The 72,089-nt window shown below is 38.4% G+C and overlaps 3 protein-coding genes across 4 annotated transcripts; 1 reads left to right on the top strand and 2 right to left on the bottom strand.

The window, feature by feature from the left end:
• Positions 1-25,672: 25,672 nt before the first annotated feature.
• On the bottom strand, positions 25,673-50,682 carry FAM161A (FAM161 centrosomal protein A). Of its 2 annotated transcripts, XM_045828299.1 has the most exons (7): positions 50,413-50,682; positions 39,245-39,480; positions 36,799-37,968; positions 36,274-36,441; positions 34,574-34,673; positions 27,568-27,722; positions 25,673-27,083 (listed from the first exon to the last, which is right to left on the bottom strand). In XM_045828299.1, exons 1-7 carry the CDS (start codon positions 50,602-50,604, stop codon positions 26,945-26,947), a joined length of 2,160 nt encoding a protein of 719 aa, XP_045684255.1. In that variant the 5' UTR covers positions 50,605-50,682; the 3' UTR covers positions 25,673-26,944. The 2 variants fall into 2 exon arrangements, with proteins under 2 accessions (XP_045684255.1, XP_045684257.1); XM_045828301.1 differs by lacking the exon at positions 36,274-36,441.
• On the top strand, positions 47,508-47,843 carry LOC123811808 (40S ribosomal protein S15a-like). The gene has a single exon (XM_045828302.1). It carries the CDS (start codon positions 47,508-47,510, stop codon positions 47,841-47,843), a length of 336 nt encoding a protein of 111 aa, XP_045684258.1.
• A 3,919-nt stretch (positions 50,683-54,601) lies between the features above and the next one.
• Positions 54,602-71,754, bottom strand: CCT4 (chaperonin containing TCP1 subunit 4). Its single transcript, XM_045827676.1, has 14 exons — positions 71,478-71,754; positions 68,425-68,477; positions 65,012-65,101; positions 63,806-63,914; positions 62,845-62,987; positions 61,262-61,383; positions 60,796-60,928; positions 58,767-58,906; positions 57,460-57,556; positions 57,267-57,377; positions 57,034-57,164; positions 56,663-56,897; positions 55,054-55,167; positions 54,602-54,808 (listed from the first exon to the last, which is right to left on the bottom strand). The coding sequence occupies exons 1-14, from the start codon at positions 71,602-71,604 to the stop codon at positions 54,794-54,796; spliced, it is 1,620 nt and encodes a 539-aa protein (XP_045683632.1). The 5' UTR covers positions 71,605-71,754; the 3' UTR covers positions 54,602-54,793.
• Between the last annotated feature and the right edge of the window lie 335 nt (positions 71,755-72,089).

Below are 72,089 nucleotides of genomic sequence, written 5' to 3'. Positions count from 1 at the left end.
CTTTCTTCTCCAGTGTGTGTGATCTGTTTCCATGGAAATTTCATGTTGACTGGGGACTGTTAAATACTATATGCAAACATATCTCAGAAGCAAATGTTTTTGGAGAATAATCACGATTTAATTTGAGTCACTCCATTAAAATTAGTCAAATAATAGAAAAGAAAACTGTATTCTTCTTTAGCAGATTCTATCTCTAATAGAGATTACAGGGACTTTACTTTGCCTTTTTGTGAGAGTAAAATTAAATCTTAATGATTTAGGTACATTTATTCATTCAAAAAAGATTAAGAACTTAGTATGAGCATGGTATTGTTGGAGTGCTGAAAGGAATAGAAAGGTGTGTACCAACACAATAATGGTGTGAAATGGGATTACAGTCAAGTTGACGATGTGCTCTGCGAGTGCAGAGGAGGGAAAGGATGTTTCTGGTTGGAAAGATCAAGGACATCTTCTTGGAGGAAATGGCAGTTGTACTGGGTCTTGAACAAAGAGAAAGTGAGGAGGGGGTCTTCCTCGTGAGGGAAATCATCTGAGCAAAGGCAAAGAGGTGGGAAAGCAGAGGGTGTATTTAGGGAATGAGGAGATGTCTACCTTGATGATGTATGAGGGGGAGAGAAAATGAAAAGGTAGGCTGTGGCTAGGGCCTTGCATGCCATGCTAATCTGAATGCTATGTTCAACAGCAGTAGCATTCAGTTAGGCACTAATCACCTGGACTGTTGACAGTTGAATATTGGGTGATGAGAAAGTAAGGGAAAGGAATAACTGAAAGGAGTAAGAAAGTAGCAGAGTAGCTTGAAGAACTAGCAGGCTTGAAAAATGGTATATTTGAGAGATGTGGTGGGTTTAAATTATGTCCACGAATTGTTGAAGTTCTTGTCTTTAAGAGGTGGAGACTAATTCTGCTCCTTTGAGTGTAGCCTGGATTTAGTGACTCACTTCTGGCAAATAGAATAAGGCAAAAGAGATGGTACACTACTTCGAAGACTAGCCAATAAAAGACATTGGGGCTTCCTTCTCCCTTGCTTTCCTGAGACTTGCTCTGGGGGAACCCAGTTGCCACATTGTGAGGAAACTCAACCTTGCAAGTGGATTCTGCAGCCCCAAGCTCTGAATGACATTTTTATTTTAACCTCATGAGAGACCCAGAGTCACAACAACTGTCAACTAAGCTGAATTTATATTCTCCAGAAACTGAGAGATGAGTTTTTGTTGTTTTAATCTGCTAAATTGTCAGATAATTTGTTATGCAGTAATAACAAATGCAGGAGGTATGGGAATAGGATAGTCATAAACATGTTTGAGGGTTGAGGAGAAGAAGCCATTGGAGGGGAAATCATAGGTCAAATTCTGGAGGAAGTTTGTAGGGGAGAAGATCATCAGAAAAAGGGAGAGAAATTACTTTCATAAAGGAAGAATGAGGATCAGAAAAAAATTTCAGATTGGAAAGATAGAAGGTGAAATTAAGCCTGATGCCCTTGATTCCTGGAGCAAAGGAGGTCATGTCACCTGCTGAAATGAAGGAGCCTCTAGGATCAGGAGCTCCAGGAGAGTAAGCAAAATTGGAAGAATTGTGAGATCTCACATAGAGAATCGGGTAAAGCAAAGAACATAACTCTCCAGCTATGCTTAGCACCCTGGGAGAAAAAGCTAAGAAAGCAGACAGCAGAATTTACTCAGGACTGGAGATCAATAAGGCAGATATGAGAAATCAAGTGGGCAAAGGATTCGGAGATGCTGATGTAATTAAAGTGTCTGAGCATGAAGTCTAGATTGGGCACAAGGGCACATAAAACTATAAAGGGGTTAATGAACTGAGGATATGAAAGGGTGGGTCTTCCATGGCAACTACAATCTGTACCACACATTTCTCATTTTATTCTTTTTTTATTTTGAGAGTACATTTATTAAAGCTGGGGACACTGAAACAAGGAAGGGCTTAAGACAGAAGATGCAACAGGGGAGAGCCTAGGCCAGACTGCTTTGGCTGTCTGCTTTATTACATTTTGCCCTTCTCTGGGAAGTCAGAGAATAGGGGGCCTTGGAGACAGGTTTAAGGGGTTAGTCCTAGATGAGTGGCTGCTGCCCATTGCTCCCCTGGTTGCAAGTCTTGTGGGGTCCTTTAAAGTTCAGGAGGTGCATGCCTATTGGGGAAGAAGAGGGGGAAGGGAAAGGTGTAGTAGTGCTCAAGGAGGGAGAGTGCACCCTCAGAGTGTATTCTAAACTACATTAAATTATCATGTAACTTTTTTGGGAATATGCCTAGTTGCCCTGGTCAGATCATAAACTTAGGGTAGTGATCATGGTTTATACATTTTGTATTCCCTTAGCAACTTGGACTCATATATTTGTTGAATCAATGGATAAAATCATTCTTTCTGTGTTTTCTACTGTGTTTTTTCTTCCTTCACAATAAGCATCTGATTGAGGTTAAAGATCTCCTTTCAGAGAGTTGAGTGTGTTCCATCCTTGTTTCTAAGAGCCAGGATTTCTGGATGCTTTTAAGAAGCATTCTATAATTATGAAAAGAAGGACAATACCTGGTTGGCTAAAAATAATAAACTCAATTATGCCTATGTGAAACAACCTCGAAATAAGCCTTGGATGATTTCTCTTCAATCCAACAAAAATCAGAATATAAGTAAAAAGGTTTAGGGGGAAAAAAAAGAGACTAGCGTTCTCCTAGAAAATCAGGCAAAGCAGAGGCCTCTGTTCAGAGGAACCTCTCAGAAGCTTAGATCTGGAGTGAGAGCTCTGACAGAAGCATCCAATTTTCCAAGATTACCAGAATAAATGGCTCCTTAGCCTAAGTGGACATCTATGTATCCTTTACCTAGTGCCCTCTTCTCTCATTGTTTTCCTGGGAACAAGCTTGTTCAAGTCTGATAAAACTGTTAAGAAAAACTGAAAATAGGCTCTAAACCACTGAAGAGAGTCACTCATTGCAATCATATATAGGTGGTTCTTCAAATTTTTACCACCTGCTGTTGATATACTTTATAGTCACACATAAAGCACCTTTCCTTCAGTTCAGGTTTTTATGTATCAGTTAATGAATTAATATTATGAAATATTAAATGGTGATACAACCAAGAGTTTCAGTTCAGTTGTGACAGTCATTACCTTTGTTGATGAGTTTGTTTTTATAATTATTTTAATATTTTATTACATTTTGCCCTTCTCATTAAAATAAAGAAAAACAAAGATGGAAGTGCTGATCCCAGTGATAACAAGTTTAGGTTTCATACACTTAGTGCAGTTTAGACAAAGATGAAAATCATTCAACCATATAAAAGGAACAGAAATTAGCCATAATCAGTTGCTCATTGTAAAGAAAAAGAAACCAATGAAAGAACACATATTAAGTGTTAGTACTAAATTACTGAAAATTCTGTCTGAAATTGAAGTATAATTAGGGATTTTAAAATAATTCTTAAGTCTTATATCATGTTAGTTTTACTTTCAGCCAGTCAAATATATTCGAAAACACATTATGTTAGAAGATAAACTGCCTGTATTGCATTGTGCTCCAGGAGGCCACGTGAAAGTGCCACAGAAGCCAAGGTCAGGGCCATCCGCAAGAACAGTAAGCCTCCCAACCTTGTATCAGCTTTCACCAAAATGGAGTTCCTTTTCTGCTTTATATTCTGGATTCTGAAAAGGATTTCTTTCAAAGAAAAAGTTCCCATGTAATAAAAGTCTGAAAATCACTGCCTTACTTGGATACAGTATTTATACAAGAATATATAGTGGTTCAGCCTATTGAAGGGACTATTTTTGGCAATATATGTTAAAATATAAATATTCGTATTATTTGACTATGCAATTTTCCCTCTAGCAATGGATCTTCTACAAATAATCATTCAAGGGCACAAAGATATATGTACAGGATATTTATCGTGACATTATTCCTAATTGCAGAAGATTGAAAACAATGTGGACACCTGTAAATATGAAATTGGTTAGCATAATGATATTCATGTATTGGGATACTACTCAGTCTGTTAAAAGAATGAGATGAAAGATGACGAAGTATATTGTTAAGTGGAAAAAGCAAGTTAAAACAGTGTACTTCCAGCCGTGGCTGGTGTGGGTTAGTGGATTGAGTGCTAGCCTGCAAACCAAAATGTTGCTAGTTTAATTCCCAGTCAGGACACATACCTGGGCTGTGGGACAGGTCCCCAGTAGGGGGTGTGCAAGACGCAACCACACATTGATGTTTCTCTCCCTCTGTTCTTCCCTTCCCCTCTCTCTAAAAATAAATAAACAAACAGTATGATTCCTTTTGTAGGTCAAGTAAGTCAATAGATAAAAGAAAAACATTGTCTTTGATGTATACAAATAGATAATTCTTCTTAAAATTATTATTAAAATTCATAGGCTTTATTGTTTTAGTTTATACATTGGATGGTATGATATTTTTATTTATGTAGACTATCTTTATTCAACTTTGGGGTTTTTCATAATTGCCCAAAATGTGAATTTCTTGTCTTAAAAAGTAATCAATTAACTTATTGTATGATGGGTTTTAGAAAGTAAAAAAAAGTAAGGATTTTGTATAATTTTACATGTTAGGAAGATAATCAGCAATGACTTAGACTTATGGAATTTAGTCACATGATGTAATGAAAAAATAAGTTTGAACCCTCAAGCCCTATAAACACAATAACTTTATCACATTCAGGAGAATAATCATTTTTGCATGTCAGTGCAATAGGGATTTCCATAATTTAACCTTACAGAGGTATTCTCTCTTTGTTTTTCAGTCATTAGTTGGGTAGGCCAAAGATAAAAAGATTTGTTTATAACAAACATCACAAGGAGCTGTGAAGTCATACAGTTAATGTTGTATGATTGATAAGGTCTTTTTACACTTATTTTGAAGCATGAAAGACTACAAGTGGATGTCACAATGGGAGAACTTCCTTTCCTCCAGTTGATCTCAGCCCCAGTACCTCCAAAAAATCCACAGAAAAGGAGGTGTTCAGCAAACTGAATACTCCTATAGACACGTGAGGCAGAAAACGTCAGGGAAAATTTTATAAATCATTTAAACCAGTAGTACCTAAGAACAGAGATATGAAAATTATAGATTTCTTAAGTCTCATACCAAATCCTAACAATGTTTTTAAGCACTTTAAAGGCATTCCACTAGAACACATCATGGTTTTATTTCTCATCTTCTAACTGGAATGACTGCTGTCTCACTCTATATTGATGATTCCCTGAGAGATACAATTGTGAGACCATGGAAAGAACAAGAAATGATCATCATCTAGAAAGCAACTTACAGCATATAAGTTAAAAAAACTTAAAGCATATGCAAGAGAGCTCAGAAAAATTCACAGCGTTATAGACAAAGGAACAGGCTTTACTAGGAAACATGCTAAGAAGGCACAGGGGACACAGTGGGGGCAGGGTGCTCCGTTCGTGTCATAAGTGAGCATCCGGGTGAAGGGACATCCTCTCCCCTTTTGCTTTCTCTTCTTCAAGACCAAAGTTTTGAACATCCTTGTTGACGGAGTCCACACAGGCTACTTGGAATCAGGGTGTCTGGGTTTAAATGTCAACTGTCAGGAGTTATCTGAGGGGACCAGGTGCCTGTATCTGGACGCCTTGGGTGTCCACAGGAAGTTGTAGTCCCTCCTAGAGGGAGAAAGCCACCTGTGCAATGGGAAGCCAAATTTGGAAGAAATAGGGAGGTTGTTGGTCACAGCTAGTTCATTGTTCAGACAATGAGTAGAGTAACTGCTGGGGTTACCTGGAACTCATCAGTGGCATCATTCTTTATATATACATTTTTTATATAAATTGTAGGATTCTGGTTTTATTGAAATTTTAAGATGCTTGTTTCTGCCATAATAGTTTGAAATTCTTAGAACCTTTTGTAGGCTTTCCATTTTATGTCATTTAAACAAAATTTAAATATTTTTTAAAAGTTGGCATTTTAAGAATTTTAAACTGTGCCCTTCTGGCTTTGGCTAAATAGTTCTCTTTGGGTTACTCATTGCCACCTGCTGGAGAAGAGAAGAAATGCAGTTGACTACTTTTCATTCAGGCTAATAAACAGGTTACCCCTTCTTCTCAGCCATGGAAATCCTATCTCCTCAAAAAAGGTTTTCCTTATTGCCTCAGTGGAAGGCAGAGGAATATGTGTGTTGAGAACTCAGGATGCAGTAGGCTCTCTGACCTTTCCATTCCTGAGTTGTATCCTACAACCTGAATCCACCTCTTCATCACAGGGGATGGGAAGTGTAGGAGTGGGCAACATCAGTGGGTAACACCATGAGCTGAGGCAACAGGTTAGTTCACCTACTGGTTCTGAGCTTGGATAACAACAGGTGAATTTATCTACTGGCTGTTAGAGCCAAGAGAGGTATCTGTGGTGATAATATTGACTGCTTCAATATCTACCCCTCTGGGAACAGAGTAGCTTGGATATATTTCTATACTCTATGGAAATGTTAGGTTTGCTTACTTAGGCTAATGTTATATAACCTGAGGAATAAAAATTATGGAAAGTTATTTTCAAGCCTGGTTTTGTAGAAATAACATTAGATTTGTAAGAAAGATTTGAAAACCATAGACCACTAAAATATTTCATAGCCCCATGAAAGTATTTGTTTATTTTTTGTCTTAATGTTACTTGAAGAAATTATTTTTCAATCCATCAGCTTCCTCACTGAGCTTCAGTTCAGGTACTACACTGTCCCCTGGACCTCTTTCACCCCATCCTCCTGGCAGGTCACTGCCTCCAGTCTTGCCAATGTCCAATCCATTCTCTCACGGAGCTAGAATGACCGTTATAAAATACAGATCTGAGCATGTCATTGCCTTTCTTTGAAATCTTATTAATAGTTTTTAAAGTCCAGATTCTTGGATAGGGGGACATTCAGGAGCAGGGCAGTCCCCTTCTTTTAAACTTCTAAAAAATTCTCACCCAAGGTATGTTTATTGATTTTATGGAGAGAGGAAGGGGGAGAGAAAGACGGAGTGGGGAAGAGAAAGAGAGAGAGAAATATTGATCAATTGACTGACTGGAAAGAGAAACATCAATTGGTTGCCTCCCATAAGTGTCCTGACCAAGGATGGGCCCTGCAACCTAGGTATGTGCCCTGACCAGGGATCAAACCCACAACATTTGGTGTACAAAATGATGCTCCAAACAACTTAGCCACCTGGACAGGATATGCCTTTTTTTTTTTTAAACCTTTCCTGTTACTCTCCATTCTTGCCATTTGAAAGCACCTCTATTTCCAAAGCACTATTCTTTCTCTCACTTTTGGGACTTCACACACACACATACACATAGCAGTCTCTGAGCAGCTGACTTTTACTGATTCTTTAGGCTTCAGCTTCCTTTCACAAGGGGTGCCTGGAGTCCTGGAGGCTAGTGAGGCTCTGCTGTACCTTCATTCCCTCTGCCAGTCCCTGCAGAGCATCATCACACTATTTGTAAGAAATCATGTCCTTGTCACCATCCCCTTTATACTGCAGGCTTCCTGAAGGCAGGGACTGGGTCTTGTTTACTTTCATATCATCCGGTGCCCAGTACTATACCTGGAGTATAATAGGTGTTCAATAAATGTTGCAAGAATAAACAAATAGTGTATTTGAAACACATTTTTAATTTTCAAGAAAAAAATATGTATGCTGTCAATTTTATAGACTAAATCAGAATAAAAATTTCTTTCTTTAAAAACTAGGTTTTCTGCCCTGGCTGGCATAGCTCAGTGGATTGAGCACGGGCTGCGAACCAGGCATCGCAGGTTCGATTCCCAGTCAGGGCACATGCCTAGGTTGCAGGCCATGACCCCTAGCAACCACACAATGATGCTTCTCTCTCTCTCTCCCTTCCCTCTCTAAAAATAAATAAATAAAAATCTTAAAAAAAAACCCCTAGGTTTTCTGACAGCTTTCACAATTTTATTTTTTATAATAATGCAAGAAATAACATTAAAATGTTCCCCTGAATCCATTATAAGTGAAATAACATTCATAAGAGTCATTCATATTTTTCTTTTCTTAGACCTGAATTTCTCAATGGAAGAATGTATTACTTAATAATGAGATTTTTTACAAGAGTAAAATACTATTATGAAAAATAGGTGTGATTGTACACACTGATTAAATTTGACTATATTTAAATAAATTCTAAATAAAGGATATTCTTTTGCACTAAAGAAGATGTGAGAATACCTGATTTGCATAAAGCACAGGGTACTTTTTTCTTTTTAAGAGCAAAAAGCAGGGCAAATTTAAATTCTAGGTTTCTACACCAAATTTCAGAAAGCCTTAATAGTGTTAAAATGACCTTATTGTTAATGATGCCTATTTGTCCCTTCATTGTAGGGGTTCCCAACACACCAAAGGCTTTGGAGCTTCAGCTTTAGCTATGAAGCACATTACTCTGCTTGCTGGCATTTGGCAAGGACCCTGAGGTCACAGCCTAGTTTTGTGATGTGCAGATAATGACCTTAAGTGATGAACGGTAGGGATTTTATATTCTGCCTGCAAATCATGATGGGATCTCTTGGTAAAAGATATAAAATAATTTGTTCTCACATATTGTTTTGCCACCTTCACTGAATATTAACTTAATTATTGTTGGAAGACAATCAAATACCTTTATGAATGCATCACAAATGTTACTTCACTGATTTCTTTGGAAAATATAATTCTATTATATATGAAAGTAAGTCATTGTCTTTGTTTTTCAGAAATAAACATATTGCAAGGAGGGGAAAGGACAAAATCTGAAAGGAAAGATACCTCCTGGTAGTGCCCAAGTTGAAACTTCCCTTCAACTACAACAACACAGGTGTAGGCTGAATGATGGTCCCCAAAGATATCAGGTCTAATCCTTGGAACATGTAACTGTTTCCTTATTTGGAAAAAAGGTCTCTGCAGATGTGATTTTTTCCATATTACTTTTCAGAAAGAGATTGTCCTGGATTGCCCAGGGGGCCCTAAATGCTATCACATGCATCCTTATGAGAAAGAGGCAGACAGAAATTTGACAGACATAGAAGAGAAGGTGATGTGAAGATGGAGGCAGTGACTGACGTGATGTCAGCCAACTGCAAGAAAGAAATGCTGGCAGCCACCAGAAGCTGAAAGATGCAAGGAATGGATTCTCCCCTTAATCCTCCAAGGGAGCAAGCCCTGTTCTGGCATCTTGATTTTGGCCCAGTGATACTGATTTTGTACTTCTGGCCCCCAGAACTGCAAAAAAATTAAGTTTTTATTGTTTTAATCCATCCAGTTTGTGGTAATTTGTTACAGAGCCACAGGAAACTAATATAACTAGGGTTTTACTAACATCCACTATAATAAGTTTATGGGGCACAATATTTTAGTGGATTTTTATTATAATCTTGCAGATTCATTTGATTAATATTTATTAAATACTATGTGTCACTAGAATATAAGTTCCATTAGGCAGAGATTTTGTTTCATTCACAACTATACACACAAATATTTGGCATCCAGAACAGTGCCTGGCACATAGCAGATACTCAGTAAATAGTTTTCAATCATATGTGCTAGCCATTCTTCTAGACCCCAAGATAAAGTAGTGAACAAAATGATGTCTCTGAACTTGTGGTGCTTACATTCTAATGGAGGAGAGACAATAAATAAGCAAATAAATATATAATGCCTATTAATGATAAATCTATGATGCAGAGGTCAGAACACTGGTTATAAGGATGCTTGATGAACTTAGGGGAAGAGTAGATGAACTTAGTGAGAGTTTCACCAAAGAGATAGGAAACATAAAAATAGAGATGGAATACATTGAAAAGAACCAATCAGAAATGAAGAATATACTAACTGAAATGCAAAATACATTACAGGGAATCAACAGTGGAGCAGATGAAGCAGAGGATAAAATCAGAAATTTGGAAGATAAAGAAGCAAAAAACACTCAATTAAATGAGTAAAAAGGAAAAAGAATTTTTAAAAAATGAGGATAGCTTAAAGGGCAGCTGGGGCAACTTAAAGCATACCAATATTTGCATCATTGGTGCCAGAGGAGAAGAGAGAGAGCAAGGAATTGAAAACTCATTAGAAAAAATAATGACAAAGAACTTCCTTAACCTGGTGAAGGAAATATATAAATCCAGGAAACACAGAGAGTCCCAAACAATATGAACCCAAAGAGGCCCAGGCCAAAACACATCATAATTAAAATGCCAAAAATTGGAGACAACAAGTGAATCTTTAAAGTAGCAAGAGAAAAACAGTAAAGTTTTGAGCTCCCAAGTGAATGTCAGCTGATTTCTCAACAGACACTTTTGCAGGCCAGAAGGGACTTGAATAAAATATTCAAAGTGATGAAAAGCAAGAACCTACAACTGAGATTACTCTGCTTTTCAAATCTATCATTTAGAATTGAAGGACTTGAACAGACACTTCTCCAAGGAGGACATACAGAAGATCCAAAGACACATGAAATGATGTTCAATATCGGTAGCTATCAGAGAGATGCAAATTAAAACCACAATGAGATACCACTTCACACCAGTCAGAATGGCCATCATAAACAAAGCAACAAACAACAAATGTTGGAGAGGTTGTGGAGAAAGGGGACCCTAGTGCACTGTTGGTGGGACTGCAGACTGGTACAACCACTATGGAAAGCAGTATGGAACTTCCTCAGAAAACTAAAAATGGATCTGCCTTTTGACCCTGCAATTCCACTGCTGGGACTATATCCTAAGAATACTAAAACACCAATTCAAAAGAACCTTTGCACCCCGATGTTCATAGCAGCACAATTTATAATAGCTAGGTGCTGGAAGCAACCTAGATGCCCATCAGTAAATGAATGGATCAAAAAACTATGGTATATTTACACAATGGAATTCTATGCAGCAGAAAGAAAGAAGGAGCTCCTACCCTTTGCAACAGCTTGGATGGAGCTGGAAAGCATTATGCTAAGCGAAACAAGCCAGTCAGTGAAAGACAAATACCATATGATCTCACCTTAAACAGGAACCTAAATAACAAAACAAAGAAACAAGCAAAATATAACCAAAGTCACTGAAATAGGGGACAGACTGACAGTGACCAGAGGGGAGAGAAGAGGGAATTTCAGGGGAGAATGGGAAGGGTTTACAGGAACAAATTTAAAGGACACATGGACAAAAGCTAGGGGGAGGGTGGTAATGAGAGGGAAGTGGGGAGGGTTGGGTGGGTGGGCTGGAATGGGAGTAAAAGAGAGAAAACTGTACTTGAACAATGATTAAAAAAAAAAAAAAAAGAATTGAAGGACAGAAAAGAGCTTCCCAGACAAAAAATTGCTAAAGGAGTTCATCATCACCAAACCAATATTACAAGAAATGTTAAATGGTCTTCTTTAAGAAGAAGGAAAAGAAGGAGGAGGAGGAGGAGAAAAAGAAGAAAAAGAGGAGAAAGGGGGAGGGGGCAGGGAGGAGAAGAGAAGGGAGAAAGATAAAAATATGAATAATAAAATGATAGTAAATGCATATCTATCAATAATTACTTTAAATGCAAATGAATTAAATGCTCCAATCAAAAGACATGCAGTGGCTGAATGGATAACTAAATAAGACCCTTACATATTCTGTCTATAAAAGACTCTAAAGAACACATAGACTGACAGTAAAGGAATGGAAAAAATTATTTCATGAAAATGGAAATTTTAAAAAATCTGGGGTAACAATATTTATACCAGACAAAATAGACTTTAAAGCAAAAGCAAGAGAGCACCTTGACTTTATTTTTTTCAAGATTTTATTTATTTTTAGACAGGGAAGGGAGGGAGAGAGAGAGAGAGAGAGAGAGAAACATCAATGTGCGGTTGCTGGGGGTCATGGCCTGCAACCCACGCATGTACCCTGACTGGGAATCGAACCTGTGACACTTTGGTTCGCAGCCCGCGCTCAATCCACTGAGCTATGCCAGCCAGGGCTTGCACCTTGACTTTAAAACAAAAGTCAAGGTAGAGGCAAAGGTAGCCACACTTCACCGCCTCACGCAACCACAAAAAGAATTACAACTAAGTCTCAAAACAAAAAACACCTGGAACTTTCAGAAAATTGAACTGTATGGCAATCTGACAGCCAAGGATTTATAGAAGCCAAAATCATCCAGACAGGAGGAGTGGAGATGCTGTGTGGCATGGAGAGGTGGTATTGGCAGTGGAATGGGCACAGGCAGTCCCATATTCACATGTGGTAGATAAATTCAGGAAGGATACTTTGGGAGTGAGCAAATCCCAGTCCCAAGCCAGACCACACAGCCCTGGGTTCCAGTGCTAGGAAGATAAATTCTTATTACTTCTGGCTATAAAAGACAGTGGAAGTTGGGGCAGCAGAACAAACAGCCAGATTTTCAGGAAACTTCACTTAAAGGGCCTGCATGGTTTTAAAATGTACACAAACCCACCTACTCTGGGTTCAACACCAGGGCAACAGATGGAAGGGCACCAATTGCATACAGGGAGTAGGTGAAGTAACTGGAAACGGCGAGTGTGGGGCAAACCCCCACAAGCATAGCAGTGGCACAATCCCCTCTCCAATTCCTTCCCCACACAGAGACACAAAGCAGCGAAGCAGGCTGCCCCACACTGGTGATTACCTAAGACTCTGCCTCACACAATTTACAGGTGCCTTTTACAGGAAGTCAAAGCAGCTCTATCTAATACACAGAAACAAATACAGGGAGGCTGCCAAATTCAGAAGACAAAGAAATATGGCCCAAATGAAAGAACAGAAAAAAAAAATTACATGAAATGGAGATAGCCAACCTATTAGATGCAGAATTCAAAACAATGGTGATCAGGACTCTCAAAGAACTCTACAGGGAACCAGTAGTTAAGGGAAAAAAGCCAGGGTTCAGATCAATGATTTGGAACATAAGGAGGAAATAAACATTCAACCAGAACAGAAAGAAGAAACAGAATTCAAAAAAATGATAGTAGTATAAGAAGACTCAGAGACATCTCCAAATGTGCCAAAATCTGAATCACAGGGATGCCAGGAGAAGAGGAAGAGCAAGAAATCAAAAACTTACTTGAAAAAATAATGAGGAACTTTCCCACTCTGGCAAAAGAAATAGACATACAAGTCCAGGAAGCACAGAGAGCCCCAAAAAAGTTGGACCCAAAGAGGACCACACCAAGACACACATTTGGCACATCATTAAAGTGCCAAATCTTAAAGAGAGAATCTTAAAAGTGGCAAGAGAAAATCAGAGTTACCTACAAAGGAGTGCCCATAAGACTATCAGCTAATTTCTCAAAAGAAACTTTGCAGACTTAAAGGGACTAGCAAGAAGTATTCAAAGTGATGAAAAGTAAGGACCCTACAACCTAGATTACTCTATCCAGCAAAGCTATCATTTAGAATGGAAGGGCAGATAAAGTGCTTCCCAGTCAAGGTAAAGCTAAAGGAGTTCATTATCACTAAGCCATTATTACATGAAATGTTAAAGGACTTATTTAATAAAAAGAAGATCAAAACTATGAACATTAAAATTCACAACTATCAACAACTGGATCTATAAAAAAAAGAAAGAAAGAAAAAAGCAAACTAAGCAAGCCACCAGAACAGGAAGAGAATCATAGGTATGGAGATCATTGGGAGGGTTATCAGCCGGGAGGGGGAGTATGGAGGAAAAAGTGCAGGAATTAAAAAGCTTAATTGGTACGTACAAAATAGAGAGGGGTATGTTAAGAGTAGTATAGGAAATGGAGAAGCCAAAGAACATATGCACAACCCATGGACATGAACTAAGGTGGATGTTGCTAGAGGGAATGGGGGTACCAGGCAAAAGGGAAAAATTGAGACAACTGTAGTAACATAATAAACTTTAAAATTAAAATAAAAAAAACAAATACAAAGCCTGTAACAACAGAAAGGAACACCCAGTAATTCTACTTCTGGGTGTTTATTTGAAGAAACCCAAAACCCTAAATTGAAAAGACATATGTACCCATATGTTCATCACAGCATTATTTATAGTATCCAAGAAATGGAAGCAATCTAAGTGTCCGTTAACAGATGAATGGTTAAAGAAGGGGTGCATATATACAAGGGAATATAACTCAGCCATTAGAAAAAAGAAATCTTGCCGTCCACAATATTGATGGACTTAGAGAGTATCATGCTGAGTGAAGTAAGTCAGAGAAAATGCCATATGATTTCACTTATATGTGGAGTATAAAAGACAAAATAAATGAATAAGCAAACCAGAAAGAGACTCATAGATACAGAGAACATTTTGATAGCTGCCAGATGGGAAAGGGGTTGGGAGAATGGGTGAAAAAGGGGAAGGGATTGATAAGTACAAACTGATAGTTACAGAATAGTCATGAGGTTGTCAGATACAATAATACTGTAATAACTATGTACGGCATCAAGGACTAATCACTGGGTTGTACACCTGGAACTAATATAATATTGTACATCAACTATACTTGAAAGCTAAAAAAACATTGAAAAAAAAAGAAAAAGGGAGGTTTCACATATCCTTTTCCTTCTTCAAGGATCTAATTTTTTAGCGAGTTACTTAGTTTTATGGATGGATGGATGGTGAGTTTAGGTTGTCTCTGCCAGTGAGAGTGGAGCTTAGACTTAGGCTATTAGTGGTATTGTCTTTAAATGAACAGTGTTGTTCATCATGACACATGACAGGTGAATGAAAGATTCTGTTCAGCCCACGCTTGGTTGCTTTGTTTAGAGACTATTTAGGGAGATAGGAACTAGAAAAGGTTTGCTCTATGGGGTAATTTGTTTCCAAAAGTCATTGTAAATAGGACATTTGGTTATTTGCAAAGGTGTAAAACTGACTTTCTTTATATAGGAAACACTACTATATAGACTTTTTTCTGTGGGTAGACTATTGACATCATCATATTACTTCCATTATGCAGTTCATTTATTAAAAGTTCTAATGAGATGGTTTTGTGATCTACCTGGACTATTAATTGCAGTCCTAATGACAGCTAATATCTAAGAATCTGACATTTCTGCTTCAGTGGATATATGCATTCCTTTTTCAAAAATTAAATTTTATAAAATTGTGCTCTAAAGTCAACTGGACTTAGGAGAAAAATGGACCTGGTGTAGACTGCTAAAATTTAATGCAATGTTGCAATCACAACACTAACAAAAACAATAATAATGCTTATAAAAATATTAGCACATTTGATCAACACCTGTCAGTTTTTGCAGTACCAATCTCTAAAGCTCACACTGCCTCCTTTGAGATGCAGATATAAAAGGAATTAGAAAAAATCTTCACTAGAGGAAAAAAGTTTCCTGGAATTAAATGAATCACATATATGTCCAGCTTCTTCAGCTGCCTTTCAATCACTTTTTGCCAGATAGCTTAACATTGGGGAGAGACTGGTGGTTCTTGAAGCCACTAAATTACTACTACTTGCACTAAAGGAAGGCATTTCTGAGGGATTTTCAGTTTTTTCCCTTAAGATGTTCATATGTTGCTTCAAAACATTAACATGCTGTGAAAAGTAGCATACAAACCAATGGAGCTTCCATGTTATACTGTCCTCATTCCCCTATATGTTAGTTGCATATCAGCTATTTTCACAGAAACATATGTCATAGTAGAATGAATGTACTCAGTAGGTTAGGTAGGAGAGGATTTTGTATAGTAAAGGTCCTATATTTGGGCTTCTTTTCAGTGTTAAAGAATGAAAAAAATGGAAATGCTGAATGTGTCAGTCAGACCCTGCATCTGAATGCATGTAAAACAGAAACCCAACTACAAGAGCTTTATCAAATAGGTATTTGTTTTTCACAAGAGTTGAAAGGTGAGCAGCCCAGTCCACCAAGCTGACTTTTGAGCTGCAGCTGCTCAAAAGTCATCAAGGGTCCAGGTTCCTCCTAGCTCCCTGGTTCTCTATCCTTAGGATGCTTCTTTGGTTGTTTGCTGGCAAGATGGCTTCTCCACTGTCAAGGATTATGTGCATGAGTTAGGCAGGAAGAGGAGAAGGGCAATGGGCATGTTCCCAAAATCCCCACCAAGCCAATGTTTATAAAATTGAGAATTGGCCAGAAGCCAATTAATAAGGTTTTATAAGCTCTATATTATGTAGAGCTTATAACCAAAAGAGAGGCTGTGCAGTTAATATTTTAACTGGGTACTCTGTACCCAGAATAGAATTAGATTTTGTAAGTAAAACCAATTTGGCAAACCACTTGCAGTATGCGCCACACTGGCACAATATATCCCTTAAGAATGCTAATTATAAATCTAATATTTATGGAACTCCAGAATTTCTTAGGACTTAGTGTAGAAGCTCAAAGGAAACATTAATTCTTCTCTGTGGGGAAGAATTAAGATTGAATAAGAAATATTAAAGAACTATTAAAGAACATGACTTCAAAAATTACTGGAATTCACACTGGCTGGAGTGGCCCAGTGGACTGAGTGCTGGCCTGTGAATGGAAAAGTCGCTGGTTCAATTCCCAGTCAGGGCACACGCAGGCCAGGGTTGCAGGCCAGGTCCCCAGTTGGGGGTGTGCAAGAGGCAACCTATTCATGTATCTATCGCACATCAATATTTCTCTCCCTTCTCTAAAAACAAACAAACAAACAAATAAATAAAATCTTTAAAAAATTACTGGAATACATTCTGCAGACTCTCTTAAAAATGTTAATAAGAGACTTAGACTAATGCAGGACTAGGAATGTAATACACTTTAAATTAAGAAACAAAACAGGCTTAGCCATGTGGTTTGGGAGCAGATAGGGGGCTCTCTTGACCATGAAGCTTAGAAAGAAACAGAAAAGCAAGATGTAGCATCCCTGCAGGGTTCTTGACAGTGAGGCTGAGAAAGGAAAGTCTCTTAACCATGTAGCAGTAGTGCAGGGTCTTGGCCACATGGTTTCAAAGAATGCAGGATTCCCACTGGCCCACCACAATAAGTGTCACACAGTTTTGGATTAAGAACAGGAGCCTCGCCAAGCTATAGACTTGTTTTCTTTTCCTGAGATACGGTACCCCTGACTGGCTTGGTTTGGCAAGGGGAGGCATTTATGGGTGTTTTCTAGAGACTCTGGGATTTAACGGCAACATTCTGCCATTATCTGAACCTGTGTAACTTTTGAATAAATAGTTCCTGTCCTTTTCCCAAGAAAAGCTTGGGGGTAGGCCCAAAGAAATACTTAATTTAACTCAGCTCACCTGTCAAGAATGAACAGTAGTAGCTTAACTCCTGTTCTGCCATTTGTTGTACTTCCTTTCACCCTTCTAATAATCTCCTTTTATCATACTATTAACAATTGCCTCTTAGGAGCTTTTTATAATCCCAGTTCATCCAGGAAGAATTAGTAACACTTGAATTTTGCACAGAGCTCTGAGTTCTAGTGAGTAATGCCACTCAGTATGTTGCAGGCCAGAATCTTAAAAAAAAAAACAAAAAAACAAAACTCTGATGAGAAGGAGATCTGAATACAGGAATTTGGGGGGATGTGCTCTCAGGAACACTATCTACTTAGACTCACTCCCTCTGAGTTCTAGTGCTGGGGAGGCAGCTTGAAAACCATCAGTAACATACTGGGAGAGATTGAAGCATCTGGCATAGGGGTGAGCAGAGGCCATTGTCCCTTTTCTGAGTCCTCCCCCTGCAGAGCCATGGAGTTGACAGGCTGGTGCCATATCTCTAAGGCTTTTTTTAAAGATTTTATTTATTTATTTTTAGAGAGAAGGGAAGAGAGGAGATGTGAGAAAGAAACATCAAACGTTGATCAGTTGCCTCTTGTACACACCCTGATTGGGGACAGAACATGCAACCAAGGCATGTACCTTGACTGGGAATTGAACTGGTGACCTTTCACTTTGTGGGAGGATACCCAACCAATGGAGCCACACAGTCAGGACTAAATTTTTGTTTTAAATCTTCACTTCAGGATATGTTCACTTATTTGAGAGAGAGAGGAAAGGAGGGAGAGAGAGAAAAACATCAGTGTGAGAGAAACATTGATCAGCTGCTTCCCAATCACTTGCCTCCTGTATGCACCCAACCAGGGATTGAACCTGAACTTAGGTAAGTGCCCTGACTGGGAATCAAACCCACAACATTTTGGTGCACAGGACAATACTCCAACCAACTGAGCCACCCAGCCAGGGCTGTTCATTTTAAATATCTGGGGAATGAGAAAATTAACCGTGCCTTAAAATCAAATAAAAGACTAATGGTCTTGAAATTTTAATACTAATTCTCAGATTTTATTTAAAGTAAATCTAGGGAAAGAAGATTTTATGAGTAATTCATATTGAAAATTTTAAATCATGTATATATATTTTTCACTTAAAAGCTTTCTAGGATTTTTAAATTTTTTATTTCTTGATTTTGAGAGGGGCGGAGGGAGAGAAAGATTGATTTGTTGTTCCACTTAGTTACACATTTGTTGGTTGATTACTGTATGTGCCCTGACAAGATATCAAAACTACAACCTTGGCATATTGGGACATTGCTCTAACAAACTGAGCTACCTGGCATCATTTGAAAGCAATTTGCCTTCCAAATCTTTGAAAGAATCAAATCTCAACTACAAATAACCCCAGCAATCTTGAGAAAAAAGAACAAAGTTGGAGGAATCATGCTACCTGATACCAAACTATACTACAAGGCCATAGTAATCAATATAGCATGGTACTGGTATAAAAACAGACATATAAATCAGTGAAACATAATAGAGAGCCCAGAAGTAAACCCACACCTTCATGGTTAATTAATATTTGACAAAGGAGGCAAGAACATGAAATGGGGTAAAGACAGTCTATTCAATAAATGGTGCTGGGAAAATTGAACAGATATGTGCAAAAAAATGAAACTAGACCATCTTCTTATACCATACACATGAATAAACTCAAAATATTTTAAAGACTTAAATTTTTGACTTGAAACCATATAAAATACAGAAGGCATAGGCAGTAAAAACATAGGCAGTAAAATCTTGGACATTTTTCATAGACTATTCTTTTCTGATATGCCTCTCTCAGCAAGGAAAGAATATCTTCACCAGTGATACATCTGAAAAGGGATTAATTTATAGAGTACTTACACAACTCAACACCAAAAAACAATTTAAAAATGGGCAAAGGGCCCTGGTTGGTGTGGCTCAGTGGACTGTGCACTGGCCTGCAAACCAAAGGGTTGTAGGTTCCATTCCCAGTCACGGCCTGGGTTTAGGGCCAGGTCCCCAGCTGTGGGCACATGAGAGGCAACCACACACTGATGTTTTTCTCCCCCTCTCTCACCCTTTCTTTAAAAATAAATACTTTTTTTTTTTTAAAGAAAGTCATTTTTTAAAATATGGGCAACGGACCTGAATAGACACTGCTCTAAAGAGGACATATAGATGGCCAATAGACATGTAAAAAGATGCTCAAAGTCACTAATCATCAGAGAAAAGCACATTAAAACTATGAGATATCACTTCACACCTATCAGAATGGTTATCATCAGTAAATCAACAAACAAGTGCTGGTGAGAATGTGGAGAAAAAGGAACCCTAGTGCACTGCTGGTGGGAACGCAGATTGGTGCAGCTGCTGTGGAAGGCAGTATGGAGTTACCTCAAAAAATTAAAAATGGAACTGCCTTATGACCCAGCAATTCCACTTCTGAGAATATACCCAAAGAAACCCAAAACACTAATTTGAAAGAATATATGCACCCCTATGTTCATTTCAGCATTACAACAGCCAAGGTGAGAAAGCAGCCCAAGTGTCCATCAATAAATGAATGGATAAAAAAAACTGTAGTACAGATATACTTGAGAGTTCTGGCCAAGAAAGAGGTATAGGTAGAAACCCTTCGCTTCCTTGCACAACCAAAAGGAGGATAACAACCAATCTAAAATCAATAAACAACCAAAACTGCCAGCAAATCAAACTGCATGGAACTCTGACAACCAAGGAATTAAAGAAAAAATCAACCATAACCACCAGACCAGTAAGGCTGACCATTTGGGCCAACTCAGAAAAACTGGCTGAGGGGCGGGGCTGACTGCCCGGGCTTGGTGGAGCTGCATGGGAGGGACTGATTTAAGGGGAAAACTGAGACTCAGAGCTGATTGTGGGCTTCAGCTGGAGTTGTCGCAGTGGGAGATACTTCCAGTCTGACATGAGAGTCTGTTGGAAAGTGCCTTAGAAATGAGCAGGCGAGCTGCACTGTTCCTTCTCTGGCCCCTCCCAGACAGGCAGCGCAGCAAAGGGGGATGCTCTAGCTGGGTGAATATCTAAGGCCCTGCCCCTTACAACTTACCAGGTGCACCAAGCCCTGGTAATCAAAATGCTCACAGAACTGATTGAACTTGGTTGAAAAATGAAAGATACCCAAAATGAAATGAAGCAAAATATTCAGGGAGCCAACAGTGACAAGAAGGAAACCAGGATTCAAAGCAATGATTTGGAAAAAAGGAAAAAAATAAACATCCATCCAGAACAAAATGAAGAAACAAGAATTAAAAAAAGTGAAGAGAATCTTACAAACCTCTGGGACAACCTGAAACGTTCCAATATCCGAATTATAGGGATGCCAGGAGAAGAACAACAGCAAGACACTGAAAACTTACTTGAACAAATAATGAAGGAATAATTTCCTTTCCCAATTTGGCAAAGGAAATAGACTTCCAGGAAGTCCAGGTAGCCCAGAGAGTCCCAAAGAAGTTGGACCCAAAGAGGAACACACCAAGGCACATCATCATTAAGTTACCCAAGATTAAATATAAAGAGAGAATCCTAAAAGAAGCTAGAGGAAAGGAGAGAGTTACCTACAAAGCAGTGCCCGTAAGGCTATCAGCTGATTTCTCAAAAGAAACCTTGCAGGCAAGAAGGGGCTGGAAAGAAGTATTCAAAGTCATGAAAAGCAAGGACCTACACCCAAGATTACTCTATCCAGCAATTCATTTAGAATGGAAGGGCAGATAAGGTGCTTCCCAGATAAGGTCAAGTTAAAAGAGTTCATCATCACCAAGCCCTTATTGTATGAAACATTAAAGGGACTTATCTAAGAAAAAGAAGATAAAAAATATGAACAGTAATATGAACAGTAAAAAATATGAACAACAAACTCACAACTATTAACAAATGAACCTAAAAGAAAAGAAAACAATGAAAACAAAAACTAAGCAAACCACCAGAACAGGAACAGAATCAGAGAAATGGACATCACGCAGAGGGAGTTCAATGGAGAGGGGGAAGGGAGGAATAGGGGAGAAAAGGTACAGGGAAAAAGAAGCATAATTAGTAGGTATAAAATAGAGGGGGAAAGATAAACAATGGTATAGGAAACAGAAGACTCAAAGAACTTACACGTACAACCCATGGACATGAACTAAAGGGGAGAGGAATGCTGGAGGGTTGCGGGGACAGGGTGGAGGGGGAATAGAGGGGGAAAAATTGGGAAAACTATAATAGCATAATCAATAAAAATACTTTAAAAAGCTGTGGTACATTTACACAATGGAATACTACTTGGTCATAAAAAAGAAGAAAATCATACCTTTTGTGACAGCATGTTTGGACATGGAGAATATTATGCAAGTGAGATAAGCCAGTCAGAGAAAGACAACTATTATATGATTTCACTCATATGTGGAATCTAATGAACAAAATAAGCTAACAAACAAAATAGAAACTGATTCAATGATTAAAATAAAATAAAATTTTTAAAAAAACTAAAAAAAATAGAAACAGACTCAAAGCTACAGAGAACAGACTGACAGTTGTTAGAGGGGAGAGGGGTTTGGGGGCTGGGTAAAAATGGTGCAGGGATTAAGCGAAAAAAAAAAAAAAAAGCAAAAGAAAAGAAAACCACCTTGTAGAGACAAACAGCAGTACATTGACTACCAGAGGGAAATGGGGTTAGGGAAAGGGAGAAGAGGATTAAGGGGGAAAAATGGTGACAGAGGAGACTTAACTTTGGGTGGAGAATACACAGTACAATATACAGATGATAGTTTATAGAATTGTACACCTGAAACTTATATAATTTTATTAACCAATATCACCCCAATAAATTCAGTAAAAATTTTTTCTTAAAAAAATTAATCTCACCCTGGCTCATGTGGCTCAGTGGATTGAGTGCCAGCCTGTGAACCAAAGGGTTTCCGGTTCGATTCCTAGTCTACGGCACATGCCTGGGTTGTGAGCCAGGTCCCCAGTACAGGGCATGCAAGAGGCTACCACACAACGATGTTTCTCGCCATCTCTTTCTCCTACCCTTCCCCTCTCTCTAAAAATAAATAAATCTTTTAAAAAAATCTCTAAGATGATTTTCACATTCTTTTGTAAGTTGTACAAAATGACAGTGTTGTGTTCTTTCTCCCCAGAGAGCATTATTAAACCACCCTCCCAAAAGCACTCAAGCTAATGAGGTAACAAAAGCCCAGAGGACTAAAATTAAGCAAAGCAAGTTAATACTTGAAATTTAACTCTTAGAGCCCCAACTTGAGGAAAATAAAGAATAAGGAAAGAAATTAGAATGAGAAAAAAAGATAGCATTATTAAAGTATTTTTTGTTACATATTTAGCTTTTTAAAAATCCTTACCCAAGGACATGTTTTTAGTGAGGTTTTTTGTTTGTTTGTTTTTTGCAGAGAAGAGAGCAAGCAATTGAGCAAAACATTGATGTGAGATAGAAACATCAATTGGCTGCCTCCTCTGTGTACCCCAACTGGGGATAGAATCTGCAATGGAGGTATGTGCCCTGACCAGGAATCGAACATGCAACCTTTTGGTGCATAGGGCAATGCTCCAACCAACTGAACCACCTGGCCAGGGCTGGAAGTTGTACCTTTTCACCACTTCTATTCAATTCCCCTACTCCCCATTTTTTCCTTTTTGTAACATCTAAGGCTTTGGGGTCTTTGGCAAGTTCTAAAATGAGTGGATAGACATTGGCATAAGCAATTGTAGCAATGATCATCAATGGTAGATAACTGCACAAAAGATCATTAAACATCATATACTTCCTAATGGAAATGCACACCATGATCTATGAAGTATTCTTGCTACAAACATCGTATTTCAACCTGATCAGGCCTAGATCTAACTGCTAATCTACAGGAAACATAGAGAACAGGGGGACACATTAAATGACAAAATTCAGAGTGGGATACACAGGACAAAAGATCAGTCTCTTGAACAACAGTATTGCAGGGAACAAAAAGACATATTAAAAAGAAACTTAAGAGATTTATTAACCAAATGCGATGTTTGGATCCTGATTCAAATAAAATATATAAAATGAGTATTTTTTTTAGTATCAAGAAAAGATATAACTGTTTTTCCCTTTTCTTGCTATCATGATACTATAAATCCATGAGTAGAAAGTAGTTTCCAAACAAGGCTAAAACCTCATTTGTATTTTACTTCAATATACACGTTGAAAGAGAAAAAACAAAACAAAAGGCTAAGTCTTCCACTGCCTACTCCCAGAGGCAAATTCTATTACCATTTTTTTACATTACCATGTTTTCAGAGTTAGAGATAAGCATGCATATTATTCTTTGACTTTTGGCAGTTATATACCACATTTTGTTATTTTTCTTTTCAATTTTTACTCTCCTCTTACTGTATATAATGTCATATACACTAAAGAAATCTTTCAGTTGTCACCTTGATGGCTTTCTAAAAAAAAAGGTGATTTTGCATGATTATTTGAAACTGCCAGTGTCTTCCAAGTTTGGATCTGTGTTTATCAATTGCTGTCTTCAAAAAGTAGTTCACACATTATTTCTAACAAAATAATATTCAAATCACTTTGTATCTCATTTTAATAAACGTGTTTAAAGTTAAAAGTTCTGTAGGAATATTCTGTCCTCTGACACTGTCATTAGAAAAACTTAGTTTCACGTGCAAAAAAATGAAACTTGAGCACCAACTTACACCACATACAAAAATAAATTCAAGGTGGATAAAAGACTTAAATATAAAACATGACACCATTAAAGTCCTAGAGGAGAACGTAGGTAGGAAAATCTCAGATATTTCACGAAGAAACTTTTTTACTGATGTGTCCCCTAGAGCAAGGGACATAAAGGAAAGAATAAACAAATGGGACCTCATCAAAATTAAAAGCTTCTGCACAGCTAAAGAAAACAGTATCAAAATTAAAAGAGAACCAACTGTATGGGAAAACATATTTGCCAATGACACCTCAGACAAGGGTTTAATATCCAAAATATATAGAGAACTTACACGACTGCACTCTAAGAAGACAAGGAATCCAATTAAAAAGTGGGCAAAGGACTTGAACAGACACTTCTCCAAGGAGGACATACAGAAAATCCAAAGACACATGAAATGATGTTCAATATCACTAGCTATCAGAGAGATGCAAATTAAAACCACAATGAGATACCACTTCACACCAGTCAGAATGGCCATCATAAACAAAGCAACAAACAACAAGTGTTGGAGAGGTTGTGGAGAAAGGGAACCCTAGTGCACTGCTGGTGGGACTGCAGACTGGTACAACCACTATGGAACGCAGTATGGAACTTCCTCAGAAAACTAAAAATGGATCTGCCTTTTGACCCTGCAATTCCACTGCTGGGACTCTATCCTAAGAATACTAAAACACCAATTCAAAAGAACCTATGCATCCCAATGTTCATAGCAGTACAATTTACAATAGCTAGATGCTGGAAGCAATCAAGATGCCCATCAGTAAATGAATGGATCAAAAAACTATGGTACATTTACACAATGAAATTCTATGCAGCAGAAAGAAAGAAGGAGCTCCTACCCTTTGCAACAGCGTGGATGGAGCTGGAAAACATTATGCTAAGCGAAACAAGCCAGGCAGTGAAAGACAAATACCATATGATCTCACCTTTAACAGGAACCTAAATAACAAAACAAAGAAACAAACAAAATATAACCAAAGACACTGAAATAGAGGATAGGCTGATGGTGACCGGAGGGGAGAGAAGAGGGAATTTAAGGGGACAGTGGGAAGGGTTCACAGGAACAAACTTAAAGGACACATGGTCATAGACTAAGGGGAGGGTGGTAATGGGAGGGAAGTGGGGAGGGTGGGAGGGGGGACTGGATTGGGAGTAAAAAGGAGAAAACTGTATTTGAACAATGATTAAAAAATTTTAAAAAAGTAAAAAAAAAAAAAAGAAAAACTTAGTTTGCAAAGGGGTTTTCTATACACCTAATCCTTCCTACAGCTATCCTAGATAGATACTATTCCTATTTTTAAAGAAAAGAAAACTGAAGATTGCTCCTAAAAGCAAGTCCTACAACTCCCCCCAAAACACTGAGAAGGGGAAGAATAAGGAGCAAATCCTTCAAAGCAGGTCTTGCTTTGAATTTAAAATTACAATCTGTGGATTGTGTTTCACAAGTTCTCAATACATTGGAAATGAATTTTTTTTTTAAGAGAGAGGGAAAGGGAAGGAGAAAGGAAGGAGGGAGGGAAACATCAATGTGTGGTTGCCTCTTGCACACCCCCTAGTGGGAACCTGGCCCGCAACCCAAGCATATGCCCTGACTGGGAGCTGAACCAATGACCCTTTAGTTCACAGGCCCGCGCTCATACCACTGAGGTACGAGGTACATCAGCCAGGGTGAAAGGAAATGTTTTTAATTCCATGTGTACTCATTATGAAGTAATTATAAGTATAATTTAAAAACATAATCATCTATCTGCTCATCCAAACCTTTATTAAGCACTTCCCATATACACAGTCCTAGGTAAAATATTAAAGGAATACAAAGATGAATTTTAAAGTGGTGCCAACTCTCAAGGAGTTTACAATCTAAGGATAGTGACAAATGGTTTAACACCAACTATAGTAAAGGAATTACAAGTAAACATTTGCCCCTGATTGGAAACATCACTTTATTTCTTCATTTAAAGCACAGACTCCCAGTTGAGAAACAATGCTATTACATACACCTTTATTAGTTCATGCTCTTTAAAGGAAGTTGATTGCTTTCATAAAATAGAATGTCTCACCCTGTCACATCTTTATGACTCATTTGAATTCTTATAACAGAAAATTTGCTTAAAGAGGAAAAAAATAGATTCATAAAATCAAATTAACATCATACACAGAAAGACAAAGTATGTCTGCAATAATATGTAAAAAGGTGAACACCACTGGGTCTAGTAGTAAAGAAGTAAGTCTGGGTTACTTTGGCAATTTGCCATGGACAAGTTATTATACACAATTTCATCACATTTAAAGCAGGGTTGATATTTATTAAAATTATGATTCAGATGCTATAATTATCTTCATCTGTCATAATACGCAGTTTAAAAAATGAGTATAAAAACTTTTCTAATAATTCCTATATCAAAAATAATTTGGAATAAAACTAAAGATAAAAAGTTAGTGTGGATAATTTAATAGTAAACTATTCAGTGTAGAAGTAAATGTAAATTTGCAAGTAATATCTATTTTTTCTATATTTTATTACTTTTTAAAAATGGCCCAGATAAGAAACTTAACTAGTAAAATAAGTTTGAGGATTAATTTTTTGAGACGTGTTGTAGAGAAAAGGAATGGGCAAATAGTGTAATTTTCAAATATTTGATTCACACTTTCCAGAAAAATTTTTTCAAACATCAGTAAAGACCCATACTTCCTCTCTGCTCTCAGTGCTAAGCCATTTTTTCTAGCAAAAAATGACATGATGTATATTTTTATAACTAATCTGTCTGTGACAGCGTGATTCTCAAACATTTTTTAAAAATAAAAGTAACCTCAAAGTTGCAAACCGACCACATGTAGCAATTTTAAAAACTGAATAGGCAAAGCCTTACTCTGCCCAAATGACCAATCAGCTGGATTTGGACTTGGCTCAAGAGCCCTGCACACATCAGAGGAGGTCCCATCCGTGTTCCTGACACAAGCAAGGCTGCCAACACTGGGTGCTGCAAACCACAGCACAGGCACAGAGAGGAGGCCCTGCCGATTGTTTTATTCTTCAACAGATTTCTTTTCTCCACTCTCTTCCCTGGCTTCATCTTTTTCCATGCAAGAATCTTGGCTGTTGGTTTCAGTAAAATAATTTTCTTCCCCATCCTCTCTTTCTTCTACATTTTCTTCTTCATTAAAGCTAGAGGAAGAAATTTATCAATCTTTCAAAGGAAAAATGATTTGGTTTAAAGGTAAATAAACCCTTTTCAATGTAGGTCATTGTGAAGTCAGTCTTCCTCAAGTGTATGGGCTCCAATTTATCAAGAAAACTCTATAAAAGTACCAATTGAGAAAGTACGTATTTCTCTGAGAACTAATTTATTTCAAAACTTGGTTGGCTCTTTAAACTTCATTTGAAAGCTTATTATTATTTTCATTATTTATTCCAGTCGGAAGCTTAAATTATTGTGCCTTAAAAACAGGTATTTCATCACAGAGTAATATTTTGAATGTGTCAAACATATTAAAATATCAGTATGTATTACAACAGTTTACAAGTATTTCATTAGGTAATAAAAACCTTTTAAAATTATTAATATTATAGAACAGAATTTTTGCTTTCCTGCAGGTATAAATTTTTGCAGAGGTCTATATACACCATTCAGACATCTTATGTATGTTACCTTTCTTTATCTTCAGTGAAACTTTTCATCTCTTGATTGCTGAAGGGCTCAAATATTTTTCCACTTTGGCCTTTCTTTGAAACAAATTCATCAGATATTCCTAGTGCTTTTAGGGTGTTAGAATAATGCTTTTCTGCTGCCATTCTTGCATTTTTCTATAGAAAAGACAAACCTTTTTAGATGAGAACAAGACTTCAAATTTCCATTCAAAATGTATGGGTTAAAATTAAATTCAATAATCAGTTCGTTGAAAATATGCATACCCTCCGACCAGCTCCTATGTACATACCCAGAGAAATTCCTACATGTGACCTGGGAGAAAAGTATAAAAATGTCCAGAATAGTACTGTTTGTAACAACTCAAATATCTATCAACAGTAGAATGGATAAATAAATTGCAGTCTATTCATACAATAGAGTAAAATAAAGCAATGAAAATGAATGAACTCACCATAACATGGATGGATCTCACAAACAATACTGAGCAAAAGAAGCAAAATACAAAAGAATGTGTGTATTCATTTCATTTACAAAAAACCCCACAAAAACCCAAACAGGTAAAACTAAACCATATTGTTTAGGGATAGATCATAGGCGGTAAAATTGCAAAGAAAAACAAGGAAATGCCTCAAAAGTTAGAATGGGGAGAGGGGGAGGCACACAGCCCTGGGTGGTAGCAATGCCATTTGTTAACTTGGCTGGTGGCCACATGAGTTTTAATCTACAGTTATTTTTTACACTATACCTGTTTTTATACACTTTTATAACGGCTTATGGATATCTGGAAAAATCAGTAAGAAAATAAGTTCACGTGATAGTTGTCAGAAAGTTCTTTTATTTTATGTGCCTACTGTAATTTCTGCTTTTTATTAAGTAATATCTCTACTCCATCAAAGATAATAAAATCATCAGTGTTGTTATCTTTACTCTGTGGAGGAAGCAATGGTTTCAACAAAAAAAAACCTGACTTTAGAACTGGGTTCACATCTCTAGAATGTTACTTCCTGGCTTTGGGACCTGTGGAAGTTATGATGACCCTCTCATGTCTGAAGTCAGTCAGAAGTTGTCATGGTTCCTGAGGCCACAGGCTTTACAGAGCCACAAGATGATTGGGGGTCACACTAGTGCCTTGGCTTTAGTCCACTTTTAGCTATGGGTAGATATGAACTAGTATAGGGCCAAGAATTGCCATCTGGACCTCCAACTAAAGCACAGTGCCTAGGAATGGCCCAGTTCCATTGGCATCCCATACTGGAAAGGGTATGGGAGAACAGCCAGTCTTACCCCCAAATTTAACAAATAAGAAAACCAAGATGTTCCTGCCAACCCCACTGAGGTTAAGTGGTTTGTTTAAGGTCACAAGAATGGTAAGTGGTAAAACCAAGTCTCTTGATCCTTTCCTGGGTCAAGCACCATGCTGCTTTTATCTAAGTGGTAGCAGTCATCCTGGAGTTTGAAGGTAGCCTAAAGCCTAACTTCAGCAATGCAGGTGTCAGACATGTGCCCAGTCCAGGGACTCCAGTGTAATGAGGGACCATGGAGTCTAGTGTTCCATGAGAAAAATGAAAAGAGCAAAGACTGATTACAACAGGTAAAACTATCAGCAGTGCATTTTCTGACACTGTGGAAAACTAAAAAAAGAAACAAAACCCAAGCACTTTTAACTGCTGCTAAAATGCACCCACTGTGAATAACAACACTTTTTAGAAAAGAAAGTAAAAAAGCATCCAGATGCTACGAATGCCAACAGACAAGCCTTGAGGGAACTGGAAGGAATGGCAAAGTAAGATGAGAACTATGCCCCAAAGACCATGAAGTACAATAAACTCCCAAGTTAACTCTGAATGCATTAAGAATAGTATACTCTGATTTAAGCTAATTAAATATAAAAGATTAAAATACTAATCAAAGTTAGTGCTGGTAAACCTTCACCTGAATTTGGTTTAAAATCTGATTTAACACCTACTCAGTTAATAAACCCTGTAATTTCCAAGAAACAGGACAGCACGGTTGCTCCGTGCTGGATCGTAGGCTCCGTGCTGGATCTCTGTCAGGTGGTAACTCTGCAGCAGCGAGGCCACAATGAAGACTTACAAATGGGTAATGCATGAAGTTTTAGTGAATTTATTACATAACAGTTCTTAATTAGCACCAGTAGTTGCAGCAAAATAGAATGCAAGAAAAATGAATTGATTCCTGTTAACAAAACCAAAGCAATGGTGGTCACTGCCAGTGGTTCAGTACACAGAATTAATTGCCTTTTAATATTTTACATCAAGGTGGAGAGTGTGTAATTGTTCCCAATTGGAACAAATATTTCCCCCTTGCATTTCACCATGCAAAAGAATTATAAAGGATATGAGATAAAAGGAACAGTTAAAATAACTCAACAATTATTTATTTTACTATCAAACACGGTTAAAAAAAAAAAAGCTGTTTCTTCAGGAAACCAAAACAAGTGATGAAAGCTTGTCTCCTATCAGCACTTTAAATTGAAGGGAAAAAATACTTACTTTTTTATAACGGTAAGTTTAGTTTATAGTAAATCTTTCCTTTATTTAATAATTACATAATACTTATTTTCTTGACAAGCCCTCAGGCATAAGGGGGTATACAGGAAAAGCATTTTGGGCAAAGGGAATAGCACATGTGAGGGCCAAAGATGGTAGAAGAAATATCAGCTATAAAACTTACCTATTTAAAATTTCTTTATGGGTTTAATTTCACCCACACCTCTTATTTTGCTACATTTTCTCCGGAGCTTAGAAACAGTAGTTCATAGCATGGCAAAACTGCTTGTTAATGCTGAGACTCATCACTAATGTGTCAGGGTAGCACTGTCAGCCTAGGCTAGTACCAGAAAGTAAGTGACAGTTCATTACCTGGCTAATTTGATCACAACAGTTCAGTTTTGGTTCAAAAAATGTTTATTGATGTCTCCCCTGTACCAGATGTTATCCTAGGTGCTAGGTGCTGGGAATATAAAGATCTGACCACCACCTTTAAAAGTAACTAGCTGGGGCCCTGGCTGGTATAGCTCAGAGGGTTGAGCATGGCCCTGCAAACCAAAGTGTCACTGGTTCAACTCCCAGTCAGGTCACATGCCTGGGTTGCAGGCCAGATCCCCAGTAGGGCTGCACTAGAAGCAACCACACATTGATGTTTCACTCCCCCTCTTTCTCCCTCCCTTCCCTTCTCTTAAAAAAAAAGAGTAACTACCTGGGCCCTGGCCAGTGTAGCCCATTTGGTTGGAGCGCTGTGCAATAGACCCAAAGATCATAGGTTCGATTCCCTGTCTGGGCATATGCCCGGGCTGTGGGTTCGACACCTGGCTGGGGCAAGTACCAGAAGGCAACTGATTGATGTTGTCTCACATCTCTCTCTCTCTCTCTCTCTCTCTCTCTCTCTCTCTCTCTCTCTCTCTCATTCTCTCCCTCTCTAAAAAGCAAGTAGGAAAAAAATGTCTTTGGGTGAGGATTAAAAAAAAAACAGTAAAAGTAACTAGCTGGAAGAAAAGAGAGATCATTATAATTTCCATACAGTGTGGTTGGAGCTAAAAGAGAGGTATGCAAAGAGTAATAAAGGAACACAGAGGAAAGGGCACCCAACCCAAGCAGAGGAAACAACGCAAGAAGTGGTTTTACACTAAGACTTGAAAGAGTAGGAGGAAAGATAGGAAGAGGCTCTATGAGTGAAACAACATGAATAAAGATTTCAAGTTTGAAACTAGTGGTTTGGTATGACCTGAGAGTAAAGGGTGTATGTAGAGCAAAGGGTGTATGGGGACCGCAGTGGTGGATGAACTAAAGAGTTTAACAGGAATCAGATCATAGAGGACTTTGTGTATAATGCTAAGGTTCGTGGAGTTATCCTCTAGGAGAAAGAAGAACAGCTCAGTTGTGTTTGGAAGCAGAATGACTTGGGTTCCAATCCTAGTTCCATTACTTAATAACTATAAATCTTATGAATTACTTACCTTCTTTGAACTTAAGTTTCTTCCTCTACAATATACAAGAGGAATAACAACGTTGAAGTATTTTTTGGAGAAGTCAATGACATGACCTCTTGGTACCATTAATTGAAAGTGAGAAGAGTCCTGGCTGGTATGGCTCAGTGGATTGAGCACTGGACTGCAAAGCAAAGGGTCACAGGTTCGATTCCCAGTCAGGGCACATGCCTGGGTTGTGGGCCAGGTCCCCTGTAGGGGGCATGTGAGAGGCAATCACACATTGATGTTTCTCTTCCTCTCTTTCTCCCTCCCTTCCCCTCTCTAAAATAAATAAAATCTTTTAAAAAAAATGAGAATGAATGGTTCTGTGAAGTCATGATTACCACTGTTATCAAGGGTTAGTAACTACCTACCCAGGGTTAACATTTTTATAAGGGAATGGGAATGGCAACATAAAGATATAATGCATAGCTTTGCAAAGAACAGGACAGGAAAACCAGTGAAACCACTATATTAACTCAGCTAGGAAATAACAGAGGTTTTACCTAGCATTTCTCTGTCAGTAGTGGAGAAAGTCAGATCCAAAAATAATTTAAGAAGAAAATTTGTCAGTTCTCTCAGTGACAACTGAATGGGGAAGAAAACTGGTTCTCAAGTTATCTAAATTGTGGCCCAACCAAAAAAGGAAGTAAAAAAGGAGAATCTAGTTTGGGGCAAAATAAATGTAAAATGCCAGTGGGAATTCTAGACTGATAGATACATCCACCACACAAGAGGACATGAAAACTTGCAGTTGGGAGCTGCAGGTAACTGTTTTGAGCCAAAGTCAATCACTTTATGCTGAGTAATGTAAAAGAGCTTATGATGTTCCCCCCTAAAGTTGAAACTGAGATATTAAAAGAAACCTACCCCTTAATGACAAGCACTACATAAAATTATATCCAAATCAGTAAGTAAGGGGTTCCATAACTTTGAGAGATTATAGTATGTAGATTCACCCATAATACATGTCCCTAGTCCTCAATGAGTCATTGATAAAGACAGTCTTATAATGACATCTGTCCCAGGTACATGCTGGCAGGAAGCTCCAAATGTAACAGCCTGAAATTCACAATACAGCACCTATAACCTTCAGTGATTCTATCTATTGTTAAGCTATGTCACCTACCGGAACCTCTCCCCATTAGGTACTAAGGAGAAGATGATCTGAAATTGACAAGTCTCTCTTAAGGGAAAGATTGTAAAACTGAGTGCAAATTTAGTGTTTTCCATAAAAATTGAATCCTTTGAATAATTGTTGGTAAGGTTGAAAATTATAGACTCGCTTAAAAAAACTGATCAACAAAATGAAAAGACAACCAACTGAATGGGAAAAAATATTTGCAAATCATATATCTGATAAGTGGCTAATATCCAAAATATATAAAGTACTCATACAGGTCAATAGCAAAAAACAAATAATACAATTTAAAAGCTGGAAAAAGACTGAATAGACATTCAGATATTTTCCTGAAAGATACTGACATAACCAACAGGTACATGGAAAGGTGCTCAATGTGACTAATAATTGGGAATGTAAATCATTAGGTGACGTCTCACAATGAGATATTTTACACTGGTTAAAATGGCTATTATCAAAAAGACAAGAGATAAATGCCGGTGAGGATGTGGAGAAAATGGAACCCTTGTGAACTTTTGGTAGAAATGTAAATTAGTACATCCTCTATAGTAAATAGTGTGGAGAGTCCTTGAAAAATTAAAAATAGAACTATATGATCCAGCAATTTGACTTCTGGGTATATATCTGAAGAAAAAATTACTATCTTGAAGAGGTATCTGCACCCCACCTTCATTACAGCATTATTGACAATAACCAAGAAAGAAAACAACCTAAGAGTACATTGAAAGACGAATGGATAAAGAGAATGTGGTCTATATTCACAATGGAATAATATTCCTCCATAAAAACAAAGAAATTCTGCCATTTGCAACAAAATGCGTGGACTTTGAAGGTATTATATTAAGTGCAATAAGCCAGACAGAAAGACAAATACTCTATGATCTCACTTATATGTGGAATCTTAAAAAAAAAAAAAACTCATGAAAAAGGAGATCATAGACCTGGCTAAGTGGTTCAGTTGGTTGGAGTATTCTCCTGTACACCCAAAGGCTGCAGGTTCTATCCCCAGTCAGGGAACATACAGGAGGAAACCAATCGATGTTTCTCTCACATCAGTGCTTCTCTCTCTAAAATCAGTTAAAAAACAAACAAACAAACATATCCTCAGGTAAAGATCCAAAAAATACTATTAAAAAAAAAGAGATCAGATTTTTATAAAAAAGGAGGTCATCCAGGAGGAACTGGATGAAGGTGGTCAAAAGATACAAACTTCTAGTTATAAGATAAATAATTACTGGGGATGTAATGTAGAACATGATAATTATGCACGGGACATTTGAAAAGTTGCTAAGAGTAAATCCTAAAAGTTCTCATCACAAGGAAAAAAAATATTTGGTAAATATATGAGGTGATGGATCTTAACTAAGCTTACTGTGGTAATCATTTTGCAATCTATGTATGTCAAGTCATCATGCTATATACCTTAAACTTATCCAGTGCTGTATGTCAGTTATATCTCAATTAAAAAAGAACACTGGCAGAAATAAATATGATTCAATTAGCCATTTTGTTTCATTTTTTAATTCTTGAAAGACCTCCAAATCATATCATGAAGCCTTAACTTAATATCGGGCCAAGTTGGTGCTGAAAAAGGACCAGTCATTAAGAACAGGTTGTGAAACTATTATTTTGCAAATGATTAGATTAGCAGCATGTTTTTGTTTGTTTTGTTTGTTTTTTATCAAGTTTATGTGCCTCATCAACAAGATTCCATGCTCAGATTACGGCAAAATTACTGACTTGACTAATTTGATGAAGCTGTCACAGAAACAATATGTCTCAATACATTACATAGCACTAAGAAAAATGGACTGTAAATTAGAGCCGGAGATGTTAAAAACAACTAACAATAGCTTTTAAATTCCAATAAACACAACCTGAGCAACTCTTTCAAATAGTAATGGCCTGGTCTTTAATTTTTCTTTTCTTTCTTCTAGTTCTTGTCGGTATTCTCTCATCCTTTCCTTTTCACTCTTTCTAAAATCAAATAAAAGGAATAAAATTTTACAAAGAAATAAGAACTTGCATATATAACATTTAGCTTAGATGACAAATCAGAAATTAAGCTATGAGATAATTTACAATTTACCACCATTCCTTTTCTAGACTGGTACAGTTTTATGGAACATAGTAAAAAGTCTAGGTTCTGAGAGCACACAAATTCTCCATCCTGGGATCAGTCTTTGTACTCTGAAGGTTCTGAAATCTTTAAGACAGAATGTATTAAGGGACTTCAAACTGGCCTGAAAAAGTGAATGAATGCCTTTTTTATCTCATATATAAGTGTGTAGGTGTCTTCTCTTTAAGGAATTTCTTCAGAAAACAAGCCCTTGCTCTTTATTCCCTTAAGTGAGATTTGCTATAGATTGTTGACAAAATTAATTAAATGGGAACAGGTCATGGGAGAAATGGGGAGAATGGGATTATGACATAGAGGAATAGAAATCAAATACATAAATTCACAGTAAGTGTACTTATTATTTGGGCAAGATCTCATAATGAATTAAACTATGCTATTTTCTCTATGTAAAATACACTAACTCTACCAAGATAATAAGATTTCATGGATTAGAGAAAATAATTATACTATAAAATGATAATTATGCTTAATTATATACAAGTTAGTATTATGAAAAATACAGTTTACTTTCTAAGGAAGAACAGTATATTTCTAAGGAATTTTTTGCTCAAGTTCATCAAATTAAGCTCCTTCTATCAATGAATTACACTGACAGACATTATAAGGAATATATAATAACATACATTTAAAGGAATATGATTATATATAATACACATTTAAAAAGAAATACTTATAATTAAAAGGAAGTATAGATTTTGGGGTTATTTATAGATCAGATTAAAAATTAATAGATCATATTACTTACCCAGCTTTGGGGAAGTTATTTTCCTCCTTAAACATGAACATTTTTATGTTTATTTCTAACATAAAAATGTTCCTCTGGAACACTGGTTTTCAAACTTTGTTCTGCAGAATTCCAGTGTTCTGGAATACTTTTATCTATTTATATTAAAATCGTGACAAAATGCAACACATACCTCTAAACATTAACATACATGTTAATTGACACTTCTTATAATTGATGTTCATTAACACCAATGTGTTAATTTGTGCTACCAAATTTCCTTTGTTCCTTAGAACAAAGCTCTTTGACATATCTGTTTATTAAATATTCTGAGATTACATGGCAAGCTGTTAAAAAAAGATTTATCTATGTGAATCAAGATTTTTCTCAAAATTGTACTGTGTAATCAAAACTAATATAAAGAAAAACATGAAATGCTGATGTAAGATGATGTTAACTATGGCCACAATATAAAACATTTCTGTTCATCAACATTACTTCACGGTGCTCACCATCAGTTTAGTACACATGTTGGTTCTCACCATGAGGTGAACGTGAGTGTGTGAGTGTGTATAAGTAAGTATTAGTAACTTGAATCCAGAATCTAAAATACTAATACTCTTCTTAAACTGTTCATATATTGGTAGTTATTGATTAAAAAAAGAAAGTTTGAAAACCAGTGGTCTGAAGGTTCAGGATTTTTTTCATGATACCTGAAAGATTCTATTCTGGATTTAGACATTTGAGCTAAACTTTGATGTGAGTCATAAGCCTTAGCCCGGGTTGTCAGGAGTTTCTGCAATTCTTTCATTCTTTGCTTCTGCTTAGTTAGGATCCGGTTTCTCTCTTCTTCCAACATTTTCTTTTCCTCAAGCGATCTCCTGAGGGCAACAAACTAAGGCTTAATTCACTTTAAGCCAATGAGAAGGTTGCTAGCAAAGATTTAACACAGGATAAATCAAAGGTTGAAAAAAGGCAACCTTTTGAGAAGGATCTGACTTGTAAAATTGGAAATCAATAGAATGACTATAACCTTTTCTATTCCCATGGATTCATAAAATGGAAAATACATTTTTAACACTTCCTCTAGCAAAATGTTCTATATTACAGAATAAAATATATTACCAGATATAATAATTTATTCGTACTTTCAAATTCACCAACGTAAAGTCAATAGTGCTGCAGACACTATGTTAGGAACCATAAGTCAGTCAGTACCGTATCCAAGTTATATTTACCTTGTGGCTTGTTCTCTTCCTCTGGAAGATATTGTGGGCATTGGAAGGCTGCCATTATAAGGCATAGGTTTTGCATTTGGACTCCTTACTGGTGACTTGTGCCTTAGAGACATGTAAGGCCAACGTGTTTCTTTTAAGTTTTCATCATCTGCTTCAAGATCTGCCAAAAGTTTCTCTCTTTTAATGGATGCATGTGAGGCTGCAGGAAGATCAAATGGTTTGCAGACTGTTAGAAATTTTGGACATTTCTGTTCTGAGAGGTGCTTTTGATTTCTCTCGGGAAGTTCTCCAAAATCAGCAGTCTGGTTCCTAGATTTGCATTTACACTTCAACTTCTCAGCCTGTTCAGGACACTTGGGCTTCCTTGCAGCAAAACTTCTGTGAGCTGGTCTACAAGGGACAGGGGATGAATTCAGTAAAAGTTCTTGGGCTCTCGGCTGTGTCTTAATGTTTCTATAGAGCTCATATCCTTTTACCCTGTCATTGGTAGTTGAACCATAAGTAGATTGAGGTATAGGTCTGGCTTTAAATCGATTTGTTTTCTTTTTAGACTTAAAAATGTCTCTCAGCTGCTTTTCCCGGATCGCTTGCTTCTGTTCCTCCCTTGCTATAAACTTAAATGGCTTTTGTGAAGCCAAAAGAGCTTCTTTATTCTTCTCCTTCATCATCCTCCTCCGTTCTTCATTTTTCTTGACTATATCATGATAAAGGGGTAGAAAGACAAATGCTGGAACTGGGTTGGCTCGGAATTTTTTCTTACACTCTGAATCTTCTTCCTGTGTTTTGAGTAGTTTGTGTACCATTTCAATATCTGATTTGGATTTCAAGTTCTCTTCTCTTTTTTTCTGTTCTCTAATCATCATTTGAAAAGGCTCAGGTACTGTAATTTTTGGCACCCACTCTTTTGGTTTTTTCTTTGTTTTTTCCACAGCTGGGAAGTCATCATCTTTATACTGAATGTACTCTTTAACAGAAAAGTTTGTCCACATGTTGTTAATGAGCTCCTTAGCAAAGGACATCATTCTGTTTTTCTCAGGATTCTCTTTTTCTAAGTTGGACCATTCATCTTCAGAGGAAGACACAATCAAGGAGGAAGCATGACCTAAATCAGGTTCTGAAAACGATGTTATTAACGAGATAGGGTGATAGGAGTTCTTTTCTGATACAGACCTAAGTGAGAAGAATATTAGATTATACTTTCAGTTGTATGTGACCAAATATAAAAATTAAGAATTATATATTTTCTTAAAGTATAATCAGTTAGAAGATAGGAACTGGCTTGTAAAAATTATCACTCTTATTTAGAATAGAGCTGGAAGATGCCTATAAATTATCTAATTTGACTCCCTCATTTTATAATGGAGGAACATGAGACAGTTGAGGCTCCCTGTGTCTAACCTCTGAATTGAATCATCCACACGTTTTCCAGAGTTAACATCTTAAAATATATGTCTACTCATGTCACTCTCCTTCTTTAAACTTTTCCATGATTTGTCATTGTTATAAAGTCAAGTATAGATTATAAAGCCCTTTAATATTAGCCCCTTCCTACCTTTCCAGTTTTACCTCTCACCTCTCCTTACCCCAATCACCATTCTAAGTCATATCCAATCATGTGAAGTTCCTCACATACAACATGATTTCTTCTGCCACCACACCTTTGCACACGTGGTTTCGGCTGCCTACCAGGCCACTCCTTGCTTCCTGCATTTGCTGCAGCTACCTGCCCCCTCAAAGACTAAACTCAGATATGACACTTCAGTAGAAAATTCCTGTCTTTGTCCTCCCACTGACACCCTGACATGATCAACTGCTTTTTCCTCTGTCTCGATAACACTGTTACATCATGTTGTATTGAAGTATTTGGCTCTCAGCTAGTCTTTGAGCTCCTTGAGGGCATCTCGATTTTGATTCTCTAGTGTCCAGGCAAGATCTAGCACATAGGAGATGTGCAATCGGTGTAGACCAACTGGATGAGTTAAGGAACTTGCCTCAAGTTTCAAAACAAGTGAGTTTATTACAAAAATAGGTCTTGAAATTGAAGACTATTTTGAAAACTTGAATTCAACTTATGTCTTAGTCCTAAACTCTTTGTACTATATCTTTAACGACCTCATGTTAATCTGCATAATATAAAGAGCTTTTAAAATTAAATTTTAACATTCATCATTTAAAAATGGCCCAGATTAAATATTTGCATACATGTCTACAGTTCTACAAATGACAGGTCCGAGAGAAAAGATCAAATGGCCACCAAATGACCCTCAAAGCAAGATGCCACCTGGTAGGTTAATAAGGCATTAAACATTTTGAATAAAATCCCTCCTCCATATACAATTAAAAGTACAAAGGGATTCTTGAGAAAAAATATTCTGAAATAATTTTGTTTTGCACTTTTAAGTTTACATTTTATTTTATAGCCCGCAAATAACATGTACAAACTTACTTGGAAGAGGTGCTAGAAGCTCCTTCCCTAATTATCACTGGCTGAACTTCCTTTAACTTTAATTTATTCTGATACATTTTCTCCAACTTTGACATAGTTTCCATGTGGGCGGCCTTCAGCTCTTCTAGTTTCCTGAAATATTCTTCATTAGAGTGGTAAATATCAGAAAAGTCCATAGGGTCCTCATAGCTTATACATGGTTGTTTATTCATCCCAGAAATGGTGTTAAAATTAGTCTGATAGGAGGGAAAAAAAACCTGTTATGTGGTGTTTGGAATTGAAAGACAAAGTTGACAATGATTCTCAATGCTGCTTCTTATTTGTGCGCTATGTATATACACTAATGGATTATAAGTTACTTGTGGACTATGTACACTTTCCCCTCATGACATTTTAAGAACAAGAGAGAGAAACCAAGCTGCCAGAAAACAAACACTATACACTATAATAGGACAGAACCAAACTACCTTTTAGAAAGAGTCTCCTTCAGTGCTGTAAGTGATAAATAAGATGAAGAACAAAGTTCCTCCTGCTGCAAACCAAGCAGCCACAGCACAACACCCTCCAGGAGCTGGGCTCCTACAGTGTGGGACACAGGGTGTGCCAGTGGAAGAGGGGAATGAGGGCAGCAGAATGGAGGGAACAAAGTTCTCACTGACTCATTGAGAAGCCCTCCTGGATGTGCAGGGGAGACCTCAGGAAAGGGGTGGGAGGTACTTTCAGAACAGCTGCTCCTGAGGGCAACAAGAGCAGTAGCTCTCCTGAGTGACAGACTTTGGGAGTGAAAAGAAAACAACAGTATAGTATAGTATTAAAACTACACAAAGTGCAGTTATTCTAGTATATGTAGGTCATGCCTGAAGAGTCTGACATCTTCTCCCCGCTACCTTACACCAGTTTCTTTTTTTTTTTTTAAGATTTTATTTTTTAGAGAGAGAGGAATGGAGGGAGACAGAAAGGGAGAGAAACATGGATGTGAGAGAGAAAAATTGATTGGTTCCCTCTCATACATGTCCCAAATGGGGACTGAATCTGCAACCAAACCTTTAACCCAGGCATGTGCCCTGACTGGGAATCAAACCAGTGACCTTTTGCTTTGAGGAATGATGCCCAACCAACATACCCACACTGGTCAGGGCACATAGTTCTTTTAATTGAAGTGATTATAGAGGTAAAAAATCCCATTTTCTCCATAAACACAGAAATTTTTAAATTTTCTCAGTTGAGAAACTAACTTAAAGTTTTTATGAATACTATGCATAAAAGGTTCTGACCATGCTATTCTTTGAAATATACTCAGAATGAAAAAAAAAGTATATTAGCCTTAGAAAATTATAGACTCAATTTGATAAGACATCAGGAAATAAATCCGAGTAGCTTCTCTCAATGGTAAAATGCAGAAGAGCCGCTTATAAATAAAAGTTATAGATATGGTGTTTTTTTAAATGGGCTAAAAACAGTGTACAAGAGGCCTACATTGTACTATGTGGACTTAGAGAAAATGAATGAAGGAAAATGTTTTCTTCAGTAGAACTGGTGTGCAGAAATTTATTACCAATAAATCTATGACTCGGAGAATTGCTTTACTGCCATACAACTCAATTAAAAAAATCTCCTGCCCTGGCTGGCGTAGCTCAGTGGATTGAGCACGGGCTGCAAACCAAAGTGTCACAGGTTCAATTACCAAACAGGGTACATGCCTGGGTTGCAGGCCATGACCCACAGCAACCGCACATTGATGTTTCTCTCTCTCTTTCTCCCTCCCTTCCCTCTCTAGAAAATAAATAAATAAAATCTTAAAAAAAAGAGAAAATTTTCTGATATCTTTTACTGTTTTTACATGTGTTTTTCATCATTACCTTCTTAGCTGTGGAAATGAGTACTTTTTTAACTTCTGCACTCATTAAATAGTTAGGAACGCCCAGCCTTCAGCTAGCTGCTTAAAAATACAAATCAGATAAAAAAAAACAACTCCACCCTTGAGAAGCTTCCAGTTAGTTTAGAGGCAGACACGCACATAAATAATGGACAGCAGACTTTGAATGAGACAGAACTCCTGATTCCTGCCCATGAACTGCTCCCAGCTGAGTGGCAGACAGAGAAGTGATCATAGTATGTCACAATATCAGTTACCATGAGAGCTCAGAGAAGGAGTGCCTAATTCTGACCTGGAGAAAAGAAGAGGCAGAATTTCCAAGGGTGAGCCAGATGGAGACATGATATTTAGGGAAGCAGTGAAAAACAAAGAAATCGAAGGCACAGTGCTAGAACATTCATCGTATGTTACATCATGATGATGCAACTGGCAGGTACTTGATAAGGAAACTGAGGCTCAGAGGATTTAGGTGACCTCCCTGTAATCACAGAGCTAGTAAGTAGTAGGGCTTGGATTTATTCCACATCCCTAGTGTTAAGCTCCAAAGACACACCACACTCCTCCCAAGGGCAGGAAGGGTTTTTTAGCTACAATAGGAAGGAACAAGCATGATGTACTCAGAGAAAGGTAAACAATCTGGGGCAGGTGTGGCAGAACAAGGTATACAAAGCACAGGGGAGGATGGGAAACAAGGTGAAAAGGGCAAGTCAAGAATCCCAACCACGTCAACAGAAACCTTGAAAGGTATGAGCAGAGGAGTGACATGATCAGAAATACTCAGAAGGATTTTTCTGGTAGCAAACAGTCAAAGGAAGAATGGTTAGCAGCAGTATTTAATGAGCTAATGCAAAGGTCCAGGTTAGAGATATCAAGGGTAGAATTAAGGGAGCAGCACCAAGGAAACTGCCTTGGTAGATTAAGGAGGCTGAATCATCAACTCAGTAATAATCTGTATTGTGGGCAACAAACTGAAGGTGTCAATTTGGAGCACTGCCTGTCTGGGTAAACACTGCTGCTGCCATTTATCAATGCAGTGATTACAGGGGAGGAGAGTGTTTTAGGAAAAGGAAACTCAACACTCGGACTCACTGAGTTTAAGGGATAGTAGGGCAGCTGAGTTTCCAGGGAACAGGTGGGTAAATATATCTGGGGACCTGGAAAGGAAGCTGCTGGGCTGAAGACGGAGATATGGTAGCCACTGATGCATACACAAGTGGCAGGTGCAGCCCTGCATGTGGATGAGGCTGCGTGGGGAGAGTGTGGACAATAAGAAAAACCTGAGGATGGGAATGTTGGTGAGCACCAACACTTAAATGAGCAGTGAGAGGAGGACTAATATTAAGCAGAAAGTGGTCATGAGAAATACAAATACCAAGTGATAAGGGTATTCAAACAAAGGGAGCTTTTGTTTGGTTTGAGTCTGTATGAAAACATAAGGCTTCCTGAAGGACGTGCTATTTAAGCTGAGTCAAAAAATGGAAGAATCTGGAAGATCAGAGAGAGTATTGGCAGGGGGGAGGGAAAAGGTACTGCAGACAGAGGAAAGGACATTAACAAAAGCAGTGGGGGTGGGAGGCATGGTGGAGAGTGAGGTGCGCCCAGCTAGCAATTTTGAGAAGCAAGCTAGGAAAGGAAGGTTAGGGCAAGCATGAGGTGGTTTTCCATTTTTTGTCACTACTGGCTCCTAACTATGCACAGGTCATAGTTTCAGCCCCCTTAGGAACCTCCAAATATAAAAGGATTGGCTAGAAGTTAAGTAACTTTTCAGTTTGGAGCATTCTTAGGGCTTGGAAGAATGATTACAGATATGGTGTCAAATTCTCATTCAAGCCAAGGTTCTGCATTTCTTAGCCAAGCAACATAAGCACTAACTTTGGTTACACGGGGTTTTTTTTTTAAAGATATTATTTATTTTTAGAGAGAGGACCTGGCCCTCAAAACAGGCATGTGCCCTGGCTGGGAATCAAACTAGTAACCAGTGACCCCCTGGTTCGCATGCCAGCACTCAATCCATTAAACCACACCAGCCAAGGCATGAGCACTAACTTCTGAACACCAATTTTACAATATATAAAGTAGGTATGCCAGGTGTTAAACTATTATCTCTCGGCTCCATTGCCACGCTTCTATACCCTGCTAGGTAACGCTGGAGATGGGACTCTATAAACCATGATTCTGCTTTGCCAGCTGCTGCCCAGTCAACTCTGCCTAAAGTGGGGCTAGAGGGAGACTGCAGGGCTAGAGGAAGAAGGGACCTATTCCTTCCTGTTAGTTCTCTGTCCACTTACCTGCTTGAGTCAGCCTGGCAGTGGTTCTTCCCTTGAACAGCAGCAGAGGCTGATGCCAGTTTGCAGATTTTCCAATGCTCACAGAATCAGCAACATCACCTTAGGGCCTTTATTCAATGCCATCTCCTCAGCAAGGTCTTTACTGGCTACCCTACTGGAAATTACAACTTCTCCACCCAGTCATTACCAGTATCCCTTTTCTGCTTTATTTTTCTCATATGGACTCACCAGTAACTGACATTCTGCATATCTTTATTTATTTGTGTATTGTATGCCTACCCCTTCAAAAAAGGAAGCATCACAAAGGATTTGTCTGCTTCGTTCATGGTAGTAGTGCCCCCAGTGCCTAGAAAAAGTGCATGACTAATGGCAGATGCTCAATAAATTTTTGAATGGTACAGCTAAAAAAATATTATTTCTACTGAGAGGAGAGGTATTCCCTCATAAAGGACTCAATCCTTCTAAGAAATACTGGCTGGTCTAAAGATCTACATTCTACTAAGTATTAAGAAAAGGGCTTACTGAAAAATAAAACTGAAACAGGGAGGATATTCCACAGGACTTTTTTTTTTGACAAAAGCATCCATGTATTCTCCACACAATCTCTTATAACACCCTTAAGAGAAGGCCTTATAACAATCATTTCACATTAAAGGGTAAAATTTATTTGGTCCTGAAGAAACTAAAAAAAGATACCAAAGTAGCTTCTGAAGAGACATGCAAGCCTGATAAGTTATACTTATGCACTGACTTTTAACAGTATCCGTTCCATTTCTGTTTAATACTTTTTTTTTAAGTTTTGTTGCTTTGAGGAGTCTTTAAATATTTTATTTATTTACTTTTAGAGGGAAGGGAAGGGAGTGAGAAAGAGAGGAAGAGAAACATGTGAGAGATACATCGACAGGTTGCCTCTCACACGCCCCCCAACTGGGGACCTGGCAGGTGCCCTGACAGGTAAATCATTCACAGGCTGGCGCTGAGTCCACTGAGCCACACCAACCACGGCTGCTTAGTTCTCTTAATGCTAGCCTAAACTTGTCAAATAAACTGATCCTACAGTGTTTTCCCTAAAACAGAAGAATGGCTAATAAGTGAATTCTAACTCTAATTTCATCTTTGTCTTTACATAGAAGAAAACATTTTAGTGGATCAAATAACCTAAACCAAGGACATTATTTTCCAAGAGCCTAAAGGAGCACCCTTTCTCTTTAATTGGTCAGCTTTTTGTGGAATGTTGTGCACGCAGCCACTAGATTAGGGGATAATCTTCCCTAGATTGGCTTGACCTATTTAGATGATGGCTCCTTCCAGTGAATGTGTTTCATTAGTAATCAGCACTCAATATTATTTGTGGTATACTCTATCTAATATCATCTGCAATTCTGGAATTTTTACCAAAAAAATTTTTTTCTGCCTTAAAAGAATTTGTAAGAAATGAGGCAGATCTACATGTACTAACAAGGATAAACCCCCTAATAAATGATAAGAGAAAAAAGCAAGTTTCAGAACTATATGCACATATAAAATGCTACTGTATGTTGAAATATTATGTACACTATAGACAGGAAAAAGCCCAGAAAAATATGTATCAGTTTCAAAACAGTGGCTACCACTAGGGAGGGAGGAGGGATCCAGACTTTCCTTTCGTGGGGAGAGACATTAAAAGGGCCTAAGCCTTATTTGTAATACTTGACATTTTTAAAAGGAGAATGTGTTTGCCCTGACCTGTGTAGTTCACTGGTTGGGAGTCATCCTGCAAAGTAAAGGGTCGAAGGTTCAATTCCTGGTCAGGACACATGCGCAGGTTGCAGGTTCAGTCTCCACTCATGGAGTGTAGGAAAAGCAACCAAGAGATGTTTCTCTCACACTGATGTGTCTCTCTATTCCTTTCTCCTCTCTCTCTAAAAATAATTAAAATCTTTAAAAAATAAAATTAAAGGAAAATGAGTTCATGTGTTCATGTATTACTTCCATAAGTAAAATATAACTTAAAAAAAAAAGAAAAAGAGCCCTGGCCAGGTAGTTCAGTTGGTTCGAGCGTCATCCCAGTACTCCAAGGTTGCAGTTTGATCCCTGGTCAAGGCGCACACATCAACCAGTGATTCCACAAATAAGCCGAAGAACAAGTTGATGTTTCCTGCTCTCTTTCCCCCTTCCTCTGTCTTTCAAATCAATAAAAATACTTAAAAAAATAAAAGAAAAAGAATATTTTATGAGTATTAATACTAAATTTAAATCTGAACAATTTCTAATGACTACTTTGTCTGTCTGGTACCTGCCTCTCACATTCCCCTAGCCATACTGCTTATGTTTCCCTTGCTCTTCTACCTGCTCCCACCCCCACCCTGCAACTACCCATAGTAATTTTTATTTAAGAAAACAAAAACCAACCCTGTCTGGTGTGGCTCAGTGGATTGAGCATCAACCTGCAAACCTAAAGGATCCCTGGTTCAATTCCCAGTCAGGGCACATGCCTGGGCTGTGAGCTAGGTCCCTGGTTGGGAGTATACGAGGCAACACATCAATGTTTCTCTCCCTATTTTTCTCCTTCCCCTCCCTTCTCTCTAAAAAGAAACAAAATCTTAAAAAATAGAAAGCATCAGAAAAAAGTTCCCTCATCTTTCCATCTATAAAACCACATGCTTTTGTGCCACTTTTCTTTTTCTTCCTGCTTCAGGGATGAACGTCCCTTCTCTTAGCAGTATTTAACACTTTCCCTCATCATTAAAACCAATGAACGGGGGACTTCCACGCTTGTGATAATCCTACCACTGTCACTGGTCCTTTCTCTCTTTTGTCTCCTTTTTCTCTACCCTACTGTTAAATGAGATTTTGGTGTGGTTTTTTTTTTAAGACTTCTATACAAGGCCCCTCTTTCTCTGCTCTCTCCCTTAGTGACTTCATTTATTCCCACAGTTTCAAAGGTGCTGAAAACTCCCAGATTGAAATCTCCAGCCACAGAACTATAGTTTCATAGGCTCAATTGCTTCCTACACATACCTACTTGGTAGTTTCACAGACGTCTTGAAGTTACCATGTTCAAAACAAATCTTGATTACCACCCAGCCTCTATACCCATTCCTCCCCTAGTTGTCCCCAGTTCAGTAAATGGCACTACATTCCATTCAGCTGGTCAAACCAGAAACCTGGGGATGAGCATTCTCTATTTCTTCTTCTTCCTTGGCCTTCACGTTCATTCTTTAACAGTAACTCCTCTCCATTCTAGAGAAATCTGTCCAGTTCTACCACCTCCCCAAGTCTCTAGGTCCAGCCACCGCCTATGGCTCCTGAACTACTGCAACGGTCTCCTAAACAGTCTCTTATTTCTCCTTTGCCAAACCTGCCAATCATTCTCCACAAACCCATCAGAGCCATTTTAAAAAAATGTGAATAGGGCTCTGGCTTATGTGGCTCAGTGGATTGAATGCTGACCTGCGAACCAAAGAGTCGCTGATTCAATTCCCAGTCTAGGGCACATGCCTGGTTTTGGGCCAGATACCCAGTAGTGGGTGTGCAAGAGGCAACCACACATTGATGTTTCTCTCTCTCTCTCCCTCCCTTCCCCTCTCTAAAAATAAATACATAAAATCTTTATAAAAAATGTGAATAGGGCCCTAGCTGGTGTGGCGCAGTGGATTGAGCACCAGCCTGCAAACCAAAGGGCACCAGTTTGATTCCCAGTCAGGGCATATGCCCAGGTTGTGGGCCAGGTCCCCAGTTGGGGGCGTGAGAGAAGCAACCACACATTGATGTTTCTTTCCCTTTGTTTCTCCCACCCCCCTCTCTAAAAATAAATAAATAATATTTTTAAAAAGCTGTTAAACTTAACTTTATATCTAATAAAAATAATTTCATATATGAATATGAAATAAAAACTAAAAAAAAAAGTGAATAGGGCCCTGGTTGGGTAGCTCAGTTAGTTAGAGCATCATCTGGGTATGCCAAGGTTGCTGGTTCCATTCCCAGTCAGGGCACATACAAGAGTCAACCAATGAATGCATAAATAAGTGGAACAATAAACTGATGTTTCTTTCTCTCTCTAAAATCAATATTTTTTCCTTTCTGCCATCTTTCCATGCTGCCATAATGGCATGCGTGAATGTCCTTGGCTGATGCTCTCAAGAGTATCAACAATGCTGAAAAGAGAGGCAAATGCCAGGTTCTTATCAGGCCGTGCTCCAAAGTCTTCATCCCGTTTCTAACTGTGATGATGAAGCATCAGTACACTGACGAATTTGAAATTATTGATGACCACAGAGCTGGGAAAATTGTTGTGAACCTCACCAGCGGGTTGAAAAAGTGTGGCGTAATCAGCCCCAGATTTGATGTGCAACTCAAAGATCTAGACAAATGGCAAAACAACCTGCTTCCATCCCATCAATTTGGTTTCATTGTACTGACAATGGGCATCATGGATCATGAAGAAGCAAAATGAAAACTCACAGGAGGGAAAATCCTGGGACTATTTTTCTAGGGATATAATATATATGTGCAAGTAAAATGCCTCAATAGACAAAAATTAAAAATTAAAAAATTAAAAATAAAATCAATACATTTAAAAACTTTTTAAAAAAATGTAAATAGAAATGTGTCAGATCTCTTAAAAGTTTTCAAGGATCTCCCAATGCTTCTATAGTAAATACTCAACTCCTTACCTAAGACTGCAAGGCCCTGAATTAGGCCTTATTTACCTCTCCAACCTCATCTCCTCCCCTCTCCCATTCTTTCCCTCTTTTACAGTTCTTAATCACATAAAGCTCTTTATCTTCCTATCTTAAGGCCTTTGCATATGCTTGTTCTCCCTGCTTGGAATGCTTTTCCCACAGCCACTCTTCAAATGGTGACTCTTTTTCATTATCAAGCACAACTTACATGTTCATTAATTCAAATAGGTTCCCTCCTACTTCTTTTTAAAATCATAGTAGCCTATTCACTTCTTTCTCAGCACTTCCCATCTTGCAATCACTTGTTAAATTTTTTATTGTCTAACCTCCCCACCACATTGGAAACTATGTCTACTTTATTCACCACTGAATAGTCAGTGACTAGCACTTAACAAATGCTCAATATTTGTTGAAAAAGGGAAGGCCATTCCATTAGGAAAGTCAGTGAAATTTTAATTGTGGATTAGAGAATATTGCTTTACCCATGCCATCATCAACCACATAAGGCCTATGAACGGGTATCTCCAAACGAGGCTAGCTAGATTCAAGGAACATGCTTTAAAAAAAAAAGGAACACATTTCAGTGCCCATATGAACATAGTCATGAGGTGTTGTGGGGTGAGGGGGAGAGAGGCTTTGGCAAAGGACTGACAGGGACCTACTGTGACAGTCAGTTCTCAATCAATATTTTGTGGTGGCTAGAGTAACTGAGTTTACTATATTTTACTAATGACAAAGTTGAACCAAATTAACCTTTAAAAACCATGGTGGAAAACTAAGCCAGCTTGGTTCCTGCACTTTCTTTTTTAGTGCTTCTTCCCCACCCCAGTTGCCTCGGGCTATTATCAGGCAGTAAATGGCAGTTTATCAGGTTTGCTTTTGGATCCCTCAAGACTGCTTCCTTTTTTTTTTCTTAGTAGAATCCTGTCCCTTTGAAACTAGCTTGTTAGATAAATTAATCTTTCCTAAGGTAATAACTTTCTAATAATGTGAAGTTTAACAAGGCATTCTGGAAACATACTGCAACTATACAAATGACAGACTCCTCTAGCACAGCAAGCCAAAGTAGAATTTAATCTTTGGGCAGGTTGTTCAAATGACAGTCCCATTGGCAGTATTATTATTACTACTGATTCATACAAACTGTTCCTTAGATATGACACACATTCTCTCATTCAGTTCTCATAACATCCTAGTGACACAAGAAAGACAAACAGTTATTTTAGTTTTTCCTATAGGTAAGGAAACATCTTGATAGTCATAATCTAGGACTCCAAATCTTCTTCCATCACCTTGGCTCCTTTGTTGGCTGCTGAAACTTGTGTTGAGAGGAAGCTTTATCATGAATGAAACTGGTCCTACAACTCTCACCCTAGTTAATGTTCAGGGTCTCAATCTGTCTTACTTTGGATAATCTCAAGTAGTTTAAGGGTGTTGGTGAAATGCTTACCATAAAAAATGTTTCTACAAATTTTCTCATTCACAGTTTTAATGTAGATTAAGGAGATTAGAATTCCAAAGTATTCAGTGATTTCTATTACCCTAGATCATAATGTTTTTTTCTTTTTGTATCTGAGAGGCCTGGAAAAATAGTATTAAGCATCTTTAACTGGAGTTTAACGATTGGAGTTTAAAGATTGATAGTTAAAATTCAAGGTTTCTATCTCTTAAGGGAATAGAGCAGATGGCAGACTCGGCCCTCTACCTGGTGCACAGGTGTTCCGGACACATGTGACACTGAAAAGTGATCAGTGAAAGGCTATCTCACAACACCCTGAAGAGCCCTTTAGGAAATAATGGGTCCTTAGTAATTTGCTTCTCTGGATGTTTAATATACCTGTCTGACCTATCACTGAACTCTTGATCGTTTTAAATATTGCAACTCATGTATCGTGTTAAGATGCACTAATAACTAAGACCTAAAGGTGACAACAAAACACAACTCTGATACATGGTAAGGGTTATCCTCTGTGGGGCAGAGAGATAAGTCTTTCTCAAGTTAAAAAGAAAAGGGATTATCTACTTCTGAGAGATGCTAGATGATAAGGAGTAAGGTTCTGTGCTTTGCACTCTCTGGACTAAATAGAGTAAAATAAATGCTCTCCAAGAAAATTTTACAACAATCTCTTTGGTGAAAATTAAAAGACGTTTTAATGCCTTGGTGTTGAGTGTTTTCTATGGGGGCAGAGAGAAGGTGGTAGGCCGAATTACCGGGAAGGGAGAATCTGGAGAGGGCACCGCGTTTGCCAGCCCGTCGCTCAGCACAGCGTGGTCCGCGGACAAGCCCTCAGCCTGCACCCAGCCAGCCAGAGCCCAGCCCACGTCCCGCCCCTACATTACCAGCGCCGGCGCCCGCCGCACCGCCTTATGCTCTTCTTCTTCTTCCTCTTCTTCCTCCTCCCCATCCAAGGCCGCCACTACCGCCGCCAGAGACTCTAAAAGGCCCTTGCGTTCATACGGGGCGACCCGCGCTCCAATGTTGGGATTTACTGGTTGGAGACTGTAGGACAACGGTTGGTGCGAGGCGGCCATCACCACGCCACCGAGGCCTCAGCGCCAGCGCCGGCCCGGGGCGGGGAAGTTGGTGTGGCCTCAGGTTACCCAGCTGCGCTTTGCTTGGGGCGAGCAGTTACTAGGAGCCCAGTAACTAGGAACGCTACAGGGAGCGAGAGGGGCCAAAAATCACTCAAATCTTCGCAGGCTACGGGAGATCCAAGGCGTGTGCCTCCTTTATAAGTGGGAGTCAGTGCTGAGTCTCTGCTCGTTTAGAGGGTTGAGGGGCGGAAAAAGGTGCCTCCCCCTCAGCCTCATGCCTCACTGCCTATTCTCAGACTTCTCACCTTATATTAATGAAACAATTCATTTGGGGGGTTGGAATGAGCGCATTTAAAAATATTTTTTGTATTTATTTTTTAGAGAGAGGGGAAAGGAAGAGGAGAGTGGAGAGAAATACCCATTGGTCACCTTTCATACAACCCTAACCAGGGACCCGGCCTGCAACCCAGGCATGTGTCCTGACCAGGAACCAAACTGGCCACCCGTCGGTCCCACAGTCCTGTGCTGTCTACTGAGCCACACCAGCCAGATCAGAGCTCATTTTCATTCAATCAAATAACATGTTTCCAATAGGAGACAGCGGTGGCAGAGGAAAGCAAGAAATGTTAGTGTGGTGGCCTCTAACAGTGTGACAAAGTTTGCATCCTGCTACCTAAAACACGCCCCTCCCCTCCCCTCCCCAGAGAAAGGAAAGGAGTGTGGCACATTCTACTCTGACCTGACAGCTAGCAGAAATCCATGGATCTGAAGGAGAATGTTAAGTGTGCGATCTTGGTATGACCCATTAGAGCCCAGCATTGGGTAGAGCCTGGCCCACCCACCACTGACAGTTCAGGTATATGAACCTGGCATTTGCAGGTTGGGGTCTGTCAACTTCACAGTGGTGGGGATAGAAGTTGCAAGCACCCAACAGTAACCACAGGGGTCTCAGCCCCACACCAGGACTCCGCAGCCCCAGCCAGGAAGAGAAGCACCCATAACTTCTATCTAAAAAAGGGCGGTGGTGTGGCTAAGACAGAGAGCTTCTGGAGCCTCACACAGTTCCTCTTAAACGGCTCAGGCACAGTCTTACTGTCTCTGAGGTCCAGCACTGGGCAGCAGTTTGAAAAGCACTGGAGACATGGAGAGGACCTGAACTGTCTGGTAACAGGGTGTGAGCTGGGGATTGGACAGCCTTCTCCCAGACAGAAGCGATGGCAGAAATCATTGTTCTTTTGATAAGCCTTGCTTCCTACAGAACCGGAGACTGGCCACGGATCTAAGGCTCCATCAAACAAGCTCACCCTGCCCCACTCAAATTGTGTTTAGTGGGATTTTCCAAATTAATAGCAGTTGCAGTTCATGCTTTAGATTTTCTTAAAATCTAACAAGCAGCATCTGGACTGTGTCCCATACCACTTGCCAAGTGGCCCCAGGCCCAGGACTAGCAGCAGCTGGCCGTGGTTCACAGCTTAGCTTTGCCTGGGCACCCTCAAGGTCAGCAGTATCAGCCATCTACAGATTGCTTTGTAGCTCATACTGGGTGGACTCAGGCAGAACACTGGTGGTGGCTGACCTTGGCCTGTACCTCCAGGGAGGCGCCCAATAGACAGCTTCAGACCACATACTTCAAAGAACCACCATCCAACCACCTCAAGCCAACACACTCAAGGGGACAGACTCAGCAGGCACCAAATCCCCACTTAAGTTTTGCTTTGTGGGGTAGGCCCCTGCACAGCTGATCCTCTATCGTAGTCAAAGGTTGATGGTCACAGCTAGTGCTTGCAGCTGCTTGGCCCAGGGGGTAAATTCTTGCCATTGACGTGCCAACAGCATTCAAGCCTGGACTACAAAGTGTAAACAGTCCACAAGGCAGGGGATGGAGGATGGGGATGGGGAGTGAACCTAGAGTGTTCAGCATGGACGACTGGAGAGGCAATGCCACTGGACACTGCAAAACAACCTAGTAATACAACCACTCTACCAAGCTGAGATATAGCAGCTCTACCTAATACATAGAAACACAAGGAGGTTGCCAAAATGAGAAAGAAACATATCCCAAATTAAAGAACAAAACTCCAGAACTAAAAAAATGGAGACAAGAAATCTAGATTCAGAGTTCAAAACACTGGTTATAGGGATGTTCAATGAACCTAATGAGAACTTCAACAGCATAAAAAAGGATCAGTCAGAAATGAAGAACACAACAAATGAATTTGCAGGGAATCAACAGTATAGTGGGTGAAGCTGAGAATCAATCAGCAATTTAGACTACAAGGAAGTAAAAAACACCCAATCAAAACAGAAAAAATCATCCCCCCAAAATGAGGATGATTTTACAGTATACTGTAAGGATACTCTGAGACAACTTCAAGTGGACCAACATCAGAATGATGGGGGTACCAGAACAGAGCAAGAAATTGAATACCTATTTGAAAAAAATGACAGGAAACTTCCATTAGTGAAGGAAGTAGGCATGCAAGTCCAGGAAGCAGTGTCCCAAACAAGATGAACCCAAAGAGACCCACACCAAGAAATGTCATAATTAAAATGCAAAAGGTTAAAGACAATAAATAAAAAAAAAAAAGGAAGAGCAACAGCTCTGCAATAGGAGTGTGCTGGAATATAAGGAGGTGGTGTGAGAGGGGTAGAGTGTGCAAAGGGCAGTATTAGGAGCTGAGGCACAGGTGAGAGGATATGACAGATCCAGGGTGTACACATGCTGATGAGAAAAGTCTTCAGTGAAGTCTTCCAATCCATGAACAGGGGATGTTTCCATTTATTTCACCCACGTTCTGTAGTTTTCATTGTGCAAGTCCTGCATCTTCTTAATTCCTGAGGTTTTGTAATTTCCATTTCAGATTGTATAGATACCCAACTTCTTTTAATGTGTTAACCTTGCATCCTGTTAGTGTTGTATTTACTAGTTCTTTTTCTGTGGAACCTTTAGGGATTCCATACATATGAGACACACAGAACCCTGTGCTGAGTGACTGATAAAAGATCCAATATAAATAATTTGGAGAGTATTTTGACTTAAAAGATTTTAGGACATACCTCATTCAACAGTTTCATGGCAGCCAGAAAAAGCTTATTTTACAGTAAGCTCTAAATAGCCATTAAAAGGGGGAGACAGTAAGCTGAATACAATTCTAGACAATCCAGAAATAGTATCTAAACATACTAAGACTTACCATTTACCAAATGCTATTTCAGTTAACTATTTGAGTTGTCAGACACTAAATAAACTACAGATTGATTGGCTGAAATCCTCCACACATGCAACGGAGAGTCCTAGTTGCTTTTATAACACCCCATGTGAATAGAAGAGATGAGATGGTGGGAATAATACCAGATTGTGTAGGACCAATTTAGGTCCACTTCAAAGATCAAGCCTTTATGCAAAGGCAATCAGAAGCCATGAAAGCTTTCATAAAGGTGAGTGCCTGAAAAGGTTTTTAAAAATCAGTAGCTACAGTGTGTGCAGAATTAATGGAAGACGGTTAAAGTGAGGGAAGAGATTACTCTGATTTTACACTACTCATGGTGAGACATATGCTTGATCAGGGTAGAGTCAATGAAAATGCTTAAAACCATTGAAATGACATATTAGTTAATAATCCTTTTTGTATAAATAAAATTTACTACTTGTGTACACTTTTATTTGTAGAAGATATCTCAACACAACAGTGCTTATTCTTGGAAAAAGGGATCAGGATTATAAAGTTTAGGTAGCCTTTCATTTTTTTACTTTGTATCTTTCTGATAGTTTATGTAAATGGGGATTTATCAGGGTGATGAGCGTATTAATTTGGCCATTTCCCCCCTCAGTACTTCTGTTAAAAAAAAAAGTAAGACGAGGTATTTAGGATTAAGATCCTAAGGAAATCAACAGGTAAATGTGAATCCATCCCACCCCCTTCTTACACACATTTTTCAAGAGTGTCTGAAGTAACAGAATGTTGGGAGGACAGCGACAATAAATTAATCTGCCTTTTGAAACCAAATATTTAATATTTTCATTGAACTGTATCAATACAATTTCAAGTAAATGCAAACTGGAAGACCAGGCCCAGGAACTCATAGAGGAAACAGTATTTGAAACAAGTAACACCGGTAACCTTCCTTCCACTCCAGCTGTACTATTAGTGGCCATGATGTTGCCAGTCCAGCAGCATTATCCAGATTACCGAGTGTTTACCTGACAAGAGAAAAACCTGAGTTTCAAAACCTGTAACAATAGAATTTTAAGGATGGAACACATTTTATGCAATTATCCAAATCACCCCTATTGTTACAAGTGAAAAAAGACTATAAAAGTGGGAACTGTTTTTACCTTAATGACTAGCAATCTATTATTTACTCCTCACCCCCACCCGAGCAATTTCTTAAAAAAAAAATGCCTTTCTGACCCTGTAGGAAAATTCACAATCTATACATACTTACCACATCATCAATTTTCAGGATGCTCCGGACAGTTTCAGTTGCTAGAGTCAGTGCACTAACTGAAACCAACAGAGGCTGGACAACCAGCTCCTCCAAAATGTTGGAAATACCACCCTGCAAATTAGCACAAATTGCTTTTAGAGTGTGTAATTATACACATCGTCAACTACACTGATATCAGTATGGCTCAAGGCCTTTTCAAATGCAGTTTTCCCTTGGTCTAGTCAAGAATAAGATATTCTCTACTAAGTAATAAGCTCTTCTCTACACTCTATGTTGTATTTCAAGTAAAATTTGAAAAAAACAAAACCTAATGCTGGATTCCCCCAATCCTAATTCTAAAACGTCTACATGTTTAAACTAAAAAATATCCTGGCAAAAATTAGGTAGAGGATCAGAGAGATTAAAAATTTAAAAAAGAATTTATTTATTTATTTTTAGAGAAGGGAAGGGAGGGGGAGAGAGAGAGGGAAACATCAATGTGTGGTTGCCTCTCATGTACTCCCTACTGGGGACCTGGCCTACAACCCAGGCATGAGCCCTAGACTGGGAATCAAACTGGCAACCCTTTGGCTCGCAAGCCAATGCTCAATCCACTGAGCTATGCCAGCCAGGGCAAATTACAAGATCTCTAACACTCAAATCATTTCTGAATTCTAAATCTAACTTTGACCAAGTCTGTTCTGTTCTGCCATTTTTACATCTCTCTCAAATCTCACTTTTAAATTCTTACTGCCACTGTCCTGGTCCCCTTCTAAGGATTACTGATGATGGCTATAACAAGCAAACCTTATCTTAGCCTCTTGGTTAAAAAACTTTAGTGGCTTTCAACCCATGCCTGCCCCAATACTCCAGGGCCTTTCATAATAGCTTTTATCTGATCCTTCCAACCTTGAAGTCCACAATATCACCAACATATAACCTCTGCTCTAGAGTAAACCAGAACTTCTTGGTCTCTCTCACCTATAAACTATTTGTTCCTCCATCTGAAATTTCTTCATGCCCTACCAATGAAAGCTGCATTTTCATAAAGTTTTCACTAAAACCACGTAGTGTCCTCCTTTGCAATTTTATACTATTCAAAAAATATCAGCTTGGATCGTCAGTTCTTCCTATTAAGTATTATCTGTCTCAATAAAAAAACACTAATAAAACATTAATATAAAAGGGGAAATTATTACTGTTCTATGTGTTTACTTTAGATGGCTATATTAGGCTGGTGGCCACAATAGCAGCAATGGTTAATATGTACATTGTTTACACCAGGCATATTTGTTAGAGTTTTCTTGTAATACATTTAATCCTCACCACAGGCCTATGAGGGACAATTTATCCGTTTTTACAACTGAGAAAACTGAAGCACAGACTACGTAATTTGCCAAAAATTACAGTCAATAAGTTGACAGAGCTAATAAATAAATACCTTTCACTTGAGGCATCATCTTCAATTCTCACTCAATGGCATACATTAATTATCCTACATGTCTTATATTGAAATCCAAGACTATTTTTACTTTCAAAGCTTTTCATTCAGTAGACAATTATGAAGCTTTAAAAAAAATTTATAAGCATCAACATTTTCTGCAATAATTAAAGGTTAAATCATCACCTTTCGGACATTAATGCCCGTAGTTTTTTCTCCTTGGGCATGCCGGTTTCTTAACTCTGTTACTGTGGAAATGGGATTCAGGCCTGCATTTTCAGCTAGCGTAGATGGAATGACTTCCATAGCATCTGCAAAAGCACGAACGCAGTAGGATTCCATACCACTCAATGTTCGTGAGTATTCAGTTAACCGTAGGGCCAACTCTATTTCTGGAGCACCACCTCCTGCAATAAGAGCTCTGAAATTCACAAACATATTTTTAGCATACCTTATCCAAGAGAAATCCATTTTAAATAATTTATCATTTATACCTTTAAAATAGTCAAATTATAGGAGTTTTAATGTTCTAAATGTTACTTAGCAATTTATATTACCTCTTCTTCACTAAACAGCGAATGACACACAGAGCATCATGAATGGAGCGTTCAGCTTCTTCAATAACCAATTTGTTGGATCCACGAACAACAATTGTAACTGTTTTTCCAGGGCTTGTACAGCCTGTAATCTTTAGTAAACAAATTCCAAATTAGGTTATTTGGAATAAGGGTTAAAATAAACAAACAAAAAAAAATCCCAGGCAAATAAAGCTTAATTATAACACTGTTACCTTGAGAAGTTTGCCAGAACCATCTAAATTGACCTCCTCGGCTAACTCAGCTGATCCCAGCATGTCAGCAGTGAACTGGTCAATATGAGCAACGGGCTTGGTTCCAATTGTCTAGGAAAAATTGTCAAATCTACAAATTACAACATTTGATTACTGCGTATTTTCACACATACAGATGTTGGGAGTATTTTACCTTACAAATGAATTCAATGTCTTCTCTTTCAATATCCTTAACCACCATAATCTTCATTTTGTTCAGGAAATGTAATGCAAGATCACTAAGAGCATCTCTAAAATACAAAATCCATATGTCAATGATAGGTTAAAAAAATTGCTGTCCAATCACATCTTAAGGCTTTCATTATATAAATGACCAATGACTCAAATTATTATTGAAGATAATTTAAATTTTGAGCTCAAAATTCTTTTTAAAATTTATTTTAAAAGATTTAACTTCTTTAGTTTTAGAAAGAAGGGAAGGGAGAGATAAAGAGGGAGAGAAACATTGACGTGAAAGAGAAACATAGATTGGTTGCCTCTCATGTGCGCCCAACTGAGGACCAAATCCACAGCCTTGGCATGTGCCCCAACTAGGAACTGAACTGCTGACCTTTTGCTTTGTGGCATGACTCTTAACCAACTGGAGCTCAGAATTCTTAAATTAAGGTTTTCAATGGATAATATTAAAACGTACTCCAATGACACTATTTATAAAACACCAACATAATTATGTCATTAAGTATATCTCTGATAACTAAAACATTATTGAGCCCTGGCTGGAGAGCTCAGTTGGCCCCAATATAACAAAGGTTGCAGGTTCAATCCCTGGTCAGGGCACACATAAGGAGCACCCAATGAATGCATAAATAAGTAAAAGGATAAATTCATGTTTCTCTCTCTCTCTCTCTAAAAAGCAATTTAAAAAATTTAAAACTTTATTGATACCTCCTAACTTAGAATGAAGTATGATTAATTCAAGACCACAAATTTACATCTTCCCACAAATTACCTGGAATGATCCTGATAACCCTGTGATACCAGATGGGGGAATATATAACTGAATTTTGAGAGCAATTTACTCAGTGTTACTACCTATTACACAATAACCACATACTCCAACTCCTCAACAAAGTTTCTACATAAAATGAGCATCCACAGTACTTTCTGGTATAACGTATTAATAAACAGAGTACGTGGGAATGCATCAACATATTAGAAGAAAACACTGAAAAACAGAGCGTTCTGTTTCCTTGATATTTAGGATCTTGGTCTAGAAAGATTAATCATCCCACATTTAAATGATCACAATGGGAAGATAACCCACATAAGAGGATTATCTGAATGCCCCAAAATGCAGATTCACTAGCTGTCTAGTTGTTTACCCACCTTAAATCATTTTAAAAAAATTGCTAGAGGGTCAAAATAAATAAAATAAAAATAACTTGAGGGGATCCAAAATCAATTATTATTAAAAGGTGAACAAAATAAATAGCCCTGCACCTGAGAATAGACTTCTGTATGAGAAGGACATTACATCCTGTTTTCTTAATTTGCTTCACCAAGTTTAGAATATAGGCTCTCTCCTCTCGTAGTACTCGGTCCATCTGGACATAGTCAGATACTACTATCTGATTATCCATCTGTTTAGAAAAAGAACATAATTTTAAAGGAAAAAAGACTTAATGAAAATATTATTACATTGTAAGTCCAACCAAAATCATACCAAATATTATATAAAAACGTGCACAGAAAAGATCTATGATGAATATGAATATACACTAACCTAATGCAGGCCTTTTATACTGATCTATATACATATACCTTGCATCATTGACATACAGGGTCCAGCACAAGTAACACTTTATTACAAAAATCATAAACATGTGTAATTCTGTAACATACCAATACCACACTCAAGCATACCGTATGACATTTTAGGTGAAATGTTTAAATTAAAACTATAATTACACCCATATTATTACCCTACCAACCACACTCAAGCTGGTGTTACTTCTGCCAGACTCTGTGTGTGGCGCCCCCAAAACCAGCATTTAAAAAGTTGTGCATTTTTCTTACATGTTTAAACTTCAGTCACCTTCAAAGTAATCTCCATTTGATTATACCTATTGAGACATTTTTCCCACTGCTCAAAACAATTTTTGAACTCATCGATTTTGATGACTTTTAGTGTTTCTGCCATTTTTTGCTTCACCTCTTTCACATCAGCAAAATGTTTCCCTTTGAGGACATTTTTCATCCAGGGAAACAAGAAAAGTCACTTGGAGAGTGAATGGGTGAACTGGCAGGGTAGAGCACAGGGTCAAAAACTGCTGAACACTGAAGTGTGGTGTGGGCAGGTACACTCGTAAATCATCATGAAATAGGCACCTGCCTGGTGTGGCGTAGTGGACTGAGTACTGGCCTGCAAACCAAAAGGTTGCCAGTGCAATTCCCACTCAGGGCACATGCCCGGATTGCAGGCCAGATCCCCAGTAGGGGGCATACAAGAGGAAACCACACATTGATGTTTCTTTCCCTCTCTAAAAAATAAATAAAATCTTAAAAGAGAAATAGGCAAATGCTTTGAAAGTCTTCAAAAAAAAAGGTTCACTGAAGTTGAACACAACCTCTCACAACACCACCAGCTGGTACACTGACACAGATGGGTTCCCCCATTGTGTGTGTATTTACACAAGTACATTTTGATCATCAAAAAATGTACAATTTATCTTGTATTTGTATAAAGAATATTCCAATTCTAAGAGAACTGGAATATTCTCTCTTTTTTTAAGATTTTATTTATTTATTTTAGAGAGATGGGGAAGGGAGGGAGAGAGGTAGTGAAACATCAATGTGTGGTTGCCTCTAACACACCCCATACTGGGGATATGGCCTGCAACCCAGGCATGTGCCCTGACTGGGAATCAAAACAGCAATGCTTTGGTTCTCGGGCCTGCCCTCAATCCACTGAGCTACACTAGCCAGGGCTGGAATATTCTCTTTATACAAATATATTACTGAAATAATTTTACTTGCATCCTTGTTACTCTACCATTTGTTATTTCTTCAGAGTATGGATATTAAACTGGCTTAAAATTTCATTTGTACAAATGCAGGAAAAAGATATGGCTGCTACTGTGAAGGTTTCTGTCCTTAGAAAGCTAGAAAAGATATAGAAATCCCACCTACACTGTAACTTTTACATAACCTATTTTTATTATTTCATACCTATCCTTATTGGTTTTTTAAAATGGATATTAATGATTTTTTTCTATCCTTGTTGTTAACATATGTCTCCATCTATGAAGTAAATCAGTGCTCAATTTTACTGACTAGTCAATTCATGCTATAGATTTTGCCATGCTCTGGCATATAATAATTTCTACTTTTGTTTCGATTTTACTAATTCTTTTGAGATAATCTGCCTTTTATCACTAGTATCAGTATTTTCTATTTTTATCATAATGAACACAGTCTGTTTTTAGAAAGTTAAACACATAAAGAACCAACTTCATCTGATTCTACTTACATCTGTTTTGGGAGCAGATAAGCAAAATTGAATAAGCCCAATCTTTGCCTTTTCAACTCTGGTTACACCGGAATTTGCCACCTTTTGAGTGAGAACCAGCCCTTCCACCAACTCACAGTCATCAATTGTCCCACTATGAAAAAAGGAAGCAAGGGAATAGTTAACAGGGAGTAGAAGTCTGTGTGTTTAATAGATGTTTAACAGATTAAAAATCATCAATGCAATAAAATGTGCTTCAGCCTCACTCACATTTATTAGTGCCCCTTCCTGAACCTTTGATCACTCTACTGCCCTGCCATCATTAAGAGAATACAAATTCTTGAAATTCCCAAATTAATCAAGTCCTCATGGAAATCAGAAAGAGCTTTGTGACTTTCACTTAGGTATTTCAAGTAATATTTAATTTTGTCAACAGTTTATTTTCAAAATTAGTTTTTATTCATTAAAGTTATTCACATATGCTTACCCAAGTTTCTTAACTATTTTAATATCTCTAAGATCTACACTGGTAGCTGTGGCTGGATCAATCACTTTCATCACTGCATTTACACTCATTGGAGAAAGCAGACTTGAATATTGAGAGACAACCTAGAATTAAAAAAAAAAAAATCAGCTTCACAATAGAAAAAGTTCTAATTCTTTACTGATGAAGATTTTCAAAAAGTAATCTTGCCCTCACTGGTGTGGCTCCGTTGGCTGGGTATTGTCCCGCAAAATGAAAGGTTACTAGTTTGACTCCTGGTCAGGGCAAATGCCCAGGTTGTGGGTTTGGTCCCCAGAACGCAGGCAGGAGGCAACCGATCTGTTTCTCTTTCACACTGATGTCTCTTTTCTCTCCCTCCTTCCCTTCCCCTCTCTCTAGAAATAAATAAAATCTTAGAGGGAGGAAGAGAGAAGTAATCAATCACTATTTTAGGGGTGGCAGGGAGGGAAAGTGGGTATACCATATATGAGAAAACATTCAATACACACTGTTTTCAACTCAGGTTGCCAGCCACCAAGGGCACAAAATAAAAATAAATATTTTTGGCCTTTCTGGATAGCTCAGTTGTTTAGAGCATTGTCCAGACATACCAAGGCTGGGGGTTCTATTCCCAGTGAGGGCATATACAAGAAGCAATCAATGAATGTCTGTGTGGAACAGCAAATCGATGTTTCTCCAGTCTCCAAATCAATAAATTAAAAAAGGTATATTTGTTTTTCCCGTTTATTAATATAGTAGACAAAGAGAAAATTAATTTTATGTGGAGGTTCCCTATCTAAAATGAATTTGTGATCAGATGCTATGTATGAGCCCCTGTAATACTGAGACACTGGTAAAAATAGCCACTAACACTTACTGAGCACTTATTATATGCCAGGCAGTGGTCTTGGCACTTTACATTCATATATTCATTCAACCTTCAGATGGAAAAATTGAAATAGTCAACTAACAGTTTAGTTGTAAAGTGATGGAGCCAGCATTGAACTCTATGACCAATGCTTGTAACCATTCTACTATTCTGTCTGTATTACTTCTGGGGACATTTGAGAATTTTCTCTAGCTCTCCATTTAACATTTGAGAAAAAAGAATATACTGACTTAATGTTGATGAAAACAAAAGGAAAAAGAAGAATGTGTGTGTGACACAGAATATGACAAAACACAGAAAGTGACATAATTTACCAAGAAATTCAAAAGAACAGCACTGCTTTAAATCTGATAACTAAGAAAAGCAGCATAGATGTTAGTTAAGAGACGGATCATGGACAGGCAACAAGGCCCTGATTCAAACCTCAGTTCTGCCCCTTATTTGTGGGTGTAAGATGAGTTCTTTAACTTCACTGGACCTATTTTTCCATCTGTTAAATGGTGGTACAATTTATCTGAAAGCCTTGAAGAACTAAACTTTACTTGAGTCAGTTACACAAATTACTTTAGTTACTTGGTCACTCTTGAGACTTAACATTGAAGGGTACAACATCAAATAAAAATCACAGCATAAGAGCTGCGGTTCTTAACAAACCTTAAGCTGTAATTTTAGAACAATCCCTTAGTGCTTGTCTCACCTTTGAGTTCAATGAAGTAGTTGCACTATTTAACAAAGTTTCTCTGTCACTCAGTTCCACAGGTCGAGACATGTCAGTCAAGATTTCAATACCTTTTTCCAAAGCCTTCTGGAATGACTCGGAAATGATAGTTGGGTGAATCCCTGTCATTTGTGAAAATCTAGTTACTTAATTATAACAGATAAACTAGTATTTGACACACTTACATTTTTCCACTTATTAAAATTTCAAAGTAGTCATAACTTTTATTTGACCTTATTAAATATTTAGTGTTTATTTCAATTGCTGTTGCAGTACAATTTTCTATCTTTTACTCCCATCCCAACCCTCCCCTTCTCCCTCCCATTTCCACCCGCCCCTAGTGTTTATCCATGTGTCCTTTATACTTGTTCCTGTAAACCCTTCCCCTTTTCCCCTGAAATTCCCTCTCCTCTCCCCTCTGAACACTGTCAGTCTGTTCTTTATTTCAGTGTCTTTGGTTATATTTTGCTTGTTTCTTTGTTTTGTTGTTTAGGTTCCTGTTATAATATTTAGTTTTTATTGTTTATGCTGTAACAGCTTTTCCCGCTTTCTCTCCCTTTTCCTATCTACACCCAGCTTTACCCTCTCCCTCCCTAAGTCAATCCCAATCTTGTTTTCAACTATAGATTAATTTATGCTTCAAATACAAATATAATGCTTTGAATAACCTTAACTGTTTAACTATGACTAATAATTTCCATTTAATTTGAAACAGATCAATTACATACACATGCTAGTTCAAAGTGAAAACAAATTTTATACTTCAAAAAGGAAGTTGGCAAAAAAGGGGAGAAAACCCTAATTCATATAATAAACGTAGCAAAATTTAGTCTAAAAGTTCCTAGTAAAAAGATTATTCCAAATTAAATATTAAATCTGACATGACTTAATAACTTTTTGCCTTTATACAGTAATAAAGTATGTTCTATGTTCTACCTACCTTTCTGAAGAAGCTTGGTACAGGAATCTAAGAGAGAGCCAGCAATGATGACCACTGATGTGGTGCCATCTCCTGCTTCTATATCTTGTGCCTTAGATAACTCCACCAGCTAAGTGAACAGAACACATTAAGTCGTTCAATAAGAAATGATAAGAACCAGCCCTGGCTGGTGTGGCTAAGTGAATTGAGTGCCTGCCTGTGATCCCAAAGGTCACTCACTGGTTCAAGTCCCAGTTAGGGCACATGCCTGGGTTGCAGGCCAGGTCCCCAGTTGGGGGACGTGTGAGAGTCAACCACTCATTGATGTTTCTCTCCCTCTCTCTAAAAATAAATAAAATCTTAACCCAATAACTAATTCAAATATAAAACAAAAGGCTTTCACATCAGTGTCGCTATTTGATTGTTTTCAACACTATAAAATTCAATATAAATCTGGACTTGTTGTCTACCTTCTGTTTCATTTAAAAATGATGACCGATATATTTGTGGCATTAAATAATTCTATCTATAGACTCTATAAGACGCCATATTATGAATCCTGGTTCACACTGTGGGTTGTAAATATTTGCTCCCAAGCTACTTAAAAGTTTCTGTCAGAAAGCATAAATAATGTTATACCACAGTTATCCTGTAGCCTTGGAAGCTATGAAATGGAGGAATTCCAGGATAGAGAACAGTATCAGTTTGGAGTCTTTTGCTAAGTTTATCTGAACTGGCCCTATATAAGCATAACCTGATTCACTTAAAAAGTCATCTTTACATAATTAAAAGGGACTTTTTAATAGACAGAAATTTATTCTTGCTGATAGGGTAACTTCTCACTTAACCCTGAAATGACCATGCTTCTTAGATGCATTGGCAGTTGTTTTTAATAAACATCATTCTAAGTTTGGACACGATTTTTGAAACAATTGAAATTGTTTTGCTGTTATCCAATAATCATTAAACTAGTAATTTATACAATTTCATGTTATCTCCTCCTTCGTCAAGTGTATGGCACATTCCTGTTTACAAGCATAGGCACCTTGCACTGAAGAGCACAATCCTAGGCACACAGCGTGTCCTAAGAACATGCCTGATTTGCCTAACAAGACAAAAATCACAATGCTTAAATTACACCATATGATCAAATAAAACAAATTTAACCGTTCACCAAATATCAAAATGTGCACTTAAAATTAACACTTCATCTAAAATGATACTTACCATTCTAGCAGCTGGGTGCAATACTTGCATTTGTTTCAGAATGGTGGCACCATCATTTGTAATGGTCACATCGCCTTTCCCATCTTGAATCTGTAAAGTTTTTATTTTTTAAAAAAGCTATGATTTCAAAATTGTTTTCTTTACCTAGCACTACTGTAACACCCTAAAATCTCTACTAATTTTAGTACTTCTCATAGAGATGTTTCATTTGTATAACTTACAACTGTGTTTAATTTCAAACTTTATACTAACAGTCATTATATTATTAGTATAATGATTTAATAATATGCACAACAGTCCAACTTTACATGTGAAATAGCTGACTTTGTTCCAACTATATTTTATTTGTGGGGAAAAAAAAGAGAATCTACATACGAATAGGTATAAACAATACTATAAAGAATCACTATAGGTCCTGGCTGGCGTAGCTCAGTGGATTGAGCAGAGGCTATGAACCAAAGCATCGCAGGTTCGATTCCCAGTCAGGGCACATGCCTGGGTTGCAGGCCACTGCCCCCAGCAACCTCACATTGATGTTTCTCTCTCTCTCTTTCTCCCTCCCTCCCCTCTCTAAAAATAAATAAATAAAATCTTTAAAAAAAGAATCACTATCAGCCCTGGCTAGTGTGGCTCAGTGGATTGAGCGCTGGCGTGTGAACCGAAAGGGTCGCTGGTTTAATTCCCAGTCAGGGCACATGCGTAGGTTGCAGGCCAGGTCCCCAGTTGGGGGCGTGGGAGAGGCAACTGATCTATGTATCTCTTGTACACTGATGTTTCTCTTCCTCTAAAAATAAATAAAATCTTAAAAAAAAATCTGCCCTACTTCCGGCAAGATGGAGGAATAGGTGGACGCACCGTACCTCCTCGCACAACCAAGATTAGAACAACAATAATTTATAGACAGAATATCACTCAGAACTGACAGAGGATTTATCTGAATGGAAGTCGGACAGCCAAGAAGTTGAAGTAGACCCGTACATCCAGACTGGTAGGAGAAGACGAGCCGGGTGGGCGCGGGGCTGGCGCGGGTTGGCGGCGTGCGGAGGTCGGGGAAAATTTGGCACGAAATAGGCGCAACAGCCATCCGGGGCGCAAGAATGCAGTGGTGATCCCTGAGTACACAAGCTGCAGCTGGCGGACCCATTGAGGCAGTGATTGTGGACCAGGGCAGAGTTCGCAGCCCAGGATCCCAGAGAAGGGTCTGAGCCCAAGAGAACGGAACTACCGCCATTGTTCCCTCCCGCTCCCACATATAATGTCACAATCTAGCGACCGGGGTGCCCAGCCCCGGTGAACACCTAAGACTCTGCCCCCCACCACAACAAGAGTGACCAGACCGGGGAAAAAAAAAAAAAAAAGGACAGGGAAAGACATAAGACATGTTTCCAACAGAACAGATCAGTCCTCCAGGACTCCTCCTTTTGAGCGACCAAGAAATAGCCAATCTATCAGATGCACAGTTCAAAACACTGGTGATCAGAAAGCTCACGGAACTGGTTGATTTTGGGTGCAATTTAGATGAAAGGATGCAGGTTACCATAAAAGAGATGCAGGAAGATACGCGGAGGAGAGCCAATAGTGAAAGGAAGGAATCTGAGTCTCAAAACAATACAGTGGACCAGAAGGAAGATAGAATCAACCAAGCAGGAAAGCATGATGAAGTAAGAATCCAAAAAATCGAGGAAAAGCTTAAGAGCATCCAGGACACCTTTAAATGTTCCAACATCCGAATTACAGGGGTACCAGAACGGGAAGGAGAAAAGCAACAGATTGAGCACGTATTTGAACAAATAATAAAGGAGAACTTCCCCAATCTGGCAAAGGGAACAGTCTTTCAAGAAATCCAAGAAGCTCAGAGAGTCTCAAAGAAGTTGGACCCAAGAAGAAACACACCAAGGCACAGCATAGTTACATTAGCCAAGGTAAAAACAAAGGAGAGAATCCTAGAAACAGCAAGAGATAAGGGGACAGTCACCTACAAAGCAGTTCCCATCAGACTGTCAGCTGATTTCTCCAAAGAGACCTTACAGGCAAGAAGGGGCTGGAAAGAAGTATTCCAAGTCATGAAAGACAAGGACCTACATCCCAGATTGCTCTATCTAGCAAAGCTCACATTTAGAATGGAAGGGAAGATAAAGTGCTTTTCAGATAAGGTCAAGTTAAAGGAGTTCATCATCACCAAGCCCTTATTTTATGAAATACTAAAGGGACTTATCTAAGAAAAGAAGATAAAGAAAAGACATGTATAGTAAAAGGACAGAAAACTCACAATTATTAACAACCACACCTAAAGCAAAACCAAAAGAAACTAAGTAAACAACTAGAATAGGAACAGAACCACAGAAATGGAGAGCACATGGAGGGCTAGCAGCAGGGGGGTGGGAAGAGGAGAGAGGGGGGAAAAGGTATAGAGAATAAGTAGCATAGAATGTAGGTTGAAAATAGATAGGGGGAGGGCAAGAATAGTATAGGAAATGTAGAAGCTAAAGAACTCATAAGTATGACACATGGACATGAACTAAAGGGGGGGAACGTGGGTGGGAGAGGGGGATACAGGGTGGAGGGGAGAGAAGGGGGGAAATGGGACAACTGTAATAGCATAATCAATAAAATACATTTAAAAAAATCATTATCATTCCTGGGTTCATAGCAATAACAATACAATGCCTTCCCCCAAAATACAGCACCATAAATGCAGTGACCACAATTCTTTTTTCAATTGAATATTAGCTATTATTTTTTAAATATTAAAAAAGTTTTCAGTTACAGTTGATATACAATATAGTATTAGTTTCAGGTGTACAACATAGTGATTAGACATTTCTATAACTTACACAATTCTTACAGTCAACACAGTAAATTATTTTGTAGTATCCTCAGCAGAGACAAAAAAAACATTACTATCAGGCAGGTATAAAAATATTCAGAAAGAATAATGATCTGTGTATCATCCAGACAGTCCTCTATATTGTTTCCTTGTCTCACATTATGAAAGTTAATGGAAGTTAACTAGCACTAAATTTGAGGCTAAAAGTCATTGGAATCTGTTTTATGCTGCCAGTCAACGAAGCTAGAAGTAGAGTTGAAATCCCAGACCTATCTTTGTCAGGTCACAGAACTACGCCAATAAGGAACATTGAACGTAAACACTTACACCTCACTTTACTGTACGTTCTAAGAACACAACAGATAACTAATTTTGCATATATACTTTCATTGTTTAAAAAGTATTAAACAAAATATGAATTATAGTTAAGTCCTGTTCCCCTCCCAAGTAATCTATTGCTCTTCTGAACCCTCAAAGTGCCTTTCTAAAACATTTTACTTTTTACACAGCACATCTTAACCCTCTATAAAGATCTTGCAGCGTGGACAGTAGTATTCAATTAAGTAACACATGATTTAGTTTTTACCATTTTATCCATTCCTTTTGGTCCAAGGCTTGTTCTAATAGCATCCGCAACAGCTGTAAAGGAAGAAAAAGAAATCAAGACTCTTTAAAGAACAAAGTGATTTCTCATTTTGTCCTTACTAGGATATGGTGTAGAACAGTTCACTGTGTCCACTAAAAAAAAATGGTCTAATAATAATCTACGGGAAATAGAATAACTTACCCCTTTAATTGTATGCCATACAATTAATGTTTTGCTGTGAAAGTCACTATACGCTAAAAGTCACTGAAGGTCTTCTGGTGTGCCTATGGCAGAATAAATTTTGAAGATCTAATCTTCCTTTAAATATCAAAATGACACTATCTAGCTCTGAACGATTCTATTCTTTTCTCCATTCTTTAAAATAAGACAAGTAGCAACAGTACAGGTTAGACCTCCTACTATACTATATAATTATTTGTTTGACCCACCCCTCCAAAAAATAAAAACCCAAATGTTAACTAAAAAACCCAAACTACCCCTGGCTGGTGTGACACCCTTTCTTTGACAATGTCAGGACAACAGATTAAATCTTCCCCTTTCTCACGCAGCATCTTAACTCCATGCACACAGGGTTGAGATTGTGCCCTAATAGTTTCTGTGTATGTAACATAATTACATGATTCTGAGTACATGCCATTACATAATGCTCGCCCCCCCCCATTTGTGTGAACAATAATACATAATCTTAAAGAGCTTGAGAAAATATTTGGTATAATTTAAAAATTGTTTCTACCTAATTATTTCATAGTTTTGGGCTGCTGTTCCTAATTATCCAGTCAATATTATATATTAGCCTTCCAGGCAATTTTAGTGGACTCCCATGGCTATGATTCTAAAGCAAACCAATTCACTGTGAGAATGCCCTTATATTGTGGGTTCAGTCCCCAGTCAGGGCGTGTGCAAGAGGCAACCAATTAATGTCTTTCTCCCTCTCTCCCTTACCCTCTCTATAAAAATGGATCAAGCTAAAAAAAAAGCCCTTACATTAGTCTACATAAATAAAAAATACACACCCAAAAAATAAAAAACTTTAGACCGCTTGCATCTCCCAGAGTGTCTGAAGTTTAACACACAGTGTGACATGGAGTACTACTGCTACAACTACTATGACTTGTGTCTGTGTGGTGTTTTACCTCAACCAATGGTACTACTCTCTCTTTTTTGGTAACATCAAAATAAAAAACCGACTCCCCGAATTAAACTAATAATGCAAATGGTAACAGCTTTTCTCAACCAGTTTGCAGAATTTTGTCAGACTCGAAAAGACTAATTGTGTCATTTTGCTCTGAGTCCTCATGACATCTAGGTGGTCTCTCCTTCCTACAGGCATACCTCCCTTGTCCAGTTTCAATTCTCTGTTCACTGTTGTGTCATAGGTCACCTCAGTACACTTCCCATGCTATAGTATACCTTCCTCGTTCCTTGAAAATCTATCATACAGCTCTTTTAACCCCTAAGGGTTAAAAGACATACGGCCTGCAGGCAAATGACATACAGTGAAACCAATGTTACCATAAGACTAATTATAAATACAAGAGTTAAGTTCCTAGGGCATTTTATGTTAAACAAAGACATTATTCAAGGACCTGCTGTACCTATTTCTTTTTTTTTTTTGCTTTTGTTTTTTAAATATATTTTATTGATTATGCTATTACAGCTGTCCCATTACCCCCTTCATTCCCCTCCACCATGTATACCCTCTCCCACCCACATTCCCCACCTTTAGTTCATGTCCATGTGTCATAAGTTCCTTAGCTTCCACATTTCCCATACTATTCTTACCCTCCCCCTGTCTATTTTCTACCTACCATCTATGCTACTTATTCTCCGTACCTTTTCCTCCTCTCTCCTCTTCCACTCCCCTGTTGCTAACCCTCCATGTGTTCTCCATTTCTGTGGTTTTGTTCCTGTTCTAGTTGTTTGCTAAGTTTTTTTTAGGCGTTGTATCTATTTCTTTTAGCACTGTCACATCCTCAGTCATTTGGAATGACCTCAAATATTTGTAAGATTGTATTTTATACATGTGGCTTGTTCATAAGCTTTTTTATTTAATACCCAACAGCAACCTACAAGTTAGCTATTAACTCATTCTACTGAAAACTGATCTCTAGTCAGGGAGTTACGCCAAATCCAAGACGCCAGACCCTTCAAGATTTGGCCCTTCATGCTCACTCTAAACTGAATGAAATATTCACTCTACTCAGCACACAAACACAAGACCTCTTAGCCTTTGTCCTCACCTTCCCTTAGAGACTCTGTATGAGCTAGATTCTCTTAACCATCAACAACTGTACAAAGAAATAACATTTCCCTATTTTATAGATAAGTAACCTCGGCTAGGGGTTAATGGTTACAAAGCCACAAAGTAATGGCAACAGAGAATAAAACTCCGTCTTGATTTCCAACATACGCCAAAGTGTTCTACAAAACCAACAAAACCTCAACTCCAGCAAACTGTCCATGATTCTTGATTTGCTTGTGTTTAGTCGCACATGTAGAGAGAACAACATAATGTGGTTTTCCGCAATTATTCTCAAACAAATCTATTCCCCACAGCCCAATACAAAGGATCCCGCCCCAAATTAGGCACTAAGAGTTTATTCAATTCGTTTCAACAATTGTGCAAAGGAAGCTTATTTAATTGGCATTTTTACAGGATCAAGAGAACGCAAAAGTATCGTGCAAATATTTCACTAGTGGAACCAATAAGCGGATAAGCGACAGGGATTAACTGTCAGAACCCAATGGACCGTTGCAGGCGGGCGTTGCCCCTTTAAGTGTAGTGAGTGACCATGAAGAAAAACTACGAGCGCCTAGGGCCAGAACGGGGCAAATCCCAAACCCTCCATATTCGGGGTTGAGAATTATCCGCAGAAAACAATAAAGCCCCTCTACAAAGCTTCTTTCTTCTTCATAAGCACAAGAGGGATCATTTGAAGAAGCAAAAAAGATTAGCCATGCCCACCCAAGACCAGGGTGAGAACGCAGGGCTACACCCCGTTGGGCCGCGGGTCCGGCCCGGGGAGCAATACCTTTGGCCGCGGAGATGTTGCTGAAGCGGATCTGGGCCGGCTTATCGCGGTCCTTATAGGCGCTTTTGTTGCGGCCGCCGGCAGCTCCGGCGGGAGCGCCGCTCCGGGATGCCACGTTCTCGGGCATGGCTAGCAGAGATGGATTTGCGTGGGCTCAGGAAGAACGGATGGACGCGGATTGCAGCCTGCTGCGGTGTAAAAGCACTCGCCCAACGCCTTCACGAATCTTCCAGAAAGCGGCGCCGGTTGGGGGTGGAAGGGAGCGGGGGAGGCGGAGGTGGAGAAGAGGACCTACGTAGCAGCATGGCGCAGGCATGACGTTGCAGGCTGCCCGCCGCGTGCCGGTTGAGCGGACGGGGCCGGGGAACTTGGGGCTCGCTGGGGATTTTGGCCCCGACACTGGTGGTCGGGTCGGGCGTCGGTGGGGAGGACTCTAGTGAGGCGGAAAGGACAACCCGCTATTTTAAAGGCGGGCGTTGGGGCACCCACATCTCCTACTTCCATCCCCGGCTGTGAGGTCCCTTAACTAGATGTGTTGGAGGCGTTTTGTGTCAGGTCATATATTTTTGTATTTTATTTATTTTGAAAGGGGCGGGAAAGGGGACGTGTGTC

Source organism: Phyllostomus hastatus, unplaced genomic scaffold (assembly GCF_019186645.2).
Source record: "Phyllostomus hastatus isolate PE091 unplaced genomic scaffold, TTU_PhHast_1.1 phas_scaffold_78, whole genome shotgun sequence".
Lineage (NCBI taxonomy): Eukaryota > Metazoa > Chordata > Mammalia > Chiroptera > Phyllostomidae > Phyllostomus > Phyllostomus hastatus.
The sequence above is the reverse complement of the archived record's forward strand: the minus strand, read 5'-3'. Positions and strand labels throughout refer to the sequence as shown.

What these genes read in the sequence shown, in the direction of transcription:
- LOC123811808 (XM_045828302.1), top strand. Translation starts at nt 47,508, where the DNA reads ATGTCCTTGGCTGATGCTCTCAAGAGTATCAACAATGCTGAAAAGAGA.
- FAM161A (XM_045828299.1), bottom strand. Translation starts at nt 50,604, where the DNA reads ATGGCCGCCTCGCACCAACCGTTGTCCTACAGTCTCCAACCAGTAAAT. An exon ending in GCTTCTAGCACCTCTTCCAA is followed by an intron (nt 37,969 to 39,244) that starts GTAAGTTTGTAC and finishes CTTCTCACTTAG; the next exon opens with GTCTGTATCAGAAAAGAACT. An exon ending in GGAAGAGAACAAGCCACAAG is followed by an intron (nt 36,442 to 36,798) that starts GTAAATATAACT and finishes TGTTGCCCTCAG; the next exon opens with GAGATCGCTTGAGGAAAAGA.
- CCT4 (XM_045827676.1), bottom strand. Translation starts at nt 71,604, where the DNA reads ATGCCCGAGAACGTGGCATCCCGGAGCGGCGCTCCCGCCGGAGCTGCC. An exon ending in CTACTTCATTGAACTCAAAG is followed by an intron (nt 61,384 to 62,844) that starts GTGAGACAAGCA and finishes TTTTAATTCTAG; the next exon opens with GTTGTCTCTCAATATTCAAG. An exon ending in ATACAGAAGTCTATTCTCAG is followed by an intron (nt 57,557 to 58,766) that starts GTGCAGGGCTAT and finishes TTTGTATTTTAG; the next exon opens with AGATGCTCTTAGTGATCTTG.